Source organism: Bufo bufo, chromosome 1 (genome assembly GCF_905171765.1).
Source record: "Bufo bufo chromosome 1, aBufBuf1.1, whole genome shotgun sequence".
NCBI classification, from domain to species: Eukaryota; Metazoa; Chordata; class Amphibia; order Anura; family Bufonidae; genus Bufo; species Bufo bufo.
Window position 1 is genome coordinate 828,487,710 of NC_053389.1, and position 72,089 is coordinate 828,559,798.

General features: G+C 42.9%; 1 protein-coding gene across 1 annotated transcript; it reads right to left on the reverse strand.

The window, feature by feature from the left end:
- Positions 1-28,395: 28,395 nt before the first annotated feature.
- Positions 28,396-46,740, reverse strand: LOC120989907 (olfactory receptor 1G1-like). The gene is made up of 2 exons (XM_040418352.1): positions 46,594-46,740; positions 28,396-29,316 (listed from the first exon to the last, which is right to left on the reverse strand). The coding sequence occupies exons 1-2, from the start codon at positions 46,738-46,740 to the stop codon at positions 28,396-28,398; spliced, it is 1,068 nt and encodes a 355-aa protein (XP_040274286.1).
- Positions 46,741-72,089: the final 25,349 nt, after the last annotated feature.

Here is a 72,089-nt window from a genome sequence, read left to right on the forward strand (position 1 = left end):
GAATGCTCGGACTGGGAGAAAACGTCTGTATGTGGGTAAGTAGCTGGCTGAGTGATAGAAAACAGAGGGTGGTTATTAATGGTACACACTCAGATTGGGTCACTGTCACTAGTGGGGTACCTCAGGGGTCAGTATTGGGCCCTATTCTCTTCAATATATTTATTAATTATCTTGTAGAAGGCTTGCATAGTAAAGTATACATTTTTCACAGATGACACTAAACTGTGTAAAGTAATTTACACTGAAGAGGACAGTATACTACTGCAGAGGGATCTGGATAGATTGCAGGCTTGGGCAAATAAGTGGCAGATGAGGTTTAACACTGACAAATGTAAGGTTATGCACATGGGAAGGAATAATGCAAGTCACCCGTACATACTAAATGGTAAAACACTCGGTAACACTGACATGGAAAAGGATCTAGGAATTTTAATAAACAGCAAACTAAGCTGCAAAAACCAGTGTCAGGCAGCTGCTGCCAAGGCCAATAAGATGATGGGTTGCATCAGAAGGGGCATAGATGCCCGTGATAAGAACATAGTCCTACCACTTTACAAATCACTAGTCAGACCACACATGGATGACTGTGCACAGTTCTGGGCTCCTGTGAACAAGGCAGACATAGCAGAGCTGGAGAGGGTCCAGAGGAGGGCAACTAAAGTAATAACTTGAATGGGGCAACTACAGTACCCTGAAAGATTATCAAAATTAGGGTTATTCACTTTAGAAAAAATACGACTGAGGGGAGATCTAATTACTATGTATAAATATATCAGGGGTCAGTACAGAGATCTCTCCCATCATCTATTTATCCCCAGGACTGTGACCGCGACGAGGGGACATCCTCTGCGTCTGGAGGAAAGAAGGTTTGTACACAAACATAGAAGAGGATTCTTTACGGTAAGAGCAGTGAGACTATGGAGCTCTCTGCCTGAGGAGGTGGTGATGGTGAGTACAATAAAGGAATTCAGGAGGGGCCTGGATGTATTTCTGGAGTGTAATAATATTACAGGCTATAGCTACTAGCGAGGGGTCGCTGATCCAGGGAGTTATTCTGATTGCATGATTGGAGTCGGGAAGGAATTTTTTATTCCCCTAAAGTGGGGAAAATTGGCTTCTACCTCACAGTTTGTTTTTTGCCTTCCTCTGGATCAACTTGTAGGATAACAGGCCGAACTGGATGGACAAATGTCTTTTTTCGGCCTTATGTACTATGTTACTATGTAATACGAGAAAAATAGACGCTGTTCACATTTTGTGTTATTTGCGCTAAAACATTTATTGTCATATTTCAGAACAATCTGAGAAAAATAGACGCAGTTCACATTTGCTGTTATTTCCGCTGTGGCAATGTGAACATTGAGGTGTTGTTTCCCCAGGTTCCAGTCCGGGACTTAGGGCATGCTCATGTCCAGGGATCCTATTTAATCCTGCTACTGGATCCTGGGTGTGTCTCACTCTGGAGAGTGTGCAGACAGAGGCCTGGTGAGGCTCTGTCAGTGTGGTCTCAGCTAGGCAAGGCTGAGGGGCCATGAGGCTATGCAATAGACTGGACTTTGGGGGACTCAGCGACACCCAGGAACAAGCATTGAAAGGTCAGAGTGAGGAGGACTGCTAGACCACAACCCCCTCCAAAGGTACTGCATTTGTTACAGCCTGAGGGCTGGTGGACTGTATGTCTGGGGTAAGCCGCACCTGGATCCATGTGGGAACGATATCGTATAGCCGAGTTAGGGATACGATGTTTATTATGTTTAGGTAGAGCCCAGACGGGCAGGCTTTTGTTTTATGCCATGTTGTGTATGAAGAGTGTAAAATAAATTGCACTGTTTGGACCTGAAACCCAGTGGTTATGAAGATCATTGTGAGAATGACCCCCGAATAAGAGGCGATCCCTTACAGCGCTAAAAGCGTTTGTTGCCATATTTCAGGACAATATGAGAAAAATTGACACAGTTAACATTTGGGGTTATTTGCACATAAATAATTTAGTGGCCTATTCCAGTACAAATAGAGAAATATATTGGTGGCTTTTAGTGGTGTTTTATTTTGCTTTTAATTTATTTAGTACTGCTAAAGTATGTCAGACAGAGAAGCGCCAGGCCATGCACAGAGGAGTGGCAGAGGCGTAAATGATTCTGGCGCAGGCACAGGTCGCAGCAGAGTAGGGGGGCATGGCACCAGAGGTTTCTTCCCGAGGCCTGAGCTCCTAGCAGTTGTGTCTTGACCAGCAACCGAACGGTTCTTGATTGGTGGACTTGATTTTCGGCTTTGTCGCAAGTGACAGCAGCACCAGTGGCCTGAGTCTAGAGTTGCTGTTGAGCAGCTTTCTTCACCCACATCGTGAAGAAACTACTCACCAGCAGTAGCAGGTAGACCTGGAGCAGGACCTGAACCAGCAGGTGGTGGCATACTTGGCAGCATCCTGCCAGCCGTTATTGAAGATCCGCTGGACTACTGGGCAGCCAAACTGAATTTGCCCCGGAAAAGCTGTCCTGCCCGGCCAGTAGTGTGGCATCAGAGCGGGTGTTTAGTGCGGCGGGGGCCATAGTTACCCTAAGAAGAACTCGCCTGTCCACCCAAAATGTGGAGAGACTGACCTTTGTCAAGATGATTCAGGCGTGGATTAGCCAGGATTTCCACCCTACGATGCCTGATGCATCCAATTAGATCATCTATCTCCACACTAGGACACCATGCCACTCTGTGTCCTCCTGATGGTGCCATCTCCACAATATGTCACCATGCCACTCTGTTGTATCATGCTACTGTTGCTGCCATCTCCACACTGTCACCTTGCCACTCTGTGGCATCATGCTGCTGTTGCTGCCATCTCCACACTGTCACCTTGCCACTCTGTGGCCTACTCATACTGCTGCTGTCACCTCCACACTTTGTCATTGTGCCACTCTGTGGCCTCCTCCTGATGCTGCCGCCACCTCCAGACCCTGTCATTGTGCCACTTGGTGGTCTCCTCAAGCTGCTTCCACATCACCACTATGTCATAGGGCCAATCTGTGGACTTCTCATGCTGTTACCACCCTCCCCACTCTATGACTGGGTCACAATTGTCCTTGTTTGGCCTTCTTGAAATCACCATTTATTTGACCCTTCTTCTGATCTGTCATAAGAAATGAAAAATGAGATGAACAACGGATCCTGTCTGTGTAGCAGCTGTAAGGCCTGTATGGTCCCTTCAGAATTGGCTTGTGATTTTGTAGCCAAAAGCAGGAGTGGGTACAAAACACAGAAGACATGCAAATATTCTATTCACTTGTCATCTCTGTTTTGGATCCACTCCTGTTTTTTTTGGTATTACCAATACTGATGGATTACTAACCAAATGCTGACCGAGTGAAGGTGGATGCTCAACAGACAGGATCCGTTTTTTGGGGGTTATTGTTCTGATGGATCAGAGGAAGGGCAAAATAATCAGTGACGTCAACACAAACTTACTGCTGACACCCTCTCCACTCTTGGATACGTAGAACTACAGGTAACAGCACTCTGCTAGTCAATTGCGCAAAGATATAAGCAAACACTAAAAGAATAAATGCTTGGGGGTCATACTTACTGCAAATGCAGCTAGAAGCTTTTTGCGAATATAATTGATCAAAAATATTTCGGGCCCATCTACCGGTCGTCAAGGTCGCTTCTAATCAGATGGGTCCTACTCTGACATGCCTCTCCTGGGCTTACAGCCTACAATCTGGGCAAAGTAGTACCAAGCTGCATCCTACACATGCCTCTCCCAGGTTGTGAGCCTGCAGTATGGGCTGGGTAGAATACAGCTGTACAAGCTATCTAATTAAAAGCACATGGTAAATGGGCTGGTGGTGCACGGTTCAATCTCACCACCAGGGGGAGCCACTCCCCTAGTGGCAGTGACAATGGGGAAAAAAATAAACGAACCAGCACCTCCACAATAAGTGAATATAAGAACGCAGGTGCACGCTACCTTGGCTAAAACACACTTGGATACGTAGAACTACAGGTAACAGCACTCTGCTAGTCAATTGCGCAAAGATATAAGCAAACACTAAAAGAATAAATGCTTGGGGGTCATACTTACTGCAAATGCAGCTAGAAGCTTTTTGCGAATATAATTGATCAAAAATATTTCGGGCCCATCTACCGGTCGTCAAGGTCGCTTCTAATCAGATGGGTCCTACTCTGACATGCCTCTCCTGGGCTTACAGCCTACAATCTGGGCAAAGTAGTACCAAGCTGCATCCTACACATGCCTCTCCCAGGTTGTGAGCCTGCAGTATGGGCTGGGTAGAATACAGCTGTACAAGCTATCTAATTAAAAGCACATGGTAAATGGGCTGGTGGTGCACGGTTCAATCTCACCACCAGGGGGAGCCACTCCCCTAGTGGCAGTGACAATGGGGAAAAAAATAAACGAACCAGCACCTCCACAATAAGTGAATATAAGAACGCAGGTGCACGCTACCTTGGCTAAAACACACTTGGATACGTAGAACTACAGGTAACAGCACTCTGCTAGTCAATTGCGCAAAGATATAAGCAAACACTAAAAGAATAAATGCTTGGGGGTCATACTTACTGCAAATGCAGCTAGAAGCTTTTTGCGAATATAATTGATCAAAAATATTTCGGGCCCATCTACCGGTCGTCAAGGTCGCTTCTAATCAGATGGGTCCTACTCTGACATGCCTCTCCTGGGCTTACAGCCTACAATCTGGGCAAAGTAGTACCAAGCTGCATCCTACACATGCCTCTCCCAGGTTGTGAGCCTGCAGTATGGGCTGGGTAGAATACAGCTGTACAAGCTATCTAATTAACCATGTGCTTTTAATTAGATAGCTTGTACAGCTGTATTCTACCCAGCCCATACTGCAGGCTCACAACCTGGGAGAGGCATGTGTAGGATGCAGCTTGGTACTACTTTGCCCAGATTGTAGGCTGTAAGCCCAGGAGAGGCATGTCAGAGTAGGACCCATCTGATTAGAAGCGACCTTGACGACCGGTAGATGGGCCCGAAATATTTTTGATCAATTATATTCGCAAAAAGCTTCTAGCTGCATTTGCAGTAAGTATGACCCCCAAGCATTTATTCTTTTAGTGTTTGCTTATATCTTTGCGCAATTGACTAGCAGAGTGCTGTTACCTGTAGTTCTACGTATCCAAGTGTGTTTTAGCCAAGGTAGCGTGCACCTGCGTTCTTATATTCACTTATTGTGGAGGTGCTGGTTCGTTTATTTTTTTCCCCATTGTCACTGCCACTAGGGGAGTGGCTCCCCCTGGTGGTGAGATTGAACCGTGCACCACCAGCCCATTTACCATGTGCTTTTAATTAGATAGCTTGTACAGCTGTATTCTACCCAGCCCATACTGCAGGCTCACAACCTGGGAGAGGCATGTGTAGGATGCAGCTTGGTACTACTTTGCCCAGATTGTAGGCTGTAAGCCCAGGAGAGGCATGTCAGAGTAGGACCCATCTGATTAGAAGCGACCTTGACGACCGGTAGATGGGCCCGAAATATTTTTGATCAATTATATTCGCAAAAAGCTTCTAGCTGCATTTGCAGTAAGTATGACCCCCAAGCATTTATTCTTTTAGTGTTTGCTTATATCTTTGCGCAATTGACTAGCAGAGTGCTGTTACCTGTAGTTCTACGTATCCAAGTGTGTTTTAGCCAAGGTAGCGTGCACCTGCGTTCTTATATTCACTTATTGTGGAGGTGCTGGTTCGTTTATTTTTTTACCCTCTCCACTCTGTCAGGGGAGCTCTACTTGTATAAGCGTTTAATAGAACAGGTTCTGTAGACATCTACGTGGAATCAGCTGATGACGGTGGAAAAGGAGTGCGCTTCATCTTGGCGCTAACATCGACCTGTAAGACTGAGTTTATACTTGAGTTATTTGGTCAGTTTTGGCTCCGTGACTGCCCAAATAAGTGAAGTGTGCAGTGATTCTAAGAGCGATGCCTGTCATCTGCATGTCATACGGACTCAGAGTATTATTTCACTACCACAGCAGATTCCCTATGCGTGTTACTGCAAGGCACAGTGTTCTACACCACTGTAAAGGCTCTCTGCAGCCAGGAAATAGCAGTTTTGTATTGCAATTTGCCGTGAATATATTCGGATCGAAGCAAAGTTTTTCGTTAAATTCGGCGAACCGACCCAATCGAATTTGTAAGAAATTTGCTTATCTATAATTATAATGATCAGTACTAAAAAATGACAACAATTCTGGAATAATGAAATTTTTTTTTTTACTTACTTTACTTCACCTATAGAATATTATACCATTGTTATACATTTCAAATTTGTTGGTTATTTCCTGTAAAGATTTTTTTATTTCCTTATTCCTCAGACTGTATATGATGGGGTTGACGAGTGGAGTGAATACAGTATACAGCAGGGAGAGGACTTTACTAAGGTTTAAGGTTTGTCCTCCTTTTGGGGAATAATAAACACTCAGTAGCGTAATGTAAAATATGGAGACCACAGTGAGGTGGGCACTACAGGTGGAGAAGGCTTTCTGTCTACTGATATTAGATTGGAACCGTAAGATGGTGACAATAATATTAGCATACAATATGATTATTATGATGGGGATCAACAGTACTAGGTAGCATATTATATAGACCTCTAACTCAATAGTGTAAGTATTAGAACAGGTGATTTCTAGTAAAGGGATAAGATCACAGTAAAAATGGTCAATGATATTTGGTCCACAAAACGTCAGCATCAATATTGTGAAGCTTTCATTCAATGCAATAGAAAAACCGAAAACCAAACACATGAAGGTCAATACCAAACAATAGGCTCTTGTCATGATGGAGGTGTAACGGAGCGGATGACAGATGGCCACATATCTGTCATAAGACATCACTGTGAGGAGAAGACATTCAAATGATTCTGAGACACAAAAAAACAAAAACTGAGTCATGCAACCAATAAAAGTAATGGTCGCCCCATTATTCAGTAGAATGTGGAGCAGGTTGGGGACAATATCTGTAGTCAATAAGATGTCACTGATGGACAGTTGAGAGATAAAGAAGTACATTGGAGTGTGGAGGTTCTTTCTGGTGGACACCAGGATGATGATTAGGAGATTCCCACATATTGTCCCACAGTAAACCACCAGAAGAAGACAAAACTGGAACATTTTCAAATGTTGAGTACTTTGAAATCCTAAGAGGAAAAACTGTACATCGACAGTAAGATTGTTCTCCTGCAATGATAAAAAAAAAATAAAAAAAAATTAAGAGGGTATCATCAGAAAATGACCTAAATGTTAAAATGACCTAAATGTTAGAATTTATTTTTTTATTATTGTTCATGCTTTGTCCTATAATATCTCAAAATTGTGCACAGTGCCTGTTCTGCGAAAATCTATTTTTAAGTGTCATCTATACAGTTGTGTTCAAAATTATTCAACCCCCAATGCTGTAAAGGGTTTTAGGGAATTTAGTGTACATTTGTAATTGTGTTCAGAATGAAATCTTACAAGGACTTTTTAAAGAACCAAATGCAACTAAAATGACATCAATTGTTTTTGTAATACAGTATTAAATGTTTTTTTTTTGTGATTTCTTCATTGACACAATTATTCAACCCCTTAAAGACTACCACTCTTAAGAACAGAGGTTCATTCAAGTGTTTTCGATCAGGTATTGAAAACACCTGTGGATGTCAAGGAGCAGCAATCAAGCATAATAAGCACCAATTCGGCAGATGTAAAAGGACTGTGATACTCAGCTCCTTCTAGACATTTACTGGTGTGTTTACAAACATAGTGAAGTCAAGAGAATGGTCCAGGAAGACAAGAGAATAGATGATTTCTCTTCACAGGAAGGGCAATGGCTATAAGAAGATTGCAAAGATGTTAAACATACCAAGAGACACCATAGGAAGCATCATTCGCAAATTCAAGGCAAAGGGCACTGTTGAAACGCTACCTGGTCGTGGCAGAAATAAGATGCTGACTTCGACTGCTGTGCGCTACCTGAAGTGCAAAGTGGAGAAAAGTCCCCGTGTGACTGCTGAGGAACTGAAAAAAGATTTGTCAGATGTGGGTACTGAAGTTTCAGCTCAGACAATAAGGCGCACACTGCGTAATGAAGGCCTCCATGCCAGAACTCCCAGGCGCACCCCCTTGCTGTCTCCAAAGAATAAGAAGAGTCGACTGCAGTATGCCAAAAGTCATGTGGACAAACCACAAAAGTTTTGGGATAGTGTTCTGTGGACTGATGAAACAAAATTAGAACTGTTTGGGCCCATGGATCAACGCTATGTTTGGAGGAGGAAGAACAAGGCCTATGAAGAAAAAAACACCTTGCCTACTGTGAAGCATGGTGGGGGGGGTCAATCATGCTTTGGGGCTGTTTTGCTTCTACAGGTACAGGGAAGCTTCAGCGTGTGCAAGGTACCATGAATTCTCTTCAGTACCAGGAGATATTGGATGAAAATGTGATGCAGTCCGTCACAAACCTGAGGCTTGGGAGACGTTGGACCTTTCAACAGGACAATGATCCCAAGCATACCTCCAAGTCCACTAGAGCATGGTTGCAGATTAAAGGCTGGAACATTTTGAAGTGGCCATCGCAGTCACCAGACTTAAATCCGATTAAAGAAAGCAGTTGCAGCGCACAAGCCTAAGAATGTGACTGAACTGGAGGCTTTTGCCCATGAAGAATGGGCGAAGATACCTGTAGATCGCTGCAAGACACTTGTGTCAAGCTATGCTTCACGTTTAAAAGCTGTTATAACTGGAAAAGGATGTTGTACTAAGTACTAAGATTGAATGTCACTTGGGGGTTGAATAAAACTGATAATGATGTGAGCACAGAAAAGACATTTGTGGAGTTTTAATTATAAATGTTATGTTATATTTGTCTGACTTACAAGTGCCTCTTTGATTTAATTGTAAACAAGATGACTGAAATGATCAAAATCAATCTCAAACTTGCCAAAACACTCAATTTCAGTGGGGGTTGAATAATTTTGAACACAACTGTAGATAGCATATGATCCACCCATAACAATAGGTAATGTCACAGCTTATCTACCCACATTCCCTTTGTATCGATCTTTGCATAAATCACAGAGCATGTTGAGAAAACTCTCCTACAGAAGTCAAAGAGCCAATCCCAGACTACTGCTGCCTTGTTCATGTGACTGCTGTAAAACATACCGTATCTCTATGTGTTATTAACAAAAGCTCAAACAAGATCACCGCCTCCGTAAAATCTGTAAAACAAAAAATAAAAAAAGATCCCGACAATATAATTATAGGGTGCTGAATAGTGTTAAGGGAAGCGCGCTTAGGATCATAGATCATAGACCCGTCTCCATACAACATTCAAATGTATGGGCTTCACGGGGGTCAAATTCGTTAAGTCCAAAGTCTCACGAGACTTCAGTGAAGAACTTCAACATTCGATTGTACAACTTAAAAAACATTTTCAAACTGCAATTCGAAGTTGACTTTGGTACTGAGGTACCAGTCAGTACCAAAGCACACTTCAGATCCCAGTTTTAAAATGGTTTTCAAATTGTAGAATCAAATGTCGAATTTCAACCACAATGTTGCACCCATTTCACTGACCACCTTGCCCAGTTGAAGTCATCAAGTTGACAGCCAGGATGTTTTCTGCTTGATGTACTTTGCAACTGCTCGCTGGTATGGCTACTCTCACCAAGCCCAATCAGCTCCAATATGGCGTGGCAATGCTTGACTTGACACATGTGAATGAGGGGAAGGGTGAGCGATGCTGTGCTCCGTTGTTGTTGTGGATGGGGGAAAGTCCACCCTGGAGGAGGCGGATAAGTGCCTGGTAGTGTTGAGCGAATCCGAACTTCAAAGTTCAGGTCCATACTGAACTTTGCGAGTTCGGGTGCCCGGACCCGAACCCGAACTTTGCCGGAAAAGTTTGGGTTTGGTGTTCAGGCATTTAATAAAGCTTGTTAAAAGGCTGCAGGGAAGCCTATCAGCAAGCTTTTAAGCTGTGGGCACTTAGAAGCCATCAGAGACATGCCTAGTAATGGCATGGCTGTGATTGGCCGGTGCATCATGTGACCCAGCCTCTATACAAGCTGGATCATGTGTAGCACTACCCATCAGCTCTGAGTAGTGCAGGGACAGGAAGCAGGCAGCTGAAGTGAGGGACAGTGTTAGAAATGTCATATGGCTATTTATTCTGTGGGTGACCTATAGTGATTTTTTTGTGGGTGCAATACACCATCTTTGTACCCCTGACACAAAAATATAATAGTTAATCTGACTGTTAGTTCGGTGGGTGACATATACCCATTTTTGGTGTGAGGTACACCTGCACTGCATACGTGACAGTAAAATTAATATAGTTAATCTGTCTGTTAGTTTGATGGGTGACCTCAAATAATGAGGAGAGCATCAAATAAGGGACATGGCCCTGGTCATGGTGCTGCTTTTGTTAGTGGAGCTCCTGTTGCAGGGAGAGGAAGTGGTCGATCTGTGCCAGCTACACACCCAACTAAAACACCTTCCTCAGGTGCACGTAGGCAATATTTTGTAGGCCCGAATACCGGTGCACGAATGGTAAGGCCAGAACAAGTAGAGGCGGTAGTAGATTGGGTGGCTGACAGTGCCTCCAGTTCCTTCACATTGTCTCCCACCCGGTCACCTGCTGAAAGATCAGAGTTTGCACCTACAGCCCATGGGCATCTGTCTTTCACCTCACCCCCTTGCAAATCAGCCAAGCAGTCTGAGCCCCAAGTTATGTAGCAGTCTCTTATGTTTTTTGTTGACTTTGCTGGCAAGGTTTCCGTGGGCCATCCACCTAGCCCAGCCCCAGAAGTGGAAGAGATTGAGTGCTCTGATGCCCAACCACTTATGTTTCAGGATGTGGACATGGGAGGACCACCGCAGCACGTCTCTGATGGGAGGGCAGGGGTAAAGAGTGTGTGGAAGATGATGTGGAGGATGATGAGGAGGATGATGAGGTCCTAGACACCACATGCAATCAAGGTCATGCGAGTGACGTGTGAAGTTCGGAGGAAGAGGTGGTGGTCACACAGCGCCAGCCGCAGAGCAAAAGAGGGAGCAGGGTGCAAAAGCAGAGTGGCTGTCCCCTAGCCAGTACTCCTGCTACTGCCCACCGCACCCAGGGACCGAACACACCCAAGCCAGCTTCAAGGAGTTCCCTGGCGTGGCAGTTCTTCAGACAATGTGCTGACGACAAGACGAGAGTGGTTTGCACACTGTGCAATCAGAGCCTGAAGCGAGGCATAAATGTTCTTAACCTGAGCACCACCTGCATGACCAGGCATCTAAACGAAAAGCACGAGCTGCAGTAGAGTAGACACCTCAAAAACTACGAAAGATCTCAGGCTCCTCTTGCTCCCTCTTCTGCTACAGTCTCAGCCTCTTCATCCCCCTCTGAAGGGACAGTGGCACCTGCCACCCCACAATCAGAGGATGTGGCAGGAACACCACCACCACCTCCACCACCGTCACCAAGCATCTCCACACTGTCCCATGGAAGCATTTAGCTATCCAATCCCAAATACTGGAGAGAAAAAGGAGGACCCCCCTACCCACCAGTGATCCCTGGCCCTGAATGCCAGCATTTCAAAATTCCTGAAGTACTGCCAGCACCTCAGAAGAAAGGGTTTAGCATGACCGAAATGTGGAAAAGCTTTGTCAGCACGCCACAACAACCAACACCACCAGCTGATACAGAACGTCTTAGCAGGAGGCAGTATTTCAGCAACATGGTTGAACAGTTTGTGTGCACACGCCTACACGTACTGACTGATGGGTCTGCCCTTTTCAACTCCTGGGTCTCCAAATTGGGCACATGGCCTGAGCTTGCCCTTTATGCCTTGGAGGTGCTGGCCTGCCCTGCAGCCAGTGTATTGTCTGAACGTTTGTTTAGCATGGCAGGGGGCGTTATCACAGACAAGCGCAGCCGCCTGTCCACAGCCAATGTGGACAAGCTCACGTTCATTAAAATGAACCAGGCATGGATCCTCAGGACTTGTCCATACCTTGTGCAGAATAGACAAGTATACCGGCCTTAAAGGGTTTCTGTCACCCCACAAAACTCTTTTTTTTTTTTTTTGGATAGTTAGATTCCTCATAGCGCGATATAGGAGAATATAATAGTCTTACTTACTTTCATGCGGCCGATTCTTTATAAAACGAAGTTTTATAATATATAAATGAGGGCTCTACCAGCAAGTAGGGCGTCTACTTGCTGGTAGCCGCAGCAGAAAACCGCCCCCTCGCCGTGTTGATTGACAGGGCCAGCCGTGATCTCCTCCTCCGGCCGGCCCTGTCAGTAATTCAAAAATCGCGCGCCTCTGGTCATTCGGCGCAGGCGCTCTGAGATGAGGAGGCTCGTCTCCTCAGCACTCCCTCAGTGCGCCTGCGCCGATGACGTCTTCTCTTTCGATGATGCAATTCAGTGCAAAAAAGTTGCGAAAGCTCTATTTTGAGACTTTTTGACACCTGAATTCTGGAGTAAAGTTATGATAAATTGGGGCCTATATGTTTTAAAAATAATATATCTTGTTTGGTGGATGAACCTTATTAACCCCTTAAAGACACATGACGTACCGGTACGGCAAGTTTCCCGAGTCCTTAAGGACACATGACCGGTACGTCATGTGTTGTTCCGATCACCGGCGGGCGGTGATCGGAACAAGGTGCCTGCTCAAATCATTGAGCAGGCACCTCGGCTAAATGCGCGGGGGGGGTCCCGTGACCCGACCCCCCCTGTGCCGGCGATCGCAGCAAACCGCAGGTCAATTGTTTGGCAATTAACATTTTGCCCATCTTACTTGCCAAAAAAGGTAATAAAAGTGATCAAAAAGTCACATGTACGCCAATGTAGTACCAATCAAACCGTCATCTCATCCCGAAAAAATCATACCCTACCCAAGATAATCGCCCAAAAACTGAAAAACTATGGCTCTTAGACTATGGAAACACTAAAACATGATTTTTTTTTGGTTTCAAAAATGAAATCATTGTGTAAAACTTACATAAATAAAAAAAGTATACATATTAGGTATTGCCGCGTCCGTATCTACCGGCTCTATAAAAATATGACATGACCTAACCCCTCAGGTGACCACCATAAAAAAATTAAAATAAAAACGGTGTAAAAAAAGCAATTTTTTGTCATCTTACGTCACAAAAAGTGTAATAGCAAGCGATCAAAAAGTCATATGCACCCCAAAATAGTGCCAATCAAACCGTCATCTCATCCCACAAAAAAATTGACCCTACCTAAGATAATCGCCCAAAAACTGAAAAAACTATGGCTCTCAGACTATGGAGACTCTAAAATATTATTTCTTTTGTTTCAAAAATGAAATCATTGTGTAAAACTTACATAAATAAAAAAAATGTATACATATTAGGTATCGCTGCGTCCTTGACAACCTTCTCTATAAAAATATCACATGATCTAACCTGTCAGATGAATGTTGTAAATAACAAAGAAAAAAAAACGGTGCCAAAGAAGCTATTTATTGTTACTGTGCCTCACAAAAAGTGTAATATAGAGCAACCAAAAATCATATGTACCCTAAACTAGTACCAACAAATCTGCCACCCTATCCCGTAGTTTCTAAAATGGGGTAACTTTTTTGAAGTTTCTACTCTAGGGGTGCATCAGGGGGGCTTCAAATGGGACATGGTGTCAAAAAAACCAGTCCAGCAAAATCTGCCTTCCAAAAACCGTATGGCATTCCTTTCCTTCTGCGCCCTGCCGTGTGCCCGTACAGCTGTTTACGACCACATATGGGGTGTTTCTGTAAACTAAAGAATCAGGGCCATAAATAATGAGTTTTGTTTGGCTGTTAACCCTTGCTTTGTAACTGGAAAAAAAAAATTAATATGGAAAATCTGCCAAAAAAGTGAAATTTTGAAATTGTATCTCTATTTTACATTAAATCTTGTGCAACCGCTAAAGGGTTAACAAAGTTTGTAAAATCAGTTTTGAATAACTTGAGGGGTGTAGTTTCTTAGATGGGGTCACATTTATGGAGTTTCTACTCTAGGGGTGCATCAGGGGGGCTTCAAATGCGACATGGTGTAAATAAACCAGTCCAGCAAAATCTGCCTTCCAAAAACCATACGGTGCACCTTTCCCTCCATGCCCTACTGTGTTTACAGCCACATATGGGGTGTTTTTGCAAACTACAGAATCGAGGCAATAAAAATAGCATTTTGTTTGGCTGTTAACCCTTGCTTTGTTACTGGAAAAAATTGATTAAAATGGAAAATTTGCCAAAAAATCTAAATTCTGAAATTTTATCACCATTTGCCATTAACTCTTGTGGAACACCTAAAGGGTTAACGACATTTGAAAAATCAGTTTTGAATACCTTGAGGGGTGTAGTTTCTAGAATGGGGTCATTTTTGGGTGGTTTCTATTATGTAAGCCTCACAAAGTGACTTCAGACCTGAACTGGTCCCTAAAAAGTGGGTTTTTGAAAACTTCTAAGCCTTGTAACATCCCCCAAAAATAAAATATCATTCCCAAATTGATCCAAACATGAAGTAGACATATGGGGAATGTAAAGTAATAACTATTTTTGTAAATATTACTATGTATTATAGAAGTAGAGAAATTGAAACTTGGAAATTTCCTTTTTATTTTTATTTTTTGGTAAATTTGCAATTTTTTTTTAAAATAAAAATGAATTTTTTTTACTTCATTTTACCAGTGTCATGAAGTAAAATATGTGACGAAAAAACTATCTCAGAATTGCCTGGATAAGTCAAAGTGTTTTAACCACCTCCGGACCGCTGTACGCACAGACGCGTCCTGGAGGTGGTTGATTCATTCCTCCTGGACGCGCTGGCGCGTCCTCTCGCGAGACGCGAGATTTCCTGTGAACGCGCGCACACAAGTTATGCCCATCAGCGAATACCTTAGTGTGTGTACTTTCCAAAATGGGGTCATTTGTGGGGTGTTTGTACTGTCTGGGCATTGTAGAACCTCAGGAAACATGACAGGTGCTCAGAAAGTCAGAGCTGCTTCAAAAAGCGGAAATTCACATTTTTGTACCATAGTTTGTAAACGCTATAACTTTTACCCAAACCATTTTTTTTTTACCCAAACATTTTTTTTTTATCAAAGACATGTAGAACAATAAATTAAGAGCAAAATTTATATATGGATGTCGTTTTTTTTGCAAAATTTTACAACTGAAAGTGAAAAATGTCATTTTTTTGCAAAAAAATCGTTAAATTTCGATTTACAACAAAAAAAGTAAAAATGTCAGCAGCAATGAAATACCACCAAATGAAAGCTCTATTAGTGAGAAGAAAAGGAGGTAAAATTCATTTGGGTGGTAAGTTGCATGACCGAGCAATAAACGGTGAAAGTAGTGTAGGTCAGAAGTGTAAAAAGTGGCCTGGTCTTTCAGGGTGTTTAAGCACTGGGGGCTGAGGTGGTTAAAGTTATCACCACTTAAAGTGACACTGGTCAGATTTGCAAAAAATGGCCTGGTCCTTAAGGTGAAATAAGGCTGTGTCCTTAAGGGGTTAAACATAACGGCTGGAACAAATAATTAATCAGATATTGCCTCTTTTTTGATAGAAGTTTGGGTTCTCATCCACAGGTTTCCACCACAGATGGCTTAGGGGTCCTGGATACACCTTCCAGAAAGCCACACCGTCAAAGAAACTGAACTTGGTTTCTGTTTCTATGGGCAAGGCCTTCCACCTGGATCTCTTTTCAAACCTCTCTTTCTATCTTTCTAGGAAAAAGGAATATCCTTAGCAATATTTATTGCGCTTACAAAATATATAATATGAAATTTATATTGACTTAGTGGAGAAGATTTACTTTACGTATATCCTACAGCACTTTTAGAGGTGAAATAAGGATATATATATATATATATATATATATATATATATGCAGTTGTTAGAAAAAGTATGTGAACCCTTTGGAATGATATGGATTTCTGCACAAATTGGTCATAAAATGTTATCTGATCTTCATCCAAGACAATAGACAATCACAGTCTGCTTAAACGAATAACACACAACGAATTAAATGTTACCTTGTTTTTATTGAACACACCATGCAAACATTCACAGTGCAGGTAAAAAAAGTATGTGAACCTCTAGATTAATGACATCTCCAAGAGCTAATTGGAGTGAGGTGTCAGCCAACTAGAGTCCAATCAATGAGATGAGATTGGAGGTGTTGGTTACAGCTGCCCTGCCCTATAAAAAACACACACCAGATCTGGGTTTGCTATTCACAAGAATCATTGCCTGATGTGAATGATGCCTCGCACAAAAGAGCTCTCAGAAGACCTACGATTAGGAATTGTTGACTTGCATAAAGCTGGAAATGGTTATAAAAGTATCTCCAATATCCTTGCTGTTCATCAGTCCATGGTAAGACAAATTGTCTATAAATGGAGAAAGTTCAGCACTGCTGCTACTCTCCCTAGCAGTGGCCGTCCTGTAAAGATGACTGCAAGAGCACAGCGCAGACTGCTCAATGAGGTGAAGAAGAACCCTAGAGTGTCAGCTAAAGACTTACAAAAGTCTCTGACATATGCTAACATCCCTGTTAGCAAATCTACGATACGTAAAACACTAAACAAGAATAGATTTTATGGGAGGATACCACAGAGGAAGCCACTGCTGTCCAAAAAAACCATTGCTGCACGTTTACAGTTTGCACAAGAGCACCTGGATGTTCCACAGCAGTACTGGGAAAATTTTCTGTGGACAGATGAAACTAAAGTTGAGTTGTTTGGAAGAAACACACAACACTATGTGTGGAGAAAAAGAGGCACAGCACACCAACATCAAAACCTCATCCCAACTGTAAAGTATGGTGGTGGGGGCATCATGGTTTGGGGCTGCTTTGCTGCATCAGGGCCTGTACGGATTGCTATCTTCGAAGGAAAAATTTATTCCCAAGTTTATCAATACATTTTGCAGGAGAACTTAAGGCCATCTGTCTAACAGCTGAAGCTCAACAGAAGATGGGTGTTGCAACAGGACAACGACCCAAAGCATAGAAGTAAATCAGCAACAGAATGGCTTAAACAGAAGAAAATACGCCTTCTGGAGTGGCCCAGTCAGAGTCCTGACCTCAACCCGATTGAGATGCTGTGGCATGACCTCAAGAAAGTGATTCACACCAGACATCCCAAGAATATTCCTGAACTGAAACAGTTCTGTAAAGAGGAATGGTCAAAAATTACTCCTGACCGTCATCTATTTATCCCCAGGACTGTGACTGTGACGAGGGGACATCCTCTGCGTCTGGAGGAAAGAAGGTTTGTACACAAACATAGAAAAGGATTCTTTATGGTAAGAGCAGTGAGACTATCGAACTCTCTGCCTGAGGAGGTGGTGATGGTGAATACAATAAAGGAATTTAAGAGGGGCCTGGATGTATTTCTGGAGCGTAATAATATTACAGGCTATAGCTACTAGAGAGGGGTCGTTGATCCAGGGAGTTATTCTGATTGCCTGATTGGAGTCGGGAAGGAATTTTTTATTCCCCTAAAGTGAGGAAAATTGGCTTCTACCTCACAGGGTTTTTTTTTTTTGCCTTCCTCTGGATCAACTTGCAGGATGACAGGCCGAACTGGATGGACAAATTTATTTTTTCGGCCTTATGTACTATGTTACTATGTTACCGTTGTGCACGTCTGATCTGCAACTACAGGAAACGTTTAGTTGAAGTTATTGCTGCCAAAGGAGGTTCAATCAGTTATTAAATCCAAGGGTTCACATACTTTTTCCACCTGCACTGTGAATGTTTACATGGTGTGTTCAATAAAAACATGGTAACATTTAATTCTTTGTGTGTTATTAGTTTAAGCAGACTGTCATTGTCTATTGTTGTGACTTAGATGAAGATCAGATCACATTTTATGACCAATTTGTGCAGAAATCCATATCATTCCAAAGGGTTCACATACTTTTTATTTCAACTGTGTATATATATATATATATATATATATATATATATAACTAAAAAGCGGAACAGCACCTCCAGAGACAATCGCAGGTGAAAGCTACCAAGCAACAATGTAGAAAAACAAAAAAAGTAGCAGCACACTACTAAATGCACTAAGAGTGAACAAGTAAATGTGTGAACAGGGTCAAATACATGACGCCAATACTTACTATTAAGCGGGGAAGAAGCTCTTATCGCATATAATTGATCAAAATATGTCGGGCCTATTTACCAGACGTCAAGGTAGCTTCTCATCAGATGGGACCTACTCTCATCAGATGGGACCTACTCTAACACGGAGTGTCCAGCTCCATTGTTACTCTGATTAAAAGCATCCTCTTTGAAACTTAGTACTCCCCGCCCACCCCCTGGTGCTTTTAATAATAGTAACAATGGAGCTGGACACTCCGTGTTAGAGTAGGTCCCATCTGATGAGAAGCTACCTTGACGTCTGGTAGATAGGCCCGACATATTTTTGATCAATTATATGCGCTAAGAGGTTCTTCTCCGCTTAATAGTAAGTATTGGCGTCATGTATTTGACCCTGTTCACACATTCACCTGTTGTCATGCCCTGCTCAGGCTATGTGCGGAGGTCTGCCAGGTTAGCAGCACGTGTGTATCCTTTTTTTTTTGTTTTGGAGTTAAGCTATATCCGCCTCCCTTCAGGTGCACTGGGTGGGGTCGTTGGTTTGAGTTTAAATTACGCCCACTCCCAGTGTCCTGTGTGGGTTATAGCTTCTGTCTGGTTCAGAGGAAGGAAGCAAGGATTTGCTGTTCCTGCTCAGTAAAGATAAGTTGGTTTTGTTTTTCTTGTGGTTGTCTGTCTAGGCTGTTAGAGAGATGCCTGCCCCCTCCAGGTCTGAGGGAGCAGGCTGCCTCTTTCCCCCTTTCACCATCTTAGGGATTTTAGGGAATCTTCAGCCCAGGAACGAGGACACGTTATTCCCACCTTCAGGGTCTGAACGTGGGCATAGAAGTCTAGGGAGAGCTGGTAGGGATTTGTCAGGAGGTGACCTTTATGCCCAGCTTCTTGCCTAGACACTTGTTTGTTTATATTCTGTGTATCTTGTATACTGTCCGTCGTGACACCTGTTCACCTATTCTTAGTGCATTTAGTAGTGTGCTGCTACTTTTTTGTTTATATATATATACAAAAGATGGCAGGGCAGCACTCCTCACTTCAAGTGATGCAAATGATTCAGGTGCCAGCGTTTTCCCCTGGGTCCTGAGGTCCAAACACAATCCAAATAAATGTAATGCAGCACTCCTTAGATAAAGAGTGAAAAAATACAAAATTTATTTAACACATGTTGATACAGGCAACGTTTCAGCTCTCTCACAGAGCCATTATCAAGCCAAGTTGAATAAATTTTATTAAACTTTTTATCTAAAGAGTGCTGTGTTAAATTTATTTGGATTATTATATATATATATATATATATATATATATATATACTGTAGGTACATCAGGTGTCCATAAAGTTTTTAGCTTCTGAAGCTCAGAGAAGGGGGTAGTAGTAGTAGTAGTGCAGACCTTGTGATGAGGTTGATAACAGTTTTACTTGAATAAACTTTTCTCTAAATGATTTACAGGCTTTGTCTTGGTTTCCAGCAGGCTTTGGCATTAACTGTGGCAGGCAAACTCTTCTCTGCTACTTCAGTAGCTCTCTGTCTCTGCTGTGCTAACAGGATAGCTGTATAACTTAGCTTTAGCTATAGGCTGTAATTTGCTCTGTAATCTGGCCTGTCTCCTGCTTTGTCCAGGGAACACTTTACTCCTGGTCTCTGAGGCTTCTAGCTTTGGTCTCTTTATCCAGCTGAGCTGAAGGTGCTCCAGCTGGCCTAGACAGGGCTCATACAGCAGCGATGGTCTCCAGTTGCCTTCCCCTAGCAGGGGGTAAGCTAGACTAACTCAAACTAAACTCCTCCCTCCCTGCAGTAAGTTGGAAAAAAGCCCACCACACCACAGCTTCCTAATATGCAAATTTCTTCATTGGCTGGTGGGAGGAATGTGAGTTATGCATAGAGGAACCCAAAGAAGGAACTGCTGAGATTGGCCTTTGGGCCAGATATGTTGTCAGTAAAAACAAAAAAAGGAGGAGACCACTGTGGTACTCAGCAGAAGTGGCCCAAATCATTAAAAATAAAAAGCTAGCTTTTTGTAATTATAAAAAAACCCAGAGCAATGAAGGAAATCTACAAGATTAGGCAGAGAGAGGCCAAGCAAGTTATAAGAACTTCTAAAGCGCAGGCAGAAGAAAAACTAGCTCAGTCTATGAAAAAAGGGGATAAGACATTCTTCAGATATATAAATGAAAAAAGGAAATTAAAACAAGGAATAACTAAATTAAAAACAAAGGACGGAAGGTATGTAGAAGAGAATAAAGGGCTAGCCGACTGCCTTAATGAATACTTCTGTTCAGTTTTTACAAAAGAAAAAGGAGAAGGACCTCCACTAGAAAGAATGACTAATAAATCGTTTGATGCATGTATCTTTACAGAGGAAGATGTTCTAAGTTTGCTGTCTAAGGTGAAGACAAATAAGTCACAGGGGCCTGATGAGATACACCCAAAATTATTAAAAGAGCTTAGTGGTGAGCTGGCAAAACCGCTAACAGATTTATTTAACCAATCATTAGTAACAGGAGTCGTCCCGGAAGATTGGAAATTGGTTAATGTCGTGCCCATTCACAAGAAAGGTAGTAGGGAGGAATCGAGCAACTATAGACCAGTGAGTCTGACATCAATAGTAGGCAAATTAATGGAAACCCTATTAAAGGATAGGATTGTGGAACATCTAAAATCCCATGGATTGCAAGATGAAAAACAACATGGGTTTACTTCAGGGAGATCATGTCAAACAAATCTTATAGATTTTTTTGACTGGGTGAATAAAATAATAGACGGTGGAGGTGCAGTAGACATCGCATATCTAGATTTTAGTAAGGCTTTTGACACTGTCCCACATAGAAGACTTATCAATAAACTGCAGTCATTGAGCATGGACTCCCATATTGTTGAGTGGATTAGGCAGTGGCTGAGTAACAGACAACAGAGGGTGGTAGTCAATGGAGAACATTCAAAACAAGGTCATGTTACCAGTGGGGTTCCACAGGGATCTGTACTGGGACCGATTTTGTTTAATATCTTCATAAGTGATATTGCAAAAGGCCTCGCCGGTAAGGTTTGTCTTTTTGCTGATGACACAAAGATAGGTAACAGGGTTGATGTTCCTGGAGGGAAACGCCAAATGGAAAAGGATTTAGGAAAACTAGAAGAATGGTCAGAACTCTGGCAACTGAAATTTAATGTGGATAAGTGCAAGATAATGCACCTGGGGCGTAAAAACCCAAGGGCAGAATATAGAATATTTGACACAGTCCTGACCTCAGTATCTGAGGAAAGGGATTTAGGAGTAATTATTTCAGAAGACTTAAAGGTGGGAAGACAATGTAATAGAGCAGCACGAAATGCCAGCAGAATGCTTGGATGTATAGGGAGAGGTTTAAGCAGTAGAAAGAGTGAAGTGCTTATGCCGCTGTACACAACACTGGTGAGACCTCACTTGGAGTATTGTGCGCAGTACTGGAGGCCATATCTCCAGAAGGATATAGATACTCTAGAGAGAGTTCAGAGAAGAGCTACTAAACTAGTACATGGATTGCAGGATAAAACTTACCAGGAAAGGTTAAAGGACCTTAATATGTATAGCTTGGAAGAAAGAAGAGACAGAGGGGATATGATAGAAACTTTTAAATACATAAAGGGAATCAACTCGGTAAAGGAAGAGAGCATATTTAAAAGAAGAAAAACTACCACAAGAGGACACAGTTTTAAATTAGAGGGGCAAAGGTTTAAAAGTAATATAAGGAAGTATTACTTTACTGAGAGAGTAGTGGATGCATGGAATAGCCTTCCTGCAGAAGTGGTAGCTGCAAATACAGTGAAGGGGTTTAAGCATGCATGGGATAGGCATAAGGCCATCCTTCATATAAGATACTGCCGGGGGCTATCCATAGTATTCAGTATATTGGGCAGACTAGATGGGCCAAATGGTTCTTATCTGCCGACACATTCTATGTTTCTATGTTTCTATATTTTTGTTATATGGAATGGGGAGCATGACAATTTTGTTAACTTCATTTAGCCCCCAATGATATGGGTTTTAAATTCACCTATGAGATTCACAGGGACTCATTAGCATTTCTTGATGTAAGCATCAGTAGGGGCCCTCTTTGGAATACTGATGAGTGGTATACAGTCGTGGCCAAAAGTTTTGAGAATTACAAAAATATTGGAAATTGGAAATGTTGCTGCTTAAGTTTTGATAATAGCAATTTGCATATACTCCAGAATGTTATGAAGAGTGATCAGATGAATTGCATAGTCCTTCTTTGCCATGAAAATTAACTTAATCCCAAAAAAACTTTTCCACTGCATTTCATTGCTGTCATTAAAGGACCTGCTGAGATCATTTCAGTAATCGTCTTGTTAACTCAGGTGAGAATGTTGACGAACAAAAAGGCTGGAGATCATTATGTCAGGCTGATTGGGTTAAAATGGCAGACTTGACATGTTAAAAGGAGGGTGATGCTTGAAATCATTGTTCTTCCATTGTTAACCATGGTGACCTGCAAAGAAACGCGTGCAGCCATCATTGCGTTGCAGAAAATTGGCTTCACAGGCAAGGATATTGTGGCTACTAAGATTGCACCTCAATCAACAATTTATAGGATCATCAAGAACTTCAAGGAAAGAGGTTCAATTCTTGTTAAGAAGGCTTCAGGGCGTCCAAGAAAGTCCAGCAAGCGCCAGGATCGTCTCCTAAAGAGGATTCAGCTGCGGCATCGGAGTGCCACCAGTGCAGAGCTTGCTCAGGAATGGCAGCAGGCAGGTGTGAGCGCATCTGCACGCACAGTGAGGCGAAGACTTTTGGAAGATGGCATGGTGTCAAGAAGGGCAGCAAAGAAGTCACTTCTCTCCAAAAATTCTAGCGTTTATCCGGATGGGATCCTCAGAAAAGCCTTTCAGAGGGCTCTAAAAAGTAACTGCACACAATTACTCAACCCCCAACTGAAGGAAGAGACATCACTAAACCACAATCAGATTAGACTGATCGGCACCTTTGTTGGAGCCGCACAAGTGAAAACTGACCTCCAAGTGCTGGGGGGGAGGGGGGGAGTAACATAGGATTTGGACCTCAAGGATGCTATTAGCCCTCTCCTCTCAGATAACCTTTAGAAAGGAGTCTAGCCTTAAAGACAAATAGGCAAATACTAGGATATCAGCGTGTGTGTGGCGTGTAGATACATGCTACTAGGATGGCAATTTGGAAGCAATGTCACAGGAAAGACCTATAGAATCAATAGCTCCATAAAGGTGTTCCAAAGTCGCTTAACTCAAAACTTCAGATTAATGCTGTTCGGAGATCCGTCTCCATACAGCATTAAAATGTACAGCCTCCGATGAGGTGAAGTCAGTTATTCCGATGAGGTGAAGTCTCGCAAGACTTCGGTGAATAACTTCAATATTTAAATTTTTTAACTGGAAAGCATTTTACAACTTGTATTGGATTACATTTTCCTTGTCATTGCCGTATTCTGACCCCCCATAACTTTTTAATATTTTTGTCTATGGAGATGTGAGAGAACTCATTTTAGTGAGACAATCTGTAGTTTTTGCTAATTCCATTTTACGGTGTGTATGACTTTTTGATCATTTCTTATTCAATTTGTGAAAAAAAGTGATAAAAAAAATGGCAAATCAGTCCATTTTATTTTTCGTTTTTTAATATTCTAATAGTACAAGGATTTTTTCATGCTATGATGCCCATGATGCTATTTTTTTATTGTTTATTTTAATTTTTAGATAGTTTAATTTTTTTTTCAAAACATTTTTTTCCAATTGGACCTCATCTTGCAATCATTAGATTGAAATTTGCATAGAATAATGGCATTTGCTCTATTATTGTAATCATTTTATACAAAAATCACTATATTGAAGTTCAGTGCTGCCACCTGCTGGCCTGAACTGTAATATACAAGTAAATGAGCTTGAAAGCCTAGGGCAGGCTCAGGTTCATTACTATGTATAAACGCCCTGGAAGATGTTCATTTCATGGAACCAGGTGCTTCTGAGTTTTAGCCCTCTCAGATGCCAGGGTCACATTTGACCACGGCATCTGAGGGGTTAAATGTCCGAAATCGGCATTAGTGCGGATCGCGGACATTAGCTGCGGGTGTCTGCTGTATGATACATGTGCGTATGTGGGGTCTTTAAAGATGGCACCCGCTCCGGAGCACAGCGAGCGCCATCTTTACATATTCAGCAGATGTCGAGACCCACACACACCATCTTGTATCCACTGAGATGGTAAGACTGCTCAATTTTTTATCTTTTAAGCACTGCTCTATCAAAAATCACTATATATGAATACAGCCTTTATGCGAACAAATTGGTATGATCTTATGTGTTATTTACACTTTTACCATGATGTCACAGTAAGTGGGGAAAGGAAGAACACCAAATAAACAAACTACAACAGTAACACAGACTTGGCCCCAAACCTAGTGAGGAGGGGGATGGTAACCTCCTAGTTATCCCTAAGCTTCTCCCTGACTCCTGACAGAATGAGCAAATCCTAATGGTGGAAGAACTCATACACCGGAACCTAAGACCTGCTGAAACTGTTACAAACCCTAAATTAGGGAGCGGGGATGAGACTGCCGAGACTTTCCACCGTGAAGGGACCAGCATCTCCCTGAGACCTAGACACAACACATACACAAAGTAGAAACAGGAGGACTTAGCTTGAGATGAGTAAGAAACAGGAAAACCTCTAACAACCAGCGTAGAACCCCAAAAGGAAATAACAACTGCAACGTCTGCAGTGAGAGGCGGGCTTAAATAGAGCCACTAAACAACAAATGAGCGGAACCTGTGAAAAGGTGAGATCCTGCCCACAACAACAGACAGCAAGGAAAAACAGAAAGACCTATCAGATAGACTCACGTGTTGCAAGTCTATCTGATCTTCTTAGACCTCTCACAGGGCAGGCAGTGACACATGACTTAATAAAAGAAAAATTTTATTATAATCACCTAACTGAGGGTTTGGAGACCTTCTAGATTTATCACTTATAAATTTGCCAGACATTTTTTTATGAGGCCTACAATGAAAAGTCACAGGTTTGGTGCACAGATTTTTAATGGCACCAACCAAATTGCAAATGCTTTTTCTGAAATGCACAGGCACACTGGACACTGAAATTGACAGTTTCAAATGGTAATACAATGCGCGGAATGAAACTGGTATATTATTGCAGTTATTGCGGTACAACATGTTCACTAAAACTTTACGGTTTCATGATCAAAATACAATGTGTTTGCAGCCAAATGTATGCTTGTGATCTTGGTACTTGAGGTACTGGCAATAAGCCTATAAAACACTTATTAACTGTAGAAAATCAAGTTTATTTTTATTTTTAAGGCTGGCTGTTCATTTACAGAAACAATTAGGTTGTTGCAGGGTTTTGTTTACTGCAGAATTTGCAGTGCAACATGAACTTCTCAATGGCCAGTAACTGTATGCAACACGGAACACTGAGTAACTAGAACCTTCCTCCCTATGCTTTCCCTGATAAAACTCTGACCTACCAAATTTAATATCCTTCCCTCCTTATGTTTTCCCTGATAAACCCTGATCTACCTAATTAAATATGTTGATTTACTGTCCCTATACTCTCCCTACTGGCTTGTGTCTGTAATTGATTTTTAGCAGACACAGCCAAGACATATGCGCTCAGATTGCAATCTGCGCTGAGAATGGTCTCTCTGCAGCCCAGAGGCTAAAGGTCCCTCCAAAATACTGCCCCAACTGGATCACGGGTTGTCTGTAAGCCACTGAGAAAATCGGGAAATTCCCCTTCTTCCCAGGGTCATATGATCCTCCATCTTCAACCTCCTGGTCATTTTCCCTGCCAAGTTTCACTGTAAAAGGTTGCAGGCGACGTTTTTCTTGCATCCGAAGTGAATTTAATCCTCTGTTTACAACTCTATTTCCAACACTTAACAGTATAGTATTCATTCCGGAAATAAGGGTTAAGATTGTCAGAAGTGGCTCATAAATTTAGTCAATGCAAATATCCAGATTTTCTACTGCATTCTGAGTTATCTACTGTAATCCATCTGCCCTAATAAGGGTTTAACAGGACAGTTAGTATCTATTACCATCTACCTCCAATAACAGTACCTCAGTCATCTCTGTTTTGGATCTATTCCTGTTTTGGATATTGTCTTCTCCTCCTTGCTTGTGTGGGTTTCATCCAGACACAGATTTCCTTGTACAATCTAAACTCACTCCTAGCTCCAATACTTCTCCCGAGCTGCATCAGTTCTCTGGAATGCCCTACCCCAAGAAATTAGGTTAAATCACTATATACACAGTTCCCTAAAAACTCCCTAAAAATCTTTTTAGGGTGGCCTATGACATCCCCTGATCTAACTCCTCTCCATATATAACCCATTTATCATAATTTCCTGAACCTGATCCTCCACCAAACTCTCTACTGCACTCATGCTCCCAAAATCACTACAGATATCGGTTGGTGACTGGCTCATGCAGCTTTATATCTACTCCCCTATTTTCCCAAGATGGCTGGACCGTTGCACAAAGCAAGCACTTTTACCTTTTGTGTCACCCCTTTTCCCTCATAGATTGTAAGTAGGGTTGAGCGAACCCGAACTTTACGGTGTTCGGCACCCGAACCCGAACATTTCAGTAAAAGTTTGGGTTCGGTGTTCGGGTTATATTAATATACCATCGGATCAGAGTTTTCTCCAATCCGATGGTATATTTTAACTTGAAGCATCCCCATCACCATGGGAACGCCTCTTTGTTAGAATATACCATCGGATTTGAGTTAGATCGTGAAAACTCAGATCCGACAGTATATTCTATAACAGAGGCATTCCCATAGTGATGGGGACGCTTCAAGTTAGAATATACTGAGTAATGTGGACATAAGACAGACCCCCCTCCCTCGCTCCCAAGTATTAAAATCATTAGTGGCCAGTGCGGCCCCCCCTCCCTATTAAAATCATTGGTGGCTAGTGCGGCCCCCCACCCCCTATTAAAATCATTGGTGGCTAGTGCGGCCACCCCCACCCCCACCCACCCCCTATTAAAATCATTGGTGTCCAGTGCGGCCTCCCCTCTCCCCCCCTAATTAAAATCATTGGTTAACAACCCCCCCCATCATTGGTGGCAGTGAAGCGGCAGTTCCGATCGGAGTCCCAGTTTAATCGCTGGGGCTCCGATCGGTTACCATGGCATCCAGGACGCTACTGGAGTCCTGGCTGCCATGGTTACTTAGCACTTTTAGCAGCATTATACTTACATTATACTTGGGGGAGGGCTGCACTAACCACCATTGATTTTAATAGGGGGGTGGGGGTGGGGGGGCCGCACTGGCCATCAATAATTTTAATACTGGGGAGGGAGGGGGGCCACACTGGCCACCAATGATTTTAATACTGGGGAGGGAGGGGGGTCTGGCCCCTGCTGCCTGGCAGCACCCGATCTCTTACAGGGGGCTGAGATCCGCACAATTAACCCCTTAGGTGCGGCACCTGAGGTGTTAATTGTGCGGATCATAGCCCCCTGTAAGAGATCGGGTGCTGCCAGGCAGCAGGGGGCAGTTATGTACACAGTTCTTAGTATATTCTAACTTGAATTGTCCCCATCACCATGGGAACGCCTCTGTGTTAGAATATACTGTCGGATATGAGTTTTCGTGAAAACTCAGATCTGAAAAAGCTAATACTATTATTTTCCGTTATAACCATGTTATAACGGAAAATAATAAAGTCAAGTTCGGGTCCCCATTGAACTCCCCGAACATCTAGGTGTTCGCTCAACTCTAATTGTAAGCTCTTGTGAGCAGGGCCCTCATTCCTCTTGTTCTAATTATTGACTTGTCTGCTGCTATATTATTTACAACTGTGCACGAAGCCCTGATTGTAAAGTGCTGCGGAATATGTTGGCGCTTTATAAATAAAGAATATATATATATATATATATATATATATATATATATGTAGATTGTAGATATCCGGTTTTGAAGGCAGATGCCTGACATTGCTTATACACTGTGGCATCAGTAGAAGCAATGGTCTGAAAACTCTACCCATGCTCTCCTTTCTGCGAATGATCTATGGTATGTCACCTACAGTGATCACTACATGGACCAGGAAGAACATTTTATGGTAGATTGCCTCATGTGCTACTTTTTAGGTTATTGTGCCTTTTTCAAGATCAATAAAGAGAAAGAAAAGTTTAAATTATCCCAACAGTGACTAAAAAAGTGACAACAATTCTGGAATATAAAGTGAAGATCTAAGAAAATGCTTTTTTATTAAATTACTCACATTTGTTGATTATTTCCTGTAGAGATTTTTTGATTTCCTTATTCCTCAGACTGTATATAATGGGATTGATGAGTGGAGTAAATACAGTATACAGCAGTGATAGAAGTTTACTAAGGTTCAAGGTTTGTCCTCCTTTGGGGGAAAAATATACACTCAGTAGAGTAATGTAAAATATGGAAACCACAATGAGGTGGGAGCTACAGGTGGAGAAGGCTTTCTGTCTACTGATACTGGACTGGAAGCGTAATATGGTGACAATAATGTTAACATAAGATATGATTATTATAATGGCCATGAACAGTACTAGTAAACATACTATATAGACCTCTAACTCATTATTGTAAGTACTAGAACAGGCGATTTCTAGTAGAGGGATAAGATCACAGAAAAAATGGTCAATGATATTTGGTCGACAAAATGTCAGCATCGATATTGTGAAGCTGTAAATCAAGGCAATGGCAAAAGCTAAAACCCAACACATGGTGGTTGATATCACACAATGAGCCCTTGTCATAATAGATGTGTAATGGAAAGGGTTACAGATGGCCACATATCTGTCAAAAGACATCACTGTGAGAAGGAGACATTCAAATACCTCTGAGGCACTGAAGAAAAAAAACGGAGTCATGCAACCATAAAAAGTAATGGTTCCTCCATTATTCAGTAGGATGTGAAACGTGTTGGGGACAATATCTGTAGGTAACACAATGTCACTGATGGACAGGTGTGAGATGAAGAAGTACATTGGAGTGTGGAGGTTTTTGCTGGTGAACACCAGGGTGATGATCAGAAGATTCCCACATATTGTCCCACAGTAAACAACCAGGAGAAGGCAGAACAGGGACAATTTTAACTGTTGGCTGCTTTGAAATCCTAAGAGGAAAAACTGTACATCGACAGTCAGATTGTTCTCCTACAAAGATACAGTAGGAGAAAAAAACAAGGGAGCATATCATCAAAAAATTACCTCCTTTCAAATTATTTTTGTGTGATTTTTTTCTTAATTTTCCATATTATGACCAATATTTAAAGCAAAAAAAAACAAATCCTAAAATTCTACATATTTCATGCTGGCCACTAAGGTGAGTATGTATCAGTGGTGTGCCCAGAGGGGGGGCGGGGCGGTCTGCCCCGGGTGCCGGCTCTCACGGGGGTGCCAGCAGGCCCAGAAGCAATGAGCGCTTCCATCAATACAGATGGAAGCGCTCATTGCTGAAGCGCTGACACCCACATACTGCGGCGAGGCAGGGAGCGAAGCGCATAGTTCCCTGCCCTGCCGCCGATCACCGCCATAGGCTTCAGGCCTAGAAGGCTTGAAGCCTATGCGGTAGTGAAATCCCGGCGCAGGCTCGTGTGATGACATCATCGCACGCGCCTGTTCCAGGACTCAGCAGCACAGTGTCGGGACTCTGCGAGCAAGCGCAGGTAAGTATTTCTCTTTTAGTTTTTTTTTTTCTTTTTTTTCTTTTATGTGCCAACTTTGGGGTACATGAGGGGGCCGGGGTGCATACAGGAGGACGTTTGGGGGGAAAATATGGTGGGATACTGTGTTGGGGGCAAATTTTATTATTTTATTTTATGTGCCAACATTGGAGGACATGAAGGGGGTGCACACAGGAGGATGTGGGGGGGTATGGTGGGATACTGTGTGGGGGCAAATTATTATGGGATGGATTGCTATGTGGTGGGAAAATTACTATATGGTCAATGTGGGGGACACTACTGTGTGGGGGCAGTGTGGGGGACATTACTGTGTGGGGGGCAGTGTGGGAGACACTACTGTGTGGGGGCAGCGTGGGGGACACTACTGTGTGAGGGCAGCGTGGGGGACACTACTGTGTGGGGGCAGCGTGGGGGACACTACTGTGTGAGGGCAGCGTGGGGGACACTACTGTGTGGGGGCAGCGTGGGGGACACTACTGTGTGGGGGCAGAGTGGGGGACACTACTGTATGGGGGAAGTGTGGGGGACACTACTGTATGGGGCAGTGTGAGGGACACTACTGTATGGGGGGCAGTGTGGGGGACACTAGTGTGCGGGGGGCAGTGTGGGGGACACTACTGTGTGGGGGGCAGCGTGGGGCAGTATATGGCAGTAGTTGGCGGGATAGCAGTTCTGACAAGCCTGCGGTCAGCCGTTGGGCAAGAGGGTTATCCGGCGTCATTATCTTTTTATGCTCAAACATTTGGGCCACGGAAGCCTGCCTTCTGCCAGATGAATGCGGCGACGGCATGGTGGAAGGTGGAGTGGAGGACAAATGGAAGAAGAGAGAAGGAGAAAAGGCTGGACATGGAGCGCCGGGAGTGTGGCTTTGTCGGTTCTGATGGGGTTGCTCCCACTGGGCTCGGTGATGGGAGGCCAGGAGCCTTCTTATGGAAGTTATCCCTAGGTGAGTGTTGGGCTTACCGCGACTTATGCGTTGACAGCACAGGCTGTAGATGACAACACTATTATCAGCAGCTGACACGTTAAAATAAGCCCATACGGCGGAGTCATGTGCCGGCGTCCTGGGAGCGCAAGATGTGACCGTGCATGGAGGATGGCTCGTTCCAGATACATTTGCAGTCTGCTTTTTGCCTCCTGTGCCCTGCGAGCTCTGCCGGCTTCTCCTCCTTCTCCTCCCTATGTCCTGCTCCGTCTCTCCCTCTGAACTTCCCTCCTATTCCTCTCTTGTGGGCACCCACGTGACGTCCATCGACACGTCATCATTCTTAGCTTCACCACCACTGACATTTGAGATCTCGGAGTAGGCCGCAACAGCGGGGACCACCCTCCTTGGGCTGATCTGGGAACTGTTGTGAGACCGCTGGGTGGCGGCCGTTGCGACCTCCTCTTCCTGAGTGAGCCACTTAACCAACTCTGGTGCGTCCTTTGAAGTAATCGCACGCGCCTTCTCTAACTTCCCACTTAGGCTCCGGCCTGGTGCACCTGCCCGACTCCTACCACCCCTGCGGAATGGCCTCACTCTTCCTCTGCCTGTCATTTTCAAAATGACCCTGTGCCTAAGTCCCTAGAGAAGAGCAGTATTTGTAGAAGCAGGTATATTGCAGGCCTCAATCAATATTTGGTGGAAGCAGTTATATCTAACCCCTTAGTCAGTCTTTTGTGGAAGAAGGTACGGTATAACACACCTCTGAATCAGTTTTTTGGGGGGGAAACTGGTATATAACACCCATTGCAATTAGTTGTTCCAATAGCGTTTGTCCCTCTATATAGCTGCGGTATCGCAGCAGAACGGCACACAACTGCTGCACAATACAAATGCACTATTATATAAAGTATATTATAGGTATATAACACCCCTGCCTCAATAAGTTTTTCTGGGGGTCTATAGGTATATCACACCCTTTGCAATTAGTTGTTCCAATAACGTTTGTCCCTCTGTATAGCTGCAGTATCGCAGCAGAACCGCAAACAACTGCTGCACAGTTCAAATGCACTATATAGAAAGTATATTATTGGTATATCACACCCCTGCCTCAATCAGTTTTTTTGGGGGGGCAACTGGTATATCAAACCCCTTGAAATGAGTTATTCCAATAGCGTTTGTCCCTCTGTGTAGCTGCAGTATCGCAGAGGAACCGCACACAACTGCTGCATAATACAAATGCACTATAATATACTTTCTATGTTAGAAAGTATATTATAAGTATATCACATGCCTCTGTGTATCACACCTATCGATAGCACACCTATACCAGTCCTTAAAAGGACTTTTGTGGCCCTATTAGCTAGTGTTTGGTGTCCCTAACAGTCTGTCCCTGCTCCACACAGCAACCTCTCCCTACACTGGCAAAAGAATGAATATAAAATGGCGGCCGGATCGGGTTCTGTTATAGGGTGGGGACGGGGTTGTGTCCATGTGCTGAAACGTCTCAATAGGTTGACCTTTCCCACCTGATGGATGTGTCATGGGTCAAAGTTCGGCGCAATGCAAAAGAATATGGCGCTGGTGGACATCGCCATATGTTTGCATGTTCGGTGGATCACAAGCGCTCAAAGTTTGCCTTATATAATATTCAAATTTTCTGAGATGCTGACTTTTGGGTTTTCATTAGCTGTAAGCCAAACATTAAAATAAATAAACACTTGACATAGATCGCTTTGTGTGTAAGCCTGGGTTCACACTTCAGCTATGTGATCAATTATTTTGATCAGTTATTGTGAGCCAAAAGCAGGTGTGGGTCAAAAACACAAAACAGAGGGGAAATGAAATAGGTACACTTGATCTTTCAGTAGACTACACTACTGGTTTTGGCTCAGAATCACTGATGGAAATAACAGACCTAATAACTGAAGTGTGAACTCAGCCTAATGCATCTATAAAATATATCAGTTTCATTTTTTTTAATAACTGAAATTAACTTTTTAATGATATTCTAATTTATTAAAATGTATTTTTATACATAGTGTGTGTCTGTGTGTGTATGTGTGAGTGTGTATATACAGGGAGTGCAGAATTATTAGGCAAGTTGTATTTTTGAGGATTAATTTTATTATTGAACAACAACCATGTTCTCAATGAACCCAAAAAACTCATTAATATCAAAGCTGAATATTTTTGGAAGTAGTTTTTAGTTTGTTTTTAGTTTTAGCTATTTTAGGGGGATATCTGTGTGTGCAGGTGACTATTACTGTGCATAATTATTAGGCAACTTAACAAAAAACAAATATATACCCATTTCAATTATTTATTTTTACCAGTGAAACCAATATAACATCTCAACATTCACAAATATACATTTCTGACATTCAAAAACAAAACAAAAACAAATCAGTGACCAATATAGCCACCTTTCTTTGCAAGGACACTCAAAAGCCTGCCATCCTTGGATTCTGTCAGTGTTTTGATCTGTTCACCATCAACATTGCGTGCAGCAGCAACCACAGCCTCCCAGACACTGTTCAGAGAGGTGTACTGTTTTCCCTCCTTGTAAATCTCACATTTGATGATGGACCACAGGTTCTCAATGGGGTTCAGATCAGGTGAACAAGGAGGCCATGTCATTAGATTTTCTTCTTTTATACCCTTTCTTGCCAGCCACGCTGTGGAGTACTTGGACGCGTGTGATGGAGCATTGTCCTGCATGAAAATCATGTTTTTCTTGAAGGATGCAGACTTCTTCCTGTACCACTGCTTGAAAAAGGTGTCTTCCAGAAACTGGCAGTAGGACTGGGAGTTGAGCTTGACTCCATCCTCAACCCGAAAAGGCCCCACAAGCTCATCTTTGATGATACCAGCCCAAACCAGTACTCCACCTCCACCTTGCTGGCGTCTGAGTCGGACTGGAGCTCTCTGCCCTTTACCAATCCAGCCACGGGCCCATCCATCTGGCCCATCAAGACTCACTCTCATTTCATCAGTCCATAAAACCTTAGAAAAATCAGTCTTGACGTTTCAGCTTGTGTGTCTTGTTCAGTGGTGGTCGTCTTTCAGCCTTTCTTACCTTGGCCATGTCTCTGAGTATTGCACACCTTGTGCTTTTGGGCACTCCAGTGATGTTGCAGCTCTGAAATATGGCCAAACTGGTGGCAAGTGGCATCTTGGCAGCTGCACGCTTGACTTTTCTCAGTTCATGGGCAGTTATTTTGCGCCTTGGTTTTTCCACACGCTTCTTGCGACCCTGTTGACTATTTTGAATGAAACGCTTGATTGTTCGATGATCAAGCTTCAGAAGCTTTGCAATTTTAAGAGTGCTGCATCCCTCTGCAAGATATCTCACTATTTTTGACTTTTCTGAGCCTGTCAAGTCCTTCTTTTGACCCATTTTGCCAAAGGAAAGGAAGTTGCCTAATAATTATGCACACCTAATATAGGGTGTTGATGTCATTAGACCACACCTCTTCTCATTACAGAGATGCACATCACCTAATATGCTTAATTGGTAGTAGGCTTTCGAGCCTATACAGCTTGGAGTAAGACAACATGCATAAAGAGGATGATGTGGTCAAAATACTCATTTGCCTAATAATTCTGCACGCAGTGTATATATATATATATATATATATATATATATATATATATATATATATATTATTATTTTATTTTTATGGTTCCTAGTAAATAAAATGCTGATATTAAAATACACAACTTGCCCCACAAAAAAAAAAAAAAACACATATGACCATGTGAGAGGAAAATGGAAAAAGTTATGACTCTTGACTGAAAGGCAAGAAAAACGAAATTAAAATTAACAAAAAACGGGTAGGGTGGAGTGAACCCGAACTGTAAAGTTCGGGTTCGTACCGAACTTTAGGATTTTTGGACCCCGGACCCGAACATTTCCGCAATAGTTTGGGTTCGGTGTTTGCCGCTTTCTTGGTGCTTTTTGAAGGGCTGCATATCAGCCAATCAACAAGCATCATACTACTTGCCCCAAGAAGCCATCACAGCCATACCTACTAATGGCATGGCTGTGATTGGCCAGAGCAGCATGTGACCCAGGCTCTATATAAGCTGGAGTCACGTAGCGCCGCACGTCACTCTGCTGTTACAAGTGTAGGGAGAGGATGCTGCTGGACTTGTGATTTCAGGGAGAGAATAGGAGAGAATCTAACTCAGCGATCTACATAGAAATAGTTGTGTGGGTGCAGGACACTATCGTTTTACCCTGCCCTGAGGCCATTGACCAAAAATACAAACTTTTATAATTCTGTTAGGTGGGTGGCGGCGGCGGCCATTTTATGCAAGCTCAGTGCACCAGCACTGCATCTGAGCTTTTGGGACATTGCAAATCACCATTTTTTTTGGGCAAACTACAACATCTGGATTAGTCAGTGAAATACACCCATCATTTTCTGGGGTTTTAAAAACACACAATTTTTTTCAAAAAACAGTATTCTCCAGATCTGCAAGTGTTAAATTCAAGTTTAATATATCCAGCTTTCATATTCTGTTACCAAAAAAAAGACTATATTAGCAATCTACAACATCTGGATTAGTCAGTGTGCAATTTAAGGTAGAAATACACCCATCATTTTCTGGGGTTTGAAAAACACACTCTTTTGACAAAAAACACTATTTTCAGGCCTTGCAGCATCAGCACGTGTGAAATCACAGGCTTATATACTGCTGTCAAATTCAGTTTTTAAACCAACACTCATTTGGGCACAAAATTTTTTGTTGGCAGCCTTTGATGCAGATGTCATTGTGAGATACACCCTTAATACATTAGGGTTACATTCAGAGATTTTATTTATGATTTTAAATATACCGCCATTTGGTGCACCAATATTGAATTCAGGCCTACACTGGTTCAGGCCCTGTGAGATACTCCCTCTACATACAGGGGTTTGAATTTGGCATTTGTTGAGGTATCAGGTCTAGATATAAATCGGACGAACTCAATTCTGATGCCAATAGATCCGGTGCCCCAAAAGGATTCCTTGATAACCCAGCGAGATGTCGTTGACACTTTTCAATACTTGGGTATGATGATATCTCCCAAGGTGTAAAACTGTGTGCAACTCAATCTGATCCCATTGATAACGAAAATTAGGGCAAAAAGAGGGATTTGGTTTAGACTCCCTCTATCTAGGGCTGATCGAGTTTCACTGATCAAGATGGTGATTCTACCCCAAATCCTGTATGTTCTTAGGAATATACCTATCTGGATAGAGGATAAATATTTTAAACTTATGGAAAAAATAATTAATGACCTAGTCTGGGGAAGAAAACGTGTGAGACTCAAATTGGAATATCTATATAAACCTTTAGAGCGAGGGGGTTTAAACCTCCCTTGCTTCAAAGGTTATTTTATTGCTGCTCAGTTATGGACGTGCTATGAATGGTAAAATAGTACATTTTTAAGTAGGTTAGTGAGAAGCTCCTCGCATAATAATATATTTACTCTTTTGGAATCCGGCCTACTGATTAATAGAGACCGGGGCCATGAAGAGACTACAAAATCACTACTGAAAATCTATAGTATTAATTACATTAAGCTCGAATCTTTTTTTTTTATTTTGTGTATTTGTTTTGTATATCAATAAAGAAATTGAAATAAAAAAAAAAGATATATTTACTTCAGCTCTACACTGGTTCAGGCCCTGTGAGATACTCCCTCTACATACAGGGGTTTGATTCAGGGATTTGAAATTCAGCCATTTTGTGCAAAGATATATTTACTTCAGGCCTACACTGGTTCAGGGCGTGTGAGCTACTCCCTCTACATACAGGGGTTTGATTTAGGCATTTGAAATACAGACATTTGAAATACAGCCATTTTGTGCAAAGAAATATTTAATTTAGGCCTACACTGGTTCAGACCGTGTGAGATACTCCCTCTACATACAGGGGTTTGCTTCAGGCATTTGAAATACAGACATTTGAAATACAGCCATTTTGGGCAAAAAAATGTTTTATTGAGGCCTAGTCTGGTTCAGGCCGTGTGAGATACACCCTTTACATACTGTCGTTCTATTCTTTAACTTTAGGGCAAGATCCTAAATTTAAAAAATATGAGGAGAGCGTCAAATAAGAAACGTGGCCCAGGTCGTGGTGCTGCTGGTGGAGCTCCTGTTGCAGGGAGAGGATGTGGTCGATCTGTGAAACCCAATCCTAAGGTGCGAGTAGGCGACAAAACCTGCAGCGCTATTTGGTCGGGCCTAATGCTGCTCTACGAATGGTGAGGCCTGAACAAGTACAGGCGATAGTAGATTGGGTTGCTGACAGTGGATCCAGTTCCTTCACATTGTCTCCCACCCAGTCTCCTGCTGAAAGACCACAGTTGGCACCGTCAGCCGATGTCGATCAGTCTTTCACCTCACCCCCTTGCAAATCAGCAAAGCAGTCTGAGCCCCAAGTTATGCAGCAGTCTCTTCTGCTTTTTGATGACTCTGTTAGCAGGGTTTTCCAGGGCCATCCACCTAGCCCTGCGCCAGAAGTGGAAGAGATTGAGTGCACTGAAGCCCAATTATTTATCTTTCAAGATGAGTACATAGGAGGACCATCGCAGCACGTCTCGGATGATGACGAAACACAGGTGCCAACTGCTGGGGCTTTCGAAAGTGTGCAGACCAACAAGGAAGGCAGAGGTGAAGATTGGGTGGAAGATGATGTGGAGGACGATGAGGTCCTCGACCCCACATGGAATCAAGGTCATGCGAGTGACCTATGTAGTTCAGAGGAAGAGGCGGTGGTCGCAGAGCGCCACAAGCACAGCAGAAGAGGAAGCAGGGTGCAAAAGCGGAGCGGCCGTCCTCTAGACAGTACGCCTCATACTGCCCACTGCAGCAAGGGACCGAGCACACCAAAGCCAGCTCCAAGGAGTTCCCTGGCGTGGCAGTTCTTCAGACAATGTGCTGACGACAAGACACGAGTTGTTTGCTTGCTGTGCAATCAGAGCCTGAAGCAAGGCATAAACGTTCTCAACCTGAGCACAACCTGCATGACCAGGCATTTAAGTGCAAAGCATGAGCTGCAGTGGTGTAGACACCTCAAAAACCAAGAAAGGTCTCTGGCTCCTCTTGCTTCCTCTTCTGCTGCAGTCGCACCCTCTTTATCCACCTCTGGGGTGACAGTGCCACCTGACACCCCACAAACAGAGGATCTGCCAGCAACACCAACACCTGGGTCACCAAGCATCTCCACAATGTCCTATGCAAGCATTCAGCTCTCCATATCCCAAACGCTGGAGAGGAAGTACTGCCCTACCCACCAGCGATCCCTAGCCCAGAATGCCAGCATTTCTAAATTACTGGGATTTGAAATGCTGTCATTCCGTCTGGTGGAGACGGATAGTTTTAAAGGCCTTATGGCGGTGTCTGTCCCACAGTACGTCGTGCCCAGCCGCCACTTCTTTTCCAGCCGAGCCATCCCTCCCTGCACAACCAAGTAGGGGACAAAATCAGGTGTGCACTGCGCAACGCCATCTGTGGCAAGGTGCACCTGACTACAGATACGTGGACCAGTAAGCATGGTCAGGGCCATTATATATCCATAACAGCACACTGGGTAAATGCAGTGGCGGTTGGGCCTGAGGCGGATAGCAGTTTGGCGCATGTCCTTCCACCACCGAGGATTGCAGGGCGCTTCAGTTGGCCTCCTGTTGCTTCCTACTCTGCTTCCTCATCCTCTACCAGCTCCTCATCCAGTCAGCGTAACACCTTCACCACCAACTTCAGCACAGCCAGGGGTAAACGACAGCAGGCAGTTTTAAAACGTATCAGTTTGGGGGACAAACCCCACACCGCGCAGGAGCTGTGGACGGGCCTTGAACAACAGACCGATGAGTGGTTTGTGCCAGTCAGCCTCAAGCCCAGCCTGGTGGTGTGCGATAATGGGTGAAATCTCGTAGCAGCTCTGGGACTAGCCGGTTTGACGCACATCCCTTGCGCATGTGCTGAATTTGGTGGTGCAGAGATTCCTTAAAAATTACCCCGATATGTCAGAGCTGCTGCATAAAGCGCGTGCCGTCTGTGCGCACTTTAGGCGTTCTCACCCTGCTGCTGCTCGCCTGTCAGCGCTACAGCGTAACTTCGGCCTTCCCGCTCTCCGTCTCAAATGCGTTGTGCCCACCAGGTGGAACTCCACCTTGCACATGCTGGCCAGACTGTGCGAGCAGCAGCAGGCGATAGTGGAGTTTCAGCTGCAGCACGCACGGGTGAGTCGCTCGGCGGAACAGCACCATCAATGACTGGACCTCCATGCGAGACCTGTGTTCCTTGTTGAGCTGTTTCGAGAACTCCACCAACATGGCCAGTGCATTTTCTGGTGAAATTAACAAATTTTTGGGTGTATAGTACTACTGCTATACCTAGTAGGCCGGTTGAAAAATAAAAATAAATTGTCATTAACATTTTCGGGTGAAATACACCAATTTTTGGGTGTATAGTACCACTGCTATACCTAGTAGGCCGGTTAACAAAAAAAAAAATATTTGTTAGTTACATTTTCAGTTGAAATTCAACAATTTTGGGGTGTGAAGTACCACTGCTATATACCTAGTAGACCAGTTAAACAATAAAAAAAAATTGCCTTGTACATTTTATGGTGAAATTCACTAATTTTTGTCAGTAAAATTTTCTGCTGAAATTCAGCATTTTTTTGGTGTGAAGTACCACTACTACATACCTAGTAGACCGGTAAGAAAAAAAAATTGGCAGTTACATTTTATAATGAAATTCAGCAATTTTTTGGTGTGTTGTACCACTGCTATATCTTTTAAACCGGTAAAAAAATAACATTTGTCAGTTACATTTTATGGTCAAATTCACCAATTTTTGGGTGTAATATACCCCTCCTCTACCTAGTTGACAGCTTAATAAATTTCAATAATTTTTATTTTACTTTTTCGGGTGACAATAAACGATTGTTTTCTGTCATAGACCCCTGCTCTACCAAGTAGACAGGTTAATTAATTTCTGTAATTTTTCTGTTACATTCTTGGGTTGACATTATACAATTTTAGACGTGAATAAACCCCTGCTCTGCATAGGTGACAGGGAATAAAATTTCTGAAATGTTTCTTTAATTGATGCGTGCCACCTCCTTTGATTTAATGCTTAAACTTAAACAAGTTGTACCACATTTAAGCTTCAATACTTTGTCCCACATTTCCGCTATACTCTTTTGGCCAAGATTTGTGCCTCAATAGCTTTTCCCACAATTACGCTTGACTCTTTTGGCCCACATTTGGGCATCTGAAATTTGTCCCACATTTGCACCTCAATAACTTTTCCCACATTTCTTCTTGATCCCAAATTTTTTCAATACATTTATCTCCCTTAAATTTGGTCTCTCTTTCTCACGCTCCCTCTCCGGCCTGGAACCCTGATTCCCCGCCACCCGTAATCACCAGGGTAGGCGCATAAAAGAACATTGAAAGTTGATAGCGCAGATATTAAATTGGATCTTGAACATCACGGGGACGTGCGACATGGTGGGGCAGTAACTGTGCCCACGCCTACACGAACTAACTGACACGGGTCAGCCCCTGCAACTTCTGGGTCTCCAAATTGGGCACATGGCCTGAGCTTGCCCTTTACCCCTTGGAGGTGCTGGCCTGCCCTGCAGCCGGTGTATTGTCTGAACGTGTGTTTAGCACGACTGGAGTGTTATATTTCCCAATGTTTTGGGATGTACCCGAATTTAAAAAAATAAAAATAAATTTAAAGCCAAAAAGCAGTGTAGGCTACCTCCTCCTTCTCCTCCACCGCCACTTCCACCTACACCGCCACATCCACCGCCTCCTCAACCTCCTTCTCCATATGGACCCATTCCTCCTAGATCAAGATTATTATTTATTATTTTTATGTATTTTATGTTATTTTAAGTCATTTCCCTATCCACATTTGTTTGCAAAGCACTTGCCATGCTCTTAACCACATTTTGACTCCATTTGCAGCCCTCTAGCCCTTTCCATGACATTTTTACAGTCATTTTGGTGCTCAAAAGTTCGGGTCCCCATTGACTTCAATAGGGTTCGGGTTCGGGGTCAAGTTTGGCCGAACCCTTCGAACCCGAACATCCAGGTGTCCGCTCAACTCTAATAACGGGCCTAAATTGTTTGCATAATTTGGGCTACAAAGTACACTGTCAACCAGCTGTCATCATACACAAACTGAAGATGAACTTGAATAGCGTTACCTGGTTTACTGATGAACCACAGGACATGACAAGGGAAGCATGATTTGGGTTCTAAAAATATTACCGTATTTTTAAAGTGAATACTAAGGAGCACTTCCATTATAGAAGCGCGCATTAGTACCGGACAACCGGGAAGTGTTGAAGGCTCTGTACTCACCACTTCCTGGTTCTTTGCAGTCTGCTGTGCTGTGGCTGTGCACAGTGTGAGGGCGCTCTGTGGCCTCACGGTGTGCGCACCAGTTCACCGTACAGCCGACGGCAGGATGAGGAGGATCGCGCTTTAAGTAAGGAACAGCATCGTCTGGAGCAAGAGAGGTAAGTGTTTTTTTGTTTTATTTTAAGTTATCTGTGGTATGAGGGCTGATGAGAGACATGGGGGCTCATATGGGGGATGATGAGAGGCATGGAGGCTCATATGGAGGCTGATAAGACGCATGAGGGCTCATATGGGGGCTAATGAGAGGCATGAGGGCTCATATGGGGGCTGATGAGAGGCATAAGGGCTCTTATGTGAGGTCTGATTGGGGGTCATTCGCATTCGAGTCTGAGCTGAGGTCTGATTGCGAGTCTTATTGACACTAGGGGTTTGATAGCAGCTGTAAGCTGAGGTCTGATTAACATTGGGTGTCTAACTGCTGGTCTCACTTTAGGTCTAATGAAAAAATTATAATTCTTATTGTTCTCCTCTAAAACCTAGGTGCGTCTTATGGGCCGTTGCATTTTATAGGGGCGAAAAATACGATATTTCATTTGTTGCTTCCTCTTCTCTTTATGTCATATTTGTTGCATTTTTTCATTGGCTTTTTTATTTTTATGAAAAATGCCTAAAAACATGCAAAACCATCATGAAAGCTGAATGCAGGGGACTTACCATGAGAATATTTTTTAGTCAGTTTTGTTTGAGTCTGAATTAGAGTACCTTATGGCAAATGTATCAGGTGTTGCACACTGATAAACTTGGCTCATCTTTATATCTTACACTTTTCTCTAGAAATAGTTTCTCAACACCACTTACTACTGGAGTGAGTTTTTTCTTTACTTCTTTACAACTTTTTAATTCTTTAGTGAAACAAGTTACCGTAGCTAACCGTGCGCCTCTAGACATTTTAAGAAAAGACGCACATTTTTGTAGAAATAAGCCCCCCAAAAAGTCTCAGAAGACCTATCTTGCAACTTTTTAAATTCTAGGCATGATAAATCCCCCCTATTTGGAGCATAATCTATTGGATATTTGCTTCCAGTCTGTTGTCTACTAGAAGGCTAATTTCACAACAAGTACAATTAAATTGTTGTAGATTGTGACGCAGATCCTATGGTGGTTCTGGCCACAAAATGGGTGACAAACATTTGATACATATTCGTAGTGTGTCTAGAAACTGTTGTGTTTTTTATTTTATTTTTTCTGCTTCAGGTTTATGAAAATAGTTTACTCTACATTTTCATGGGATTTCAGTGCAGATTCCAGACCTTTTTGTTAAAATGTGATGTGTCAACTCCACCTTCTGTCTCCTAGCACTTACCTCAGATATTTTCATATTTCTTCTCGTAGAATGAAAATGAATGTGTTCTCTCAACAGTAAAAAGAATCAGTGCAAGTATGAATACAAAGACATCATGGAGGTAAATGTAGCTTATTGTAACATGAGGATCTGCAACTGTTTTACATGCAATAGCATTAATAAAAGCAAAATGACTCATTTCATACGGTATATATATATATATATATGTAAGCAGACGTGGTACAAGAAGGAAAACTAGTCTGTGGGGATTTTCTACTGTTGCCTCAAAATACACAGAACAATTAATTAAGACAAAAAGAGAATTGTCTTCAGTTATTTAGTCAAGTATAGCACACTACTTAACCTCTTCAGGGCCCTGACATTTTTCACCTTAAGAACCAGGCAATTTTTTATCATGTGTCACTTTATGTGGTAACTTTATTGAAAATTTTAAAACGCTTTTACTTATACACGGAGTGCAGAATTATTAGGCAAGTTGTATTTTTGAGGATTAATTTTATTATTGAACAACAACCATGTTCTCAATGAACCCAAAAAACTCATTAATATCAAAGCTGAATATTTTTGGAAGTAGTTTTTAGTTTGTTTTTAGTTTCAGCTATTTTAGGGGGATATCTGTGTGTGCAGGTGACTATTACTGTGCATAATTATTAGGCAACTTAACAAAAAACAAATATATACCCATTTCAATTATTTATTTTTACCAGTGAAACCAATATAACATCTCAACATTCACAAATATACATTTCTGACATTCAAAAACAAAACAAAAACAAATCAGTGACCAATATAGCCACCTTTCTTTGCAAGGATACTCAAAAGCCTGCCATCCATGGATTCTGTCAGTGTTTTGATCTGTTCACCATCAACATTGCGTGCAGCAGCAACCACAGCCTCCCAGACACTGTTCAGAGAGGTGTACTGTTTTCCCTCCTTGTAAATCTCACATTTGATGATGGACCACAGGTTCTCAATGGGGTTCAGATCAGGTGAACAAGAAGGCCATGTCATTAGATTTTCTTCTTTTATACCCTTTCTTGCCAGCCACGCTGTGGAGTACTTGGACGCGTGTGATGGAGCATTGTCCTGCATGAAAATCATGTTTTTCTTGAAGGATGCAGACTTCTTCCTGTACCACTGCTTGAAGAAGGTGTCTTCCAGAAACTGGCAGTAGGACTGGGAGTTGAGCTTGACTCCATCCTCAACCCGAAAAGGCCCCACAAGCTCATCTTTGATGATACCAGCCCAAACCAGTACTCCACCTCCACCTTGCTGGCGTCTGAGTCGGACTGGAGCTCTCTGCCCTTTACCAATCCAGCCACGGGCCCATCCATCTGGCCCATCAAGACTCACTCTCATTTCATCAGTCCATAAAACCTTAGAAAAATCAGTCTTGAGATATTTCTTGGCCCAGTCTTGACGTTTCAGCTTGTGTGTCTTGTTCAGTGGTGGTTCGTCTTTCAGCCTTTCTTACCTTGGCCATGTCTCTGAGTATTGCACACCTTGTGCTATTGGGCACTCCAGTGATGTTGCAGCTCTGAAATATGGCCAAACTGGTGGCAAGTGGCATCTTGGCAGCTGCACGCTTGACTTTTCTTAGTTTATGGGCAGTTATTTTGCGCCTTGGTTTTTCCACACGCTTCTTGCGACCCTGTTGACTATTTTGAATGAAACGCTTGATTGTTCGATGATCACGCTTCAGAAGCTTTGCAATTTTAAGAGTGCTGCATCCCTCTGCAAGATATCTCACTATTTTTGACTTTTCTGAGCCTGTCAAGTCCTTCTTTTGACCCATTTTGCCAAAGGAAAGGAAGTTGCCTAATAATTATGCACACCTAATATAGGGTGTTGATGTCATTAGACCACACCCCTTCTCATTACAGAGATGCACATCACCTAATATGCCTAATTGGTAGTAGGCTTTCGAGCCTATACAGCTTGGAGTAAGACAACATGCATAAAGAGGATGATGTGGTCAAAATACTCATTTGCCTAATAATTCTGCACGCAGTGTACAAGCCATTCTAAGATTGTTTTCTTGTGACACATTGTACTTCATGACAGTGATAAATTTGAGTCAAAATATTTCATATTATGTAAGCCTCACAAAGTGACTTCAGACCTGAACTGGTACTTAAAAAGTGGGTTTTGGACATTTTCTGAAAAAGTTCAAGATTTGCTTCTAAACTTCTAAGCCTTCCAACGTCCCAAAAAAAGAAAATGTCATTTACAAAATGATCCAAACATGAAGTATACATATGGGAAATGCAAAGTAATAACTATTTTTAGAAAGTTTCACTATCTGTTTTAAAAGCAGAGAAATTGAAATTTTGAAAATTGTGAATTTTTCAAAATTTTTGGCAAATTTGGTATTTTTTTTTATAAATAAATATAAAAAAATACCAAATTTGCCAAAAATTTTGAAAAATTCACAATTTTCAAAATTTAAATTTCTCTGCTTTTAAAACAGATAGTGAAACTTTCTAAAAATAGTTATTACTTTGCATTTCCCATATGTATACTTCATGTTTGGATCATTTTGTAAATGACATTTTCTTTTTTTGGGACGTTGGAAGGCTTAGAAGTTTAGAAGCAAATCTTGAACTTTTTCAGAAAATGTCCAAAACCCACTTTTTAAGTACCAGTTCAGGTCTGAAGTCACTTTGTGAGGCTTACATAATAGAAACCACCCATAAATGGCCCCATTTTAGAAACTACACCCCTTAAGGTATTAAAACTGATTTTACAAACTTTCTTAACACTTTAGGTGTTCAACAAGAATTAAAGGAAAACGTAGATGAAATTTCAGAATTTCACTTTTTTGGCAGATTTTCCATATTTATTTTTATTTTTTTCTCAAGAAATTTTTATTGTCAAAAATGAATAATAAATGACAGCAAATATATTGTGGACGCAGCCACTTACAAGTTCTCAAAACATATAAGCTTGATATTTGGTTGACACAGCCACCACTTTGGTAGATTGACAAAATTTTTATTAATGTAGAAAGTCCTATGGCACCCGCTCGGGTGCTGCCAACATAGAACTTAGGGTAACAATAAGAAAGGAACCATAACATTAGTTCAGTAAGTTACCAATAAGGTAAGTCATGAGGGGAGGAAAAGGGAAAAGAAAAGAAAATGAGAGAGATGGTAATGTTGAAAAACATCTATGGACCTATAGTTTCCTACATAAGTTAAGCCAAATCAGGCTACGCCAGTGACATAATCAAGAGGCTAGTAAAGGAAATTGATTACTGAGGCATAGGGAACTTAGCCAGCCAAGGGGACCAAGAAGTATAGAAAAATTTTAACCTGTTCGTTCTTTGGGCCCATAAATGTTCAAATATGACATTTGTGGAGATCCGTTCTGTTAGTTCATTTATGGAAGGGCTCTTAGATGATTTCCAATGCTTAGCAATCAATAATTTGGCCGTTAATAAAATATGACACATTAAAGGTCTAAATTGTGGGGGGATTGTGTCGATATCCAATGATAGAAGTGCCATAGCTGGGGATAACATCAGATTTAGTACTAGGACATCTTCAATTAATCTATTAATTTCTACCCAGAAGGGACGGAGTCTATCACAATCCCAGAATATATGAATCAAATTACCAGGCCTCACTTGGCACCTCCATTATGTATTTTCAGTGTTAGGATAAAATCTGGCTAGTTTGACTGGGGTGAAGTACCAACGTGTTAGAAGTTTTAAATACTCTTCCACCAGGTTAGAGCTCCTTGTGGCTTTATGCGTAGTTCTAATCGCAATCTGCCATTTAGCCAGAGGAAAAGAGAGTTTGAGATCTCTTTCCCAATTAAGTAAATGTGCTTTTTTTGTAAAATGCTCATCTTTTATCACAATTTTATTTATAGCCTTTGTAGGCACCTGTGAAATTCTTTGTGGGCCAGGTACGGTATTGAGAAGAATTATTGGGATATTGACTTCTCTTTTAGGCCCTTTAGCTAAAAAATGGGTTATTCTAGTGAACTGGTAGCCATAAGAGTCCGGTAGGTTATATGAAGTTTTTAGACTTGTAAAAGACTTAATGGCATCTCCAGCATAGAAATCATTTAGTACCTGTAACCCAGCTTTCCGCCATCCGCTCACCGAGAAGTCTGGAATATAATATTGCAGGATCTCTATAGGGATCTGCAAGGTTTTCAACGGTAGTGTGGGCTCAGCCTTCTGTAGCATTAGTTTCCATGTTTGAATAGTAGCTTTCATTGTCGGTGCCGTGGGTAGCGGAAATTTCTTATCTATTGCATGTAATAAAAGAAGTGAACGGAGAGATTTCCCCTTGTTAAGATCTATTTCTATCTGCTTCCAGCTTGGATATTTCTCTGTACTAAACCAAAGTTTTAGCTGTTTGAAGATAAAGGAGTTGTAATAACCCTGAAGATTAGGGACACCTAGGCCTCCATGAGACCTGTGATTATAAAGTATAGAGGCTGCAATTCTATGGGGACCTCTATTCCATATAAAGGAAAGCATTTGAGCCTTAAATTTAGCTATGACTGAAGCAGGGATGGGTATAGGCAGTGTCCTAAACAGATATATAATCTTTGGTAGAATCATCATTTTATATATTATTACTCGCCCCAGCCAGGACAATTCTATTTTGGAGTACCTGATCAAGTCGGTTTGAAGAGATTTGTACAGTGTATCATAGTTACTCTTAACTAGTCTAGAGAGAGGAAAGCATATTTGGACACCCAAATAGGTAATAGAGTGTTCTGCCCATTGAAAAGGGAATTCTTTTCCCAAGATCTCTTTCAAGGATGAAGGGACCCTGATAGCTAATATTTGGGATTTGGACTCATTAACCTTATAATACGATACATCTCCAAATTCTTTAATAATCTGAGTAGCAGCCCTTAACCCTCCTCTTATGTTAGGGTCAGAACCGACCCGTTTTCAGGTTTTGAATGTCTATAAGTATCACATAAATTTGTTTATTGCATCAAGATTTTTTTACTTTGTCAGGAACCTCTATTTAAACAATGTAATAGAAAAATAATCCTTTTCACTAAATTATAAAATACTGTGGTGAAAATTAAGACGTTTATGGTGTTAGGGTCAATTCTGACCTAGTTATAATATAGGATTATAGGACACTAATAAGTCATAAACACTCGCCCTGTGAGCTGTAGTTAGGGAGAGGCCCATCTCTTGGCCTGCTTCTCTAAATAAAGTAAAGAAACATAGGACCAATACATTTCAGAGTTGCTGACTTGCAGAGTAATCATCTCCAATATGCAGCATGCAAGAGTGAGAAGATTTGCAGGAAGCCAAATACTGGATTATATCTTGGATGAAAATGAGGCAGAGGACACAGAGCAGCATAGCGATATGGATGAGCAGGTTTCTGAGGCAGAAGATGAAGTAGAGTATCAACCAGAATACACAGACACATCTGATGAGTCTGATGAGGAGGCCACCAGTGCTGAACCTGCTGCTGTTCCTGCTGAAACATTCAAATCCAAAAGTGGTAAGATCTGTTGGAGTTCAGAACCTCCTGACTTACATGGCAGGGCAGCTGCTGCAGATGTAATCAAAATGACCCCTGGGATCACAAGGTTTGCTGTGACGAGAGTAAGTGACATCAAAACATGTTTTGAACTGTTCATGCCATTCTCATAAAAAAAAAGTGATCATTGCAATGACAAACCTTGAAGGAAAAAAAGTCCATGGCAACATGTGGAATGACATAAATGAGGAATGCCTAGATGCTTATATTGGTGTTCTTCTTCTTGCTGGAGTGTACAGATCCTATAATGAGGCCACTGATAGTCTCTGGGACAAGTCAAGAGGCAGATATGTCAAGATGGCCGATGGCTGTGTTTTCTAACATCCTAGATGTGTCTGCATACAATGCATTTGTGTTATGGACCCACATCCACCCAGGTTGGAACACCAAAAAAAAATAACAAGCGGAGAATATTTCTCGAGGAGCTAGGAAGTTCCCTTGTCAAGTCACACATTGAGCAAAGGAAATGGGTGTCTCGAGATCCAATCGCTGCAGCTGTGATCAGACAGATGCAGAGTTCATCAAGCACTCCATCCACACCATCAACAACACAAAGAGAATCAGTGCCAGCATCCTCATCATCATCTAGCCTTGCCTCAACATCAACCAGCACAGCCACAACTCCAGTGATGCCATCTGATTCTAAAAGAAAGAGGTGTCAGGTCTGCCCCAGCAATAAGGACAGAAAGACACACACATTATGCCTCCACTGTAAAAAATATATCTGCAAAGAACATGCTAAAAGTGTCAGCTTTTGCAACACATGCATCTTAAAACACCCACACAAACACATGCAAGTTCTTGCGCAAAGATGCTTTGAAACTAGTACTTGATTTCTATTGGTTTGCCTTGCTTGATTGTGTGTTGTTTGTTTGACCTTGCAAGTCTACATTTTGTATTACTTGCTTTTCATTGTTTATGAACGTTTTATGTTAAAAAAAAAAAGACTTTTGGCTATTTTCTTGAAGTAAATATATATGGGTCAAAATTGACCCTAACACCATCAATGTTATTATAGTTAATGTTATTAAAATAAAAAAATGTAAAAAAATATTTAAGAGATGTGTTCAAATACTCCTCAGCAACATTCTGGTGACATAACAACCTTTTATTTACTTATAATATTCTATTGAGGTTTATGTTACCATTTTTTAAATTTGAAAATGAGAGGTTTGCTATCAAAAGAAAGGTCTAAGGGGTCACACCAAAAATATTAAAACCAATCTTTTCAAGGATAAAGAAGCCTAACAAGGTAACCAAGAGGTAAGAAACAAATTGGATGATAAATAGTTGTTCAGAGGGTATTTTATGGCTGATTTAAGACACGGGTCAAAACCGACCCGTTAACATCATGGATAGTAACAGAAAGCCAACATAAGAGGAGGGTTAAGGAAGGAATGGGATCAGTTATTGAGAGAATGACGTCATCTGCGAACAGCCCTATTTTATGTTGGCGATTACCTGCTGAGATACCCCGAATCTTGTCTGACATCCTTATCATTTCTGCAAAGGGCTCCATAACCATTAAGAATAGGAAAGGTGAGAGGGGGCAACCCTGGCGAGTGCCATTTGTAATTAAAAATGGGGAGGACAAGGATCCGTTTACCAATACCCTAGCTGAGGGGGAAGTATAGAGAGCTAAAATTGCATTTTTTATATAGCCATTAAACCCAAATTTATCTAGAACTGCTGATGCAAATCCCCAGTGAATTCGGTCGAACGCCTTCTCTGCATCCAAAGTAAGAAGCAGAGAAGGCGACGCCATGAACCCAGCTTTCTGTAATAAACCCAGCATCCTCCTAGTCCCATCTGGGGCCTCTCTGCCCTTTGTAAAGCCTACTTGATCACTATGAATTAATATAGGCAAGAATTTCATAAGTCTATGGGCAAGTAGCTTGGCATATAGCTTAATGTCACAATTAAGAAGTGAGATAGGGGGGAAATTTGCAGGAGAGTCTGGTGTTTTCCCTGGTTTAGGTATGGTGACAATGGTGGCTTGTAGCATTTCAGATGGAAATTGATCCCCAAGTAAGACTCCATTAAAAAGTTTCACTAGATGAGGTTGCAGAATGGAGGAAAATGTCTGATAGTATTCGTTGGAGAATCCATCCGGACCGGGTGATTTGTTGGCTTTAAGAGATTTAATAATAGTTTCTATTTCGGAATTGGAAACTGGGGAGTTTAGTTCCGCTAGTTGTTCAGAGTTTAGAGCAAATTAACTTTTTGAAGAAAAGCGTTAATGTTTCCTGCGGATGGTTGGTGTGTGGAGGCCTCTTTGTTAAGATTATATAGCTTCGAATAGTAATGGTTAAATGCTTCTGCTATTGTATTTGGATGTATAATTTTAGATATCTTATCTGGGGCTAGTATAAAAGGAATATTAATTTTTTGAGCCAGTGGTTTTACCTTCCTCGCCATTAATCTACTTGGTTTATTGTATGACTTGTAATACGCCAAACGCATAGAGGTTAGCTGCCTGTCATAATCTATTTGGAGAGTAGAGTGAATTTCATGTCTTAGGGACATTAATTTTTTATGTAATAATAAGGACGGATCTGATCTAATTTGATTTTCTAGTCTGGCTTCATCTTCCAGGAGGGATGTCAGTTTAGCTTCCCTAGTTTTTTTGAAATGAGAACTCTGTTTAATCAGTTCCCCTCTGATAGTCGCTTTATGAGCTTGCCAGAGAGTAAAGTTACTAATATCACTTGTGTTATTGAGGGAAAAATACTATATTAAAGCTGCCTTTGTACGTGCATTATATGCGGGATGACGGAGAAGAAAAGTATTGTTTCTCCACATTCTTTGTGTGTTTATCGGTAAGATTTGGGAAATAGAACATGAGATGGGCGCATGATCTGACCAAGACGTTTTCCCTATTGAAGAGTTGGAAATCTTAGGTAAAAGAGATCTGTCTGAAAGAAATAGATCAATTCGGGAAAACGATCTATGTCTAGCAGAGTAGAAGCTATATTCCTTTGAGTTCGCGTTTAAACATCAAAACGTATCATATAACTGATTTTCTCGTATCCACCGTCCCAACGAGGGCGCCAATATTCTATTTGCAGATTTTCCATTTTAACCACCTCAGCCCCCCTATCTTAAACACCCTTAATGACCGGGCCACTTTTTACACTTCTGACCTACCCTACTTTCACCGTTTATTGCTCGGTTATGCAACTTACCACCCAAATGAATTTTACCTCCTTTTCTTCTCACTAATAGAGCTTTCATTTGGTGGTATTTCGTTGCTGCTGACATTTTTACTTTTTTTGTTATTAATCGAAATTTAACTATTTTCTTTGCAAAAAAATGACATTTTTCACTTTCAGTTGTAAAATTTTGCAAAAAAAAAAGACATCCATATATAAATTTTTCTCTAAATTTATTGTTCTACATGTCTTTGATAAAAAAAAAATGTTTGGGTAAAAAAAAAATGGTTTGGGTAAAAGTTATAGCGTTTACAAACTATGGTACAAAAATGTGAATTTCCGCTTTTTGAAGTAGCTCTGACTTTCTGAGCACCTGTCATGTTTCCTGAGGTTCTACAATGCCCAGACAGTAGAAAAACCCCACAAATGACCCCATTTCGGAAAGTAGACACCCTAAGGTATTCGCTGATGGGCATAGTGAGTTCATGGAACTTTTTATTTTTTGTCACAAGTTAGCGGAAAATGATGATTTTTTTTTTCTTACAAAGTCTCATATTCCACTAACTTGTGACAAAAAATAAAAACTTCTATGAACTCACTATTCCCATCAGCGAATACCTTGGGTGTCTTCTTTCCAAAATGGGGTCACTTGTGGGGTAGTTATACTGCCCTGGCATTTTAGGGGCCCAAATGTGTGGTAAGTAGTTTGAAATCAAAATCAGTAAAAAATGGCCGGTGAAATCCGAAAGGTGCTCTTTGGAATGTGGGCCCCTTTGCCCACCTAGGCTGCAAAACAGTGTCACACATTTGGTATTTCCGTACTCAGGAGAAGTTGGGCAATGTGTTTTGGGGTGTCATTTTACATATACCCATGCTGGGTGAGATAAATATCTTGGTCAAATGCCAACTTTGTATAAAAAAAATGGGAAAAGTTGTCTTTTGCCAAGATATTTCTCTCACCCAGCATGGGTATATGTAAAATGACACCCCAAAACACATTGCCCAACTTCTCCTGAGTACGGAGATACCAGATGTGTGGCACTTTTTTGCAGCCTAGGAGGGCAAAGGGGCCCACATTCCAAAGAGCACCTTTCGGATTTCACCAGCCATTTTTTACAGATTTTGATTTCAAACCACTTCTCACGCATTCGGGCCCCTAAAATGCCAGGGCAGTATAACTACCCCACAAGTGACCCCATTTTGGAAAGAAGACACCCCAAGGTATTTCGTGATGGGCATAGTGAGTTCATGGAAGTTTTTATTTCTTGTCACAGTTAGTGGAATATGAGACTTTGTAAGAAAAAAAAAAAATCATCATTTTCCGCTAACTTGTGACAAAAAATAAAAAATTCTAGGAACTCGCCATGCCCCTCACGGAATACCTTGGGGTGTCTTCTTTCCAAAATGGGGTCACTTGTGGGGTAGTTATACTGCCCTGGCATTCTAGGGGCCCTAATGTGTGGTAAGTAGGTAAATGACCTGTGAAATCCGAAAGGTGCTCTTTGGAATGTGGGCCCCTTTGCCAACCTAGGCTGCAAAAAAGTGTCACACATGTGGTATCGCCGTATTCAGGAGAAGTTGGGCAATGTGTTTTGGGGTGTATTTTTACATATACCCATGCTGGGTGAGATAAATATCTCGGCAAAAGACAACTTTTCCCATTTTTTATACAAAGTTGGCATTTGACCAAGATATTTATCTCACCCAGCATGAGTATATGTAAAATGACACCCCAAAACACATTGCCCAACTTCTCCTGAGTACGGCGATACCAGATGTGTGACACTTTTTTGCAGCCTAGATGCGCAAAGGGGCCCACATTCCTTTTAGGAGGGCATTTTTAGACATTTGGATCCCAGACTTCTTCTCACGCTTTAGGGCCCCTAAAATGCCAGGGCAGTATAAATACCCCACATGTGACCCCATTTTGGAAAGAAGACACCCCAAGGTATTCAATGAGGGGCATGGCGAGTTCATAGAATTTTATTTTTTTTGGCACGAGTTAGCGGAAATTGATTTTTTTTTTTCTCACAAGGTCTCCCTTTCCGCTAGCTTGGGACAAAAATTTCAATCTTTCATGGACTCAATATGCCCCTCAGCGAATACCTTGGGGTGTCTTCTTTCCAAAATGGGGTCACATGTGGGGTATTTATACTGCCCTGGCATTCTAGGGGCCCTAAAGCGTGAGAAGAAGTCTGGAATATAAATGTCAAAAAATTTTTACGCATTTGGATTCCGTGAGGGGTATGGTGAGTTCATGTGAGATTTTATTTTTTGACACAAGTTAGTGGAATATGAGACTTTGTAAGGAAAAAATAATAATTTCCGCTAACTTGGGCCAAAAAAATGTCTGAATGGAGCCTTACAGGGGGGGTGATCAATGACAGGGGGGTGATCAATGACAGGGGGGTGCTCAGGGAGTCTATATGGGGTGATCACCCCCCTGTCATTGATCACCCCCCTATAAGGCTCCATTCAGATGTCCGTATGTGTTTTGCGGATCCGATCCATGTATCCGTGGATCTGTAAAGAACATACGGACATCTGAATGCAGCCTTACAGGGAGGTGATCAATGACAGGGGGGTGATCAGGGAGTCTATATGGGGTGATCACCCCCTGTCATTGATCACCCCCCTGTAATGCTCCATTCAGACGTCCGTATGTGTTTTGCGGATCCGATCCATGTATCAGTGGATCCGTAAAAATCATACGGACGTCTGAATGGAGCCTTACAAGGGGGTGATCAATGACAGGGGGGTGATCAATGACAGGGGGGTGATCAGGGAGTCTATATGGGGTGATCACCCCCCTGTAAGGCTCCATTCAGACGTCTGTATGTGTTTTGCGGATCCGATCCATGTATCCGTGGATCCGTAAAAAACATACGGACATCTGAATGCAGCCTTACAGGGGGGTGATCAATGACAGGGGGGTGATCAATGACAGGGGGGTGATCAGGGAGTCTATATGGGGTGATCACCCCCGTCATTGATCACCCCCCTGTAAGGCTACATTCAGACGTCCGTATGTGTTTTGCGGATCCGATCCATGTATCAGTGGATCCGTAAAAAACATACGGACATCTGAATGCAGCCTTACAGGGAGGTGATCAATGACAGGGGGGTGATCAATGACAGGGGGGTGATCAGGGAGTCTATATGGGTTGTTCACCCCCTGTCATTGATCACCCCCCTGTAATGCTCCATTCAGACGTCCGTATGTGTTTTGCGGATCCGATCCATGTATCATCTTCATCGCATCTTAAGCCTGCCAGCGAACGATCGCCGCTGGCAGGCTGGAGATCCACTCGCTTACCTTTCGATCCTGTGAACGCGAGTGCCTGTGTGCGCGCGTTCACAGGAAATCTCGCGTCTCGTCTCGCTGTTTGTGGCTGGAGGTATATTAGGCGGTAAATGGATATCAATTTTACTTCAGGCCAGTGGAGTAAAGGCCCCAAAAATTATTCATTCACCGTACAGAAAGTAACAAGTGATTGTGTGGCTGGAGGTATATTAGACGGTCATTGGATAACAATTTTACTTCAGGCCAGTGGACTACAGGCCCCAAAAATTATTCATTCAACGTACAGAAAAGAACAAGTGATTATGTGGCTGGAGGTATATTTTACTGCAGGCCAGTGGAGTACACCCCCAAACATTAGGCATTCACCGGACAGAAAACATCAAGTGATTAAGTGGCTGGAGGTCTATTAGACGGTCATTGGATGTCAATTTTACTGCAGGCTAGTACAAATACATGTCAAATACATATATTTAAGATAACTAAAAATATAAAATTGGATTAAAAACATGGCTAAAGAAATCCCCCCTCTTGAAAAAACCCCAAATGATAATAGATGAAATTCGATAACACGTGGTCGTCACAGGTGTTAAATTCCCCCGAGGCCCCAACAATTAGACATTCACCGTACAAAAAAAGATTAAGTAATTATGTGGCTGGAGGTATATTAGACGGCCACTGGATAACAATTTTACTGCAGACCAGTGGAGTATAGGCCGCAAATATTAGGCATTCACCTGACAGAAAGGGCCTTCTATGCCGCTGCATTTACATAAGTAAGTGACCATTCTTTGTTTTGGGTGGTGGCGGATATGTGAGAGCTGGCATGAGGAAATTCAATTAAACGTGGTTGTCAAAGGTGTTGAATCCCTCCGGGATCCATGCCTCATTCATTTTTAAAAATGTAAGGTAGTCTACACTGTCGTGAGCTAGGCGAGTACACTTATCGATCACGATCCCCCCTGCTGGGCTGAATGCTCTTTTGGACAGGACACTTGATAAGGGGCAAGCCAAGAGTTCCATGACAAATTGTGCCAGCTCTGGCCACAGGTCAAGCCTGCACACCCAGTAGTCAAGGGGTTCCTCGCTTCTCAGAGCATTCACATCGGCCGTTAACCCGATGTAGTCGGACACCTGTCGGTCTAGGCATTCCCTGAAGGCAGCTGTCGATGGGTTGGCTGCAGGAATGATCTCATATCCAAAGTGACCAACACATCTTCAAACTGCCCTCTTCTTGCATGCGCGGTAGGATTGGTACCTGCAACTGTTTCTCTGTGGGTGAAAATTCCTCTGCCAGCGCACGCAACAGCGGAATGCAACATCTCTCGCAGCAAGGCCTAGAAATGCTGCATTCTGACAGCCCTCTGTGATGCTGGTAACATGGCTGACATTTTGTGTTTGTACAAAAAGTACGTTGCCACCCAGTACTGGTCCTTGCCCTTAATGCTTTTTATACGGGGGTGTCTCTTCAAACACGAGCATCAAGGCCCCCATTTGCACTAAATTGGGAGCGGTGGAGCGCCCTGGCATCTGCTCATTGCCCAGGAGAATGTCGTCCTTAGGGAGAGTCTCCTCCCCCCAGCCACGGACAACACCAGGGATCCCCCAAAATTTTAAAGCCTGATCTTCTTTCTCCTCCTCCTCCCCCCAGACACCATCCTCCTCTGACTCCTTTTCAGACTCCTGCTGACTTGTCTCAAATGGAATAGCCCCCCTGTGAATTCATTCGGCATTGCAACTTCCTCATCTTCCAGCTCCTGCTCCTCGACGGCTTGATCAATGACACGACGCAATGCATGCTCTAGAAAGAAGGCGAAAGGTACGATGTCACTGCTGGCGCCCTGGCTGTGACTAACCAGTTTGGTGATCTCATCAAATGGCCGCAGAAGTCTGCATGCGTCGCGCATGAGCAGCCACTGGTGTGTTGAAAAGAAACCAAGCTCCCTAGAACCTATTCTGCTGCAGTGTTGGTACAGGTAGTCGTTAATGGCACGCTGCTGCTGGAGCAGCCTATCCAGCATATACAAAGTGGAGTTCCAGCACGTCGGGCTGTCACAAATCAGACGTCTGACGGGCAGGTGGTGTCGCCGCTGAACGTCAGCAAGACCAGCCATGGCAGTGTAAGATCTTCTAAAATGGCCAGAGATTTTCCTGGCCTGCCACAAGACGTCCTGGACTCCGGGGTATTTGGCAACGAATCGCTGCATGACTAAGTTCAGGACGTGTCATTTTGCCCTGTTTCAGTGTGCTCAGCAGATTGGCACCATTGTTGCAAACCACTTTACCAACTGTCAAATTGAGCCGGGTTAGCCACTGATCGGCCTGTGACAGCAGAGCTGAAAGCAGTTCAGGACCAGTGTGGCTCTTGGCTTCAAGGCACAACAGCCGCAGCACAGCATGGCAACGTCTCACTTGGCACATCAAAAAGGATCTAGGGAGCTTGGGGGGGTGCAGCGGAAGAGGCGGTAGCAATGGAAAAGGAGGAGTCAGCCGAGGAGGAGACGGAGGATGGAGTTGGAGGAGGAAAAGTAGAGGCAGGCCTGCATGCAATCCGTGGCCATAACACCAAATCCACACGGGTGCCATGGCCCGTGTTTGCTAGATGTGTTTGTGGTCAGATGTATCTTGGCACAGACACTGTGTGCCATAGATACATTAATTTTCCACTGAAAATGGCCATATAGCTCTGGGATGCCCTTCTAAGAGAAATATTTCCTTTTGATGACCTTCCATTGCGGTGTGCCAATGGCCACAAATTTTCTAAAGACCTCCAAGTCCACCAGTTTTTATGACAGTAGTTGGTGGGATAGCAGTTCTGACAAGCCTGTGGTCAGCCGCTGACTGTGGATCCAGTTCCTTCACATTGTCTCCCACCCAGTCTCCTGCTGAAAGACCACAGTTGGCACCGTCAGCCGATGTCCATCAGTTTTTCACCTCACCCCCTTGCAAACCAGCCAAGCAGTCTGAGCCCCAAGTTATGCAGCAGTCTCTTCTGCTTTTTGATGACTCTGTTAGCAGGGTTTCCAAGGGCCATCCACCTAGCCCTGCCCCAGAAGTGGAAAAGATTGATTGTACTGATGCCCAACCACTTATCTTTCAAGATGAGTACATGGGAGGACCATCGCAGCACGTCTCGGATGATGACGAAACACAGGTGCCAACTGCTGGGGCTTTCGAAAGTGTCCAGACCAACAAGAAAGGCAGGGGTGAAGACTGGGTGGAAGATGATGTGGAGGACGATGAGGTCCTCGACCCCACATGGAATCAAGGTCATGCAAGTGACCTATGTAGTTCGGAGGAAGAGGCGGTGGTCGCCAGCACAGCAGAAGAGGGAGCAGGGTGCAAAAGCGGAGCGGCCGTCCTCTAGACAGTACGCCTGCTACTGCCCATCGCAGCAAGGGACCGAGCACACCAAAGCCAGCTCCAGGGAGTTCCCTGGCGTGGCAGTTCTTCAAACAATGTGCTGACGACAAGACACGAGTGGTTTCCATGCTGTGCAATCAGAGCCTGAAGTGAGGCATAAACATTCTCAACATGAGCACAACCTGCATGACCAGGCATCTAAGTGCATAGCATGAGCTGCAGTGGTGTAGACACCTCAAAAACCAAGAAAGGTCTCTGGCTCCTCCTGCTTCCATTCTGCTGCAGTCTCTGCCTCTTTATCCACCTATGGAGTGACAGTGCCACCTGGCACCCCACAAACAGAGGATCTGCCAGCATCACCAACACCTGGGTCACCAAGCATCTCCACAATGTCCAACGGAAGCGTTCAGCTCTCCATCTCCCAAATGCTGGAGAGGAAGAAGAAGTACCCCCCTACCCACCCGCGATCCCTAGCCCTGAATGCCAGCATTTCTAAATTACTGGCCTTTGAAATGCTGTCATTCCGTCTGGTGGAGACGGATAGTTTTAAAGGCCTTATGTCGGTGGCTGTCCCACAGTAAGTCGTGCCCAGCCGCCATTAATTTTCAAGGCGAGCCATCCCTTCCCTGCACAACCAAGTAGGGGACAAAATTAGGTGTGCACTGCGCAACCCCATCTGTGGCAAGGTGCACCTGACTACTGATACGTCTCCATAACAGCACTCTGGCTAAATGCAGTGGCGGCTGAGCCTGAGGCGGAAAGCAGTTTGGCGCATGTACCTCCACCACCGAGGATTGCAGGGCGCTTCAGTTTGCCTCCTGTTGCTTCCTCCTCCTACTCTGCTTCCTCATCCTCTACCAGCTCCTCATCCGGTCAGTTTAACTCCTTCACCACCAACTTCAGCACAGCCAGGGGTAAACGAGTCTAGAGTCCTCTGGGAAGGCATCCACCGAAACGCGTGTTGGGGTTACGCGGCTCTCCTGAGGTGTAAATCCCTATACTATGGGTATGTAGATATGTAATCCTCTTGTGGATCTTTGGGGATCTGTTTACTGGATCTGATACTTAGCTATACCCACTTGGGTTATCCATAGGTGGATGTTGTCGTGCACCTGAGCCATATCTTTATGTATATGGAGTTCTAAGTTGTCACCACAGTTTCTATTGTGATATTGGACCATTGATGTGGTGACTCTCTATGCACTTGCACTTTAATTTCTTCTTGGCTGCTGTATGTTCCCATACATCTATTGGAACTATTACACATCCATATGTTGCGGTGTAGTCTGTAACCATTTATTGATGTGGTGTTTTATCATTTGCACTTGCACCTTAGTATTTTTTAGAGATGGGATGGGGGATTAGTCGAATCCACGAATCCCTCGAATCTTGCTGGATTCGTGGGATTCGTGGACTCGAATCCCGACGTAATTTACCGGATACGAATCCGACGAATCCCGGTGGTGCCCAGACTGGTGGTGGCGGCGGCAGGGCACTCTAGAAGATGAGTGCTTCGCTGCTGCGACAGGGGAGGGAGAGGCGTTTCCTTTCCCTGTTCCTCTGATAGGCTTCCGGCACAAGGCCGCAGCCTATCAGAGTCCGGTTCAGGCGGTGCGATGACGTCATCGCGCCGCCTGAGCCGTACAGCGCGGGACACAGGCCAGAAGAGGCCTGCATCGCAGCGGAGGTAAGTAAAAGTGTTTTTTTTTTTATCTGTTACTGGCACATTGGCGAGGGGGAGAGGTGAGAGGCACTATGATACTACTGGCACATTGGGGGGGGAGGCACTATGACACTGGCACATTATGAGGGGAGATGGCACTGATACTACTGGCACATTGGGGGGGAGGCACTATGATACTGGCATATTATGAGGGGAGATGGCACTATGATACTGGCACATTATGGGGGGAGGTGGCACTATAATACTGGCACATTATGGGGGGAGATGGCACTATGATACTGGCACATTATGGGGGAGGTGGCACTATAATACTGGCACATTATAGGGGAGATGGAACTATGATACTGGCACATTGGGGTGAGATGGCACTATGATACTGGCACATTATGGGGGGAGATGGCACTATAATACTGGCACATTATGGGGGGAGATGGCACTATAATACTGGAACATTATGGGGGGAAATGGCACTATGATACTGGCACATTGGGGGAGATGGCACTATGATACTGGCACATTGGGGGGGAGATGGCACTATGATACTGGCACATTATGGGGGGGAGATGGCACTATGATACTGTCACATTATGGGGGGAGATGGCACTATAATTCTGGCACATTGGTGGGGAGATGGCACTATGATACTGGCACATTATCGGGGGGATGGCACTATAATACTGGCACATTGGGGGGAGATGGCACTATGATACTGGCACATTATGGGGGGAGATGGCACTATAATACTGGCACATTGGGGGGGTGGCACTATGATACTGGCACATTGGGGGGGAGATGGCACTATGATACTGGCACATTGGGGGGGAGATGGCACTATGATACCGGCACATGGGGGGGAGGAGAGAGGCACTCCGCACTTGATACTGGCACATGGGGGGAGGAGAGAGGCATTTGATACTGGCACATGATTAGGGGGGCATCTATGGGGACACTTACTGGTACATTATTGGGTGGCACTGTGGAGCCACTTCTTATTGGCACATTATTGGGGGGCACTATGGGGCATCTACTGAGGCCACAAAGAAGGGGTATTTTATATGGGGGGCTCTGTGTGGTACTAGTATTATCAGGGGTATTATCTGTTTCTGCAGTACAGTATTGGGGAGCACAGCGGAACAGTATTGGGGGTGTTAGGATGATTTGTCTAGAAGATGGGAGGATGATGGAAAAGTAGTAAATTAAGATTTTTTTTTGTCAAACTGCAGAGACGAAAAATGGCAGAAAAATGGTGGTCTGGTCTGAAGGTCTGAAAGGAGAAGATGAGGAAAGAGAACATCTACATCAAAGGAGACGTCACTGGATGTAAGAGGTATGTGGCGCTGTATTACCCTGTATGTTCTGTAGTGATAGGAGCAGGGGCGTAATGATCTCGGTCATATAGGGTGCGACCGTGACTGGGAGGTGGAGGTTCAGACAAACTGACGTGGTCTGACTTTGCTTCTTACACCGTTCACACAATTATGTACAGGATTCGTAGGATTCGAGATTCGAAAGATTCAATATATTCGAGAACCTTTTCGGATTCGGATTTGAAAAAAATTGGATTCGTCCCACCTCTAGTATTTTTAGTTTTTTTTTTGCCCCCATATACTAAGTAATTGTGGTTACAGAAGTACATGCAGAATTTAGTGAGGCATTGTACTCTCTTTCTCTGCCTCCGTTCTTATACTCCATTCCTCCCCTTCATGTTTCACCTGTGCTGATATGCCTCCTCAGATGTAGCCATTTTTTATCTGTTGTCTCACGTTCTCGTCAATATTTGTTATTTATTCAAAGGATTTATTTTTGAAGATATACCCATTTAATCTCAGTTTATTCTCGTTGTTTGGTGTATCTATGTACACTGAGTGGGTTTTTACTTACTCTTTCCGGGTCTATTTAACCTCTTCAGGACACATGACGTACCGGTACGGCATGTTGTCCTGGTACTTAAGGACACATGACGTACCGGTACGTCATGTGTATTTCCGATGACCGCCGCCCATTGAGCAGGCACCTCATTGAGCAGGCACCTTGGCTTAATGTGCGGGGGGGTCACGTGACACCCCCCCCCCCCCCCGTGTCGGCGATCGCTGCTAACCGCAGGTCAATTCAGACCTGCGGTTTGCGGCTTTTACTTGTGGTTGCGGCGGCGGGCGGTGCCATCGGGTCCCCATGCGGCTGTAGGTGGGACCTGATGGCATGGAAGGCAGTGCGATGCCTAAGGAAGGCAGTGCGATGCCTAAGGAAGGCATTGCGCTGCCTTCCGGTGACGAGCCTGTGAGATCCAGCCCCCTGGATCTCACAGGCAGGAAGCTGTATGAGTAATACACAGTGTATGCATTACACAGCCAATGCATTCCAATACAGAAGTATTGGAAAGCATTGTAAAGGGATTAGACCCCCAAAAGTTCAAGTCCCAAAGTGGGACAAAAAAGAAAGTGAAAAAATAAAGTTCAAAAAATAAAGTTCTCCCCCCAAAAAATTTAAAGTTTCAAGTAAAAATAAACAAAAATGTCATTTTCCCCAAATAAAGTAAAGAAAAATTGGTAAAAAATAGGAAAAAAAATATATATACATATTGGGTTACACCGCGTCCGTATCGACCGGCTATATAAACATATCACATGACCTAACCCCTCAGATGAAGACAGTAAAAAATAAAAACTGCTAAATAAGCAATTTTTTTGTCACCTTACATCACAAAAAGTACAACAGCAAGCAATCAAAAAGGAGTTTGCCCACCAAAATAGTACCAATCTAACCGTCACCTCATCCCGCAAAAGATTAGCCCCTACCTGAGATAATCGCCCAAAAACTGAAAAAACTATGGCTCTCAGAATATGGAGACACTAAAACATGATTTTTTTTTTTGTTTCAAAAATGATATTATTGTGTAAAACTTACATAAATAAAAAAAAAAGCATACATATTAGGTATCGCCGCGTCCGTATCGACCGGCTCTATAAAAATATCACATGACCTAACCCCTCAGATGAACACCGTAAAAAATTAAAAATAAAAACTGTGCAAATTAAACAATTTTTTGTCACCTTACATCACAAAAAGTGTAATAGCAAGCGATCAAAAAGTCACACACACCACAAAATAGTGCCAATAAAACCGTCATCTCATCCCGCAAAAATCTTACCCTACCCAAGATAATTGCCCAAAAACTGAAAAAATTATGGCTCTCAGACTATGGAAACACTAAAACATGATTTTTTTTGTTTCAAAAAAGAAATCATTGTGTAAAACTTACATAAATAAAAAAAAAGTATACATATTAGGTATCTCCGCGTCCGTGACAACCTGGTCTATAAAAATACCACATGATCTAACCTGTCAGATGAATGTTGTAAATAACAAAAAATAAAAACCGTGCCAAAACAGCTATTTCTTGTTACCTTGCCTCACAAAAAGTGTAATATAGAGCAACCAAAAATCATATGTACCCTAAACTAGTACCAACAAAACTTCCACCCTATCCCGTAGTTTCTAAAATTGGGTCACTTTTTTGGAGTTTCTACTCTAGGGGTGCATCAGGGGGGCTTCAAATGGGACATGGTGTAAAAAAAAAACAGTCCAGCAAAATCTGCCTTCCAAAAACCGTATGGCATTCCTTTCCTTCTGCGCCCTGCTGTGTGCCCGTACAGTAGTCTACAACCACATTTGGGGTGTTTCTGTAAACTACAGAATCAGGGCCATAAATATTGAGTTTTGTTTGGCTGTAAACCCTTGCTTTGTAACTGGAAAAAAATTATTAAAATGGAAAATCTGCCAAAAAAGTGAAATTCTGAAATTGTATCTCTATTTTCCATTCATTCTTGTGGAACACCTAAAGGGTTAACGACGTTTGTAAAACCAGTTTTGAATACCTTGAGGGGTATAGTTTCTTAAATGGGGTCCCTTTTTATGGAGTTTTTACTCTAGGGGTGCATCAGGGGTGCTTCAAATGGGACATGGTGTCAAAAAAACCAGTTCAGTAAAACCTGCCTTCCAAAAACCATATGGCATTCCTTTCCTTCTGCGCCCTTCCATGTGCCCGTACAGCGGTTTACGACCACACATGGGGTGTTTCTGTAAACTACAGAATCAGGGCCATAAATATTGAGTTTGGTTTGGCTGTTAACCCTTGCTTTGTAACTGGAAAAAAAAAAATTAAAATGGAAAATCTGCCAAAAAAGTGAAATTTTGAAATTGTATCTCTATTTTCCATTAATTCTTGTGCAACACCTAAAGGGTTAACAAAGTTTGTAAAATCAGTTTTGAATACCTTGAGGGGTGTAGTTTCTAGAATGGGGTCAGTTTTGGGTGGTTTCTATTATGTAAGTCTCGCAAAGTGACTTCAGACCTGGTCCCTAAAAATTGGGTTTTTGAAAATTTCTGAAAAATTTCAAGATTTGCTTCTAAACTTTTAAGCCTTGTAACATCCCCAAAAAATAAAATATCATTCCCAAAATGATCCAAACATGAGGTAGACATATGGGGAATGTAAACTAATAACTAATTTTCGAGGTATTACTATGTAATATAGAAGTAGAGAAATTGAAACTTGGAAATTTGAAATTTTTTACAAATTTTTGGTAAATTTGGTATTTTTTTTATGAATAAAAATTATTATCTTTTACTTAATTTTACCAGTGTCATGAAGTACAATATGTGACGAAAAAAAACAATCTCAGAACGGCCGGGGTAAGTCAAAGCGTTTTAAAGTTATCAGCACTTAAAGTGACAATGGTCAGATTTGCAAAAAATGGCCTAGTCCTTAAGGTGAAATAAGGCTGTGTCCCAAAGGGGTTAACATAGTACATCTAATTACCGTTTGTGTATGTCTATGTTTTGTGTAACCTACTTGTAATAATCAATACAATTACTGCTGTCAGAAGTGGGATTGTGCCACTTCTGACAGCAGTCATTGTATTGTAATAATCAATGCCTGATGTATCAGACTAGATCATTCATGGTGCCACACCAACCCCTTGACAAATAGTAGCCTCAGCTACTATTCTGATGCTGCCACCCTCCTGATGCCACACATCTGATGCCAAATGCTACTTCTTTCACCTACCAGCTTCAGCTGGTGCTCGTATTGCCATCCACCTCCCCACTTAGTTATCGGGTCACTCTGTGGTCTCCTGATGCTGCTGCCACCTCTACACTATGTCAACTTGCCACTCTGTGGTCTCCTGATGCTGCTTCCACCCCCACACTATGTCACTTTGCCACTCTGTGGTCTCCTGATGCTGCTGCCACCCCCACACTATGTCACCTTGCCACTCTGTGGTCTCCTGATGCTGCTGCAACCTCAAAACTCTGTCACCGGGTCACTCTGTGGTCTCCTAATGCTGCTGCCACCTCCACACTATGCCTTCTTGCCACTCTGTGTTCCCCTGATGCTGCTGCCACCTTCACACTATGTCACTTTGCCATACTGTGGTCTCCTGATACTGCTGTCACATCCACACTATGTCACCTTGCCACACTGTGGTCTCTTGATGCTGCTGCTGCCACCTCCACACTGTCATTGTGCCACTCTGTGGCCTCCTCCTGATCCTGCTGCTGCCGCCACCTCCAGACTATGTCATTGTGCCACTCTGTGGCCTCCTCCTGATGCTGCCACCTCCACACTCTGTCATTGTGCTGCTCTGTGGCATCCTGATGCTGCCGCCATCTCTACACTGCCATTGTGCCACTCTGTGGCCTCCTCCTAATCCTGCTGCTGCCGCCACCTCCAGACTCTGTCATTGTGCTGCTCTGTGGCATCCTGATGCTGCCGCCATCTCCACATTGTCATTGTGCCACTCTGTGGCCTCCTCCTGATGATGCTGCCACCTCCAGACTCTGTCATTGTGCCACTCTGTGGTCTCCTCATGCTGTTTCCACCTCAACACTATTTCATAGGGCCACTTTGTGGACTTCTCATGCTGTTCCAACCCTCTCCACTTCATGACTATTTTACCTTTCAGCCTGGCTGACATCATTTACTGATCTGTCAGAAGGAAAGAAAAATGAGATGCACAACGGATCCTGTCTGTGTAGCAGCTGTAAGGCCTGGTCCCATCAGAATTGGCTTGTGATTTGGTAGCCAAAAGCAGGAGTGGGTGCAAAATACAGAAGACATGCAAATATTCCATTTATGTGTCATCACTGTTTTGGATCCACTCCTGGTATTTTTGGCATTAGCAATACTGATGGATTACTGATTAAATGCTGACCGAGTGAAGGCGGATGTGTAAGACCGTGAACAGGGAGGGACCCCCAGGATACAGCAAAGTCACGGAACAGTGAAAACAACACAGACACCAGCTTTTTATGCAAAAACAGAAACTTTACTATAACAGTAGTATAACCGCAACAATACAAACATGCACAAAATATGATATATCCCAGAACCACAGTCACTGTCCCTGCCCACTGGAAAGGCCTAGCCAATGGTGGACACAGTAGACCCTGCAAAGTCAATACTGTGCCACAAAACAGGACAAACCTAGCAGATGGCGGACACAGCAGAGCCTGCAAAGTCAATACTGCGCCGCAGAACAGTTCTGTACAGCCTGACAATCACACAACCCTATCTATCTATCTATCTATCTATCTATCTATCAATCTATCTAATTTTAGGCCTAGGCTTAGTCTCTGTTGCTTCAGGCGCTACTAGTATAAGGCGATGAGTAAACGGGTGTACTGATCTGCAACCGTTCTGGGTCCGAGGATGCCTCTTACCTGAGATGGCCACGAGCTTCTCAGCACACGTGCGGCATTGCTTGGTAGTTAGACTTCTGTCCAAACGCTGTAAGTAGTCCTCCTGGAACAATCCATCTTCCTAAGAGCCGTATCTAGGTGAGGGACAACGACTAGTCCCCTTCCACTGCGTCCCCTATCACTCCAGGACACTCGGACGCCAAGATGGAATCGGATTCAGTCTCACACAAAACATCCCTTCCACCATGTCAGCCCAGCTCCCACTTCCTGGTTCTTCCAGCAACAGAGCCTGAGTCATCCACTCTTTTGCATATTTAAATTCAGCAGTAACTTAGCTGTAACAGAGTAACAGCGGCCTGTTGTGGTCAAAATACTGAATGACAGTTATATACAAACATTGAACAATAAAAGCTGTCTCACAATCTCACAGATACTCCACAGACAGGATCCATTTTTTGGGGATTATTGTTCTGACGGATCAGAGGAAGGGCAAAATAATCAGTGACGTCAACACAAACTTACTGCTGACACCATCTCCACTCTGTCGGGGGGCTCTACTTGTATAAGCGTTTAATAGAACAGGTTCTGTAGACATCTATGTGGAATCAGCTGACGATGGTGTAAAAGGAGTGCGCTTCTTCTTGGCGCTAACATCGACCTGTAAGGCTGAGTTCATACTTGAGTTATTTGGTCAGTTTCGTCCCCGTGACTGCCCAAATAAGTGAAGTGGCAGTGATTCTAAGAACGAGTCATCTGCATGTCATACGGACTCACAATATTATTTCACTACCACAGCAGACTCCCTATGCGTGTTACTGCAAGGCACAGTGTTCTACGCCACTATAAAAGCTCTCTGCAGCCAGGAAAAAGGCTGTTTTTTAATGCGATTCGCCGCAAATAAATTCGGATTGAACCGATTTTTTTTATTTTTATTTGGCGAACCAGCCAAATCGAATTTCAAAAAAATTTGCTCATCTTTAGCTGTGACATCACATGGCTAGCTGGCTGCTGATTGGCTGCATGCATGGCATTGTGGGTGATCCCTCGTTCCCAGAGTTCTTTGATCCATGTCCTAACACGTGCAGCAGCCAGTTTAGAAAAAATTTAATTCGTTACCACTAAGCGTGAGGAAATTAGGTTTCAGTGCAAATCGAATTTTTCCTGAAATTTGGATTGAATTCCACTTCGTCAAATTTGATTCGCTCATCTCTATTTCTGACTCTTGGGTGACGAGCCCTGGATCTTTGTTTTGCACTGTTCCAAAGAGAATCAGCAAAACTTTAGATTCATTTGGCAGCAGATTTTTTGTGAAATTTAAATTAATTTAATTTATTTATTTGAATTAATCTGATTAGTTTTGAATCGATTCGCTCATCTCTATTCATGTCCTGCACCATCTGACACCCAGACATTACCAGCAGATCTTTTGAGCTTTGTAGGTTATCAGATGAGGTCTCCATGGATCAGACTTGTTTATACATTCCACAGATGAAGATTGGATTTAATTCTGGGGAATTTGGACGCTAAGACAGAGGAATGAACTCTTTGTCATGTTTAACTATTTTTGCAGGATGATCGGTGGCATTATGTTGCTGAAAGAGGCAACTGCCATTAAGGTGCACTAATGCTATAGAAGAGTTCTTGTCTGTACAGTGATTAGGTAGGTGGTATGTATCACATCTAATTTGATACAAGTTAGCGAGACCAATTTAGAGTCAGTTTGGGTTACCTTGCAGCTTGATAATCATAAGGTAACTCGTGTAGGTGTGATATATAGACCACCTAGCCAAGTCAAAGAATTAGATGATCTACTAGTTGAGGAAATAGCTAAAATGACATTGAAGGGGGAAGTTATCATTATGGGAGACTTTGACCTGATGTAAACTGGAAAACCAAAATAGCTAGTTCTGCCAGGAGTACAGATATTCTAAATTCCCTACTGTAATTATCTCTACAGCAAGTAGTTGAGGAGCCAACCCGGAAGGAGGCCATTTTAGATTTAGTATTCACAAATGGGAATTTGGTATCTGATATTACTGTAGGGGAAAGCTTGGGATCTAGTGATCACCAGTCAGTGTGGTTTACTATAAGTACAGTGACTGAGTCACACCACACAAAAACAAAAGTTTTTTTTATTTTTTATTTTTATTTTTTATTATTAACAATTTTATTGTTTTGACAGAAAGAGCAGATTGTACATGTCATTATATCTCAAAATATCCAACATAAGCATATAATCAGTATTCATAAAAGTAGTCTGTAAATACTTTTCTTAAATGATGACAATCATATAGTGTAGATCAAAACACTGGTGGGATAAACATTATAACCATAACAACGGTTGGATGTGGGTTAGTCTATGAAGGATACTCTATTTTGTGTATTACATGTGGTAAGTCACAGTTTCCACAAAGCGGAGGGAGAAAAGCAATATAACAGGGTTGATCAAGAGAAATTTCTATATCTCTTCCAGGGCAACCATATTTGGAGGAAGGTAGTCCTCGTCCTTGTTTCCCAATGGGAGATTTCCTCAAACCTATATATTTGATCAACTTTGTTGATCCAGTGATCACTCTTTGGGATCTCAGCGGAGAGCCAATGAGTAGGTAGGAGCATTCTGGCAGCAGCCAGTAAGAAAGAGAAGAGAGAAGCCTTGTGTTCTTTTGTTCCAGCTATTCCCAGGGAAAGTAGAACTAACTCTGGGGTACATGGGTATGCGGTATTACAAATTTGGTTGCTGAGCCTAATTACTTCAAACCACCATGATTTGATAGGTTCGCAGGACCACCAAATGTGGAGGTACGTCCCTTTGTCTTTTAGACATCTCCAACAAGTATCAGGAGACCCCGGTTTAAAGCGACATGTTTTGTCAGGAGTATTATACCAGCGGAGGAGAATTTTATAACTATTCTCCTGTATGCGGATGCATCTGGATATTTTGTGCGGTGCTAGCAGAATCTTTGCAATTTCGAGGGACGAGAAGGTCTTCTCCAAGTCTCTTTCCCAAAGGCCTAGAGCCGCTAATTTGGGGCAGGGGGGAGACGTCTTCAAAGATCTATATATGGTAGAGATTGTTTTAAGGGGGGGCAGTAGTTGGCTAAACAACTTCTCAAACCAGCTGACCTGTCTTGTTGGGGGTATCTTTTTTATGAGGGGAGTTATTTTTGTTTTTAGATATCGAGTAAGCATATATTGTTGGGCAGAGAGTTCTAGTTTCTTTATAAGCTCAGTTTCAGTAAGAAAGCAACCCTCCGTGTCCAGTAAGCTAGATAAAGTGAGCTTTGAGTTCCTTAAAGCAGAGGGACAGCTTTGTCTTAATTCCTTAGGGGCGAGGGCTACGATATCTTCAACAAGCAACAGGGGGGAGGGAAGCGACAAGATCCCCTTGTCAGCCGAGACCGACTTCCAGACCTATAGAGTATTGCGTATCATGGAGTTAGGGATAGAACTAGGAGCTGGAAGAGGGTTGTCAGCTAACAAGAGGGCTCGAGCTGGGGCATTGAGGAAGGAGTATTCTAACTTAATCCATGTTTTATGAGGGGGGTTTCTAAGCCAGTCCACAGCTCTAGACAGTTGGATGGCCCTCATATACACTTCAGGGTCTGGCAGACCTATTCCTCCGTGGGTCCGGGGTTTGGTCAGCGTGCTAAAAGAGATGCGTGGACTTTTCCCTTGCCAGATGTAAGTGCAAATTTTTTTATTCAGAGAGTAGAAGAATGTTTTGGGTATCTCAATAGGGAGTACTTGCATTAAGTAGGTCAATCTGGGGATAACTAAGGACATGAGGATATTCTTCCTCCCGAACCAGGTCAGATAAGGGAGATCCAAAGAGTCCATCTGAGCAACCATAGAATGTAGGAGGGATTTGTAATTTAAATTAAATAAGTCTGGTAGGTGGGGAGTAAGCTTAACTCCCAAATACGTTAATTGTTGAGTGCGCCAATTAAATGGAGAGTTTTTCTGGAGTGAGGAGAGGGCTAGCGGTGAAAGCCCGCTGTGAAGGACCTGTGACTTGGTGGGGTTTACTTTAAAATTGGACAAAGAGCCAAAGTGGTTAAGGAGCAACAGGATAGTGTTCATGGCTTTAGAGGGATTTGTAGTAATTATTAGCAGGTCATCAGCAAAAGCAGCAAGTTTGAACTCGCATCCATCCACCAAAAGACCTCTAACTTTCTCCTCTTGCCTAAGGGTTTGCAAAAGGGTTTCCATTACCAGGACAAAGAGAAGGGGGGAGAGTGGGCATCCCTGTCTAGTCCCGTTCCTAAATGGGAAGGGGGATGATAGGATACCATTCACTGACACGGACGCCGAAGAGCAAGTGTACATAGAGAAAACTGCATTCACAAAGGGATCTGGGATCCCAAACTTAGTTAGAGTCAGTTTAATATACAACCAATCCACTCTATCAAATGCTTTTTCGGCGTCCGTGCCAATCAGAACCAGAGGAATGGAGTTGTGGGAGGCATAATATAGGGCATTTAGGACCTTCATGGTGTTGTCTTTTCCTTCTCGACCCTTGACAAAACCCACCTGATCAGGGTGAATCAGTGTGGGTAGTAGACCCTGGAGTCTAGAGGCGAGCATCTTGGCTAGCAATTTGAGGTCTACATTGAGTAGCGAGATGGGGCGATAGTTGGGGCACAAGGATGGATCTTTGCCCTCTTTTGGAATGATAGTGATCGTGGCCCTAGTCATATCAGTGGAAATGGGATGCTTCTCCAAGGAGAGGTTACATACAGAAAGCAGAAAAGGGAGGAGGGGTTTCTTAAATGTTGAATAATAAGCTATGGGGAGACCGTCAGGGCCAGGGCATTTGCCTTTGGGGGTGGAGTTGATGGCTAGCGACAGTTCATTTATTGTAAACGGTCTAGTTAATAAGTCTCGTTGAGAGTCAGAGAGGGTTGGGAGATGCATTTGTTTCAGGAACTTATTTATATTATCTTCTCTCCCCATAGAGGGATCTGGAGGCGTGGGAGTGGGTAGATTATACAGGGCCTTATAATAGAGTTTGAATTGTTCAGCAATTTCTTCGGCCTTAAATAGGAGGTTCCCCTGGGAAGATCTAATGCTCTGGACAAGGCGGGAGCTTTTTCTCTGCTTAATTCTCTGCATCATAAATTTTGATGCCTTGTTGCCATGGGCATAAAACTTTTGTTGAGCAGACAGAAAGTATTTAGCTGAGCACTCATTCAGGAGATTCTTCAGTTCTGTCCTAAGGGAAGAGAGTTCCACCAACTGTTGAGCTAGTAACGATAGCTTGTGCGCCTTCTCCAGAGCATGAATCTTCTCCAGTAGAGTTGTGTATTTTTTGTCAGATTCTCTTTTGAGGAAGGAGCAAAGGCTAATTAATCTACCTCTAATAAAAGCTTTATGGGTGTCCCATAGGACCTGGGGGGATACATCTGGGGTGTGATTAATGGAGAAAAATTCCTCTAGAAAGGAAGTGATTTGGGATTTATGACTCGGATTGCCCAGCAGAGACTCGTTGAATCTCCAGTTAGATTTCTTACCTGACCCAGGCGCAATACAGAGGTAACAATATACCGGGGAATGGTCCGAGAGGGTCATGTCACCAATTTTGGCAGAGGAGCAGTGTTGTAGGTGTTCCCTTGATATAAAGATGTAGTCTATCCTGCTATATGAATCATTAGCTGATGAATAGAAAGAATAGTCAAGTGAGTCAGGATTAATACAGCGCCAAGTATCTAACACTCCCATATCAAATAACCTGGTTTGTATTAATTTGAGAGCCCTTGTGGGGATGGATGATTTCTTTGAAGAGGTGTCCACTAAAGGATGGAGAGCTATGTTAAAGTCACCTGCTACAATCAAAATTCCCTCTCT

Bases quoted from the DNA above. Each gene is read 5' to 3' on its own strand.
- LOC120989907 (XM_040418352.1), bottom strand. From the start codon at position 46,740: ATGAAAGCTACTATTCAAACATGGAAACTAATGCTACAGAAGGCTGAG. The intron at 29,317-46,593 runs GTACTAAATGAT...GTATCTTTGTAG, and splicing joins GGCGGAAAGCTGGGTTACAG to GAGAACAATCTGACTGTCGA.